At 34.8% G+C, this 72,089-nt stretch overlaps 2 protein-coding genes across 8 annotated transcripts in view; one reads left to right on the forward strand and one right to left on the reverse strand.

The window, feature by feature from the left end:
• STARD6 (StAR related lipid transfer domain containing 6) overlaps positions 1 to 9,953 on the forward strand; it is a 32,827-nt gene extending 22,874 nt beyond the window's left edge. Inside the window, exons 3-6 of the mRNA XM_044657810.1 lie at positions 992 to 1,118; positions 3,386 to 3,503; positions 6,941 to 7,034; positions 9,717 to 9,953. Coding sequence (XP_044513745.1) covers positions 992 to 1,118; positions 3,386 to 3,503; positions 6,941 to 7,034; positions 9,717 to 9,915 — 538 coding nt within the window. The 3' untranslated portion in view covers positions 9,916 to 9,953. The remainder of the gene's footprint in view (positions 1 to 991; positions 1,119 to 3,385; positions 3,504 to 6,940; positions 7,035 to 9,716) is intronic.
• Positions 9,954 to 15,559: 5,606 nt separating this feature from the next.
• On the reverse strand, positions 15,560 to 48,820 carry POLI (DNA polymerase iota). 7 transcript variants are annotated; one of them, XM_044657812.1, is made up of 10 exons: positions 48,716 to 48,820; positions 47,283 to 47,409; positions 43,780 to 43,944; positions 34,459 to 34,611; positions 30,730 to 30,966; positions 27,193 to 27,371; positions 23,117 to 23,208; positions 20,135 to 20,265; positions 18,233 to 18,438; positions 15,560 to 16,671 (listed from the first exon to the last, which is right to left on the reverse strand). In XM_044657812.1, the coding sequence occupies exons 1-10, from the start codon at positions 48,818 to 48,820 to the stop codon at positions 15,850 to 15,852; spliced, it is 2,217 nt and encodes a 738-aa protein (XP_044513747.1). In that variant the 3' UTR covers positions 15,560 to 15,849. The 7 variants fall into 7 exon arrangements, with proteins under 7 accessions (XP_044513747.1, XP_044513746.1, XP_044513748.1 ...); XM_044657811.1 differs by having other exon boundaries at positions 47,283 to 47,405; positions 48,676 to 48,820; XM_044657813.1 differs by lacking the exon at positions 47,283 to 47,409 and having other exon boundaries at positions 43,780 to 43,946; positions 48,717 to 48,820.
• Between the last annotated feature and the right edge of the window lie 23,269 nt (positions 48,821 to 72,089).

The raw sequence follows: 72,089 nt of genomic DNA on the forward strand, positions 1-72,089 counted from the left end.
TATCTAATATGGTCACTGTAACAAGCGAGGGAGGAAGGGAATCACGATCCTATTTTTCAGCTGAATAAACTGAGCCTGAGAGATTAAGTGATTTGCACAAGGTCTACATAACCAATAAGAGCCAGGATTTGAACTGCCAAGTTCAGTCTTTCTACCACACCATGGCATCATTTCACTTAAGGAAACAATATTTTCTCCCTTTAAAAAACAAGCAAACAAAAACCCTTTCTCCATTCTTCTCACCGCATGCACTTACATTTTCAGTAAAGAGATTAGTACAATTTGGTCAATATTTGTCAGATTTTCTTCTAAGGATCTCTAGTTTATGATAAGTATTATCACATTTTCCTTACAATATCCTTTTTTATATAGATGGCTAATTAGAGTCTCCATATTAGGTAATGTACACAAGGATATCTAGCCTTAGAACTTAGACTAAAATTCAGGTTTCCAATTCAGTAAAAATGTTTTTTCTACTTAAAACATATAGTATCTTTTAAGAGCTAGGACCATACCCTATCTTGTGTACCCACCTAAATCTTCTGCTGTTTCTTTTGTTTTCAGAGGAATAAAATTATTAAAAGTGGATTTGAATTCTTTTAAGTAAATTGAAACTGAATGTAAATTAAAATAGATATGTTCAAATGGATCTGTGATCTCATTGACTGGGCATTCTCTCCATTGATGAAGCTAAATCATCCAATTTGAAAACATTCTTTTTCAAAAAAGGTAGCTACAGACACTCAGTATTGATCAATATAGGAATTACATAAAGAATATAAGATATTTTTGTAAAACAAACTAAAATAAGATTGGCTTTCAGTTGTATATTGGTTTGCTAAAATTATCTGTCACATCTGGAAATTTTCATTGTTTTATGGTGAGCTACTATAATGAAACAACTGCTACTTTTGAAATTTAATAAAATTGATTACATAGCTCAAATCACAATTTATTAACTTTTAGGTGCTCTTTTCTTTACCAACTATAGATATCGGGCAGAAGGAATAATACCAGAGACTCCAGCTAAACTCATTCAGTTTATGTACCTTCCTGAACACAGAAGCAAGTGGGATAGATCATTACATACATACAGAATGTTACAAAGGATTGATTCGGTAATTTGCTTACTGTAGAACTTTTACTTCATAGTTTAAATAGTGCTTCAGTTTCCTGAAAAACTTTTTAAGAGATTTTGGTCTTATCCTAAACTTGACTTGTGTGCACAAATGCTATTTAAAGAATTAAAACTGAGGTAACCTTTTCATATTTAAAAACCTCAAAGTTTCTGGTAACAGGCTAATAGTTCTTGATCCCTATCACTAAATAATTGAGTATATTGTTAATAAGGCCAAGGTCCTGGATTCCATCTCTAAGTGGTTCATTTGACTTAGTTCCATTCTCTAGTTACTATGTTATCCCCTAAGCTTGCCCAAACATCTTGCAGATGTGTGCTTTTCATCAAAGAGAATTAAAAATATAAATGCAAATCGACCCCAACTTCTGGAAAAACTCATAAAACATTTCCTCCTGATGGTAGATCAATAGAATCAACATTGATAGCATCATGTCAGATAGCAGTAGAAATCAGAATGGACTTTGATTGGTACTCAAGCACATTTATTATGAGTAAAAAGTAAAATCTGAAAAAAGAGAAAAGGAATAGAAAAGGGAGATACAGGAGGAAAAAGAGAAGGAAGAGTTTGAGAGTAGAAGGCAGGACAGAGATAAAGAGAAAATAGCAGAGAGTAAGAAATGATAAAAAGAGAAAATAGCAGTTACCTCTTGCATAGGTATTATGAAGGGGGGAAATGAAGGGATAGAATTATAAGAGATTTAGGCCAGGAGGTATATGACCATAAAGCTGGGAAAATGGACATTGGACTTTGAAGGAAGATACTGTATACCCTTAACTGCTCATTAAGACATCTGTAAAAGTAAGACCTGGTGTCTATGGCATTAAGGGCTTACACCTCTAAAAATTATTTCGCCTCGCTTACCTTTTCACTTTTTTATTTTTGGCATGTTTATATTGTTGGTAGTAGTGTTTGGGTAAAATTTGTATTTGTGGGCAAATTTTGATGGTAATTCCCATAGACAAATGTCTGTTCTTTTAAAATCAGTGATATAGCCACAGGAACAACACTATTAAATGTGGGTTGTTGTTAAATAGAATTTTTGGAATTGTTCATACTTTTTCAAACTGTTTCCAGATCCATTTTTTCACCCACTTGACCATCTATATCCTACCTTCCTCCCCCCTTAAAAATTTGGTTTTGGCATTTTTGCCACCATAATGCAGCTCTGTATTGTACTCTTTCTGTAGCTAGGAGAGCCATGATGATAGAGGTTGGCCTGCTTATATACGCTATACTTTACCACTACTAATGAATCCTAATTTTCCTAGACCCTTGAGGATTCTCTAGTCTTTGGGGATGCCAATACCCAGTTTGAGAGAGATTCCCCACCTCCTCCATTTGAAAAATAGTACACTCTCTCTTGTGCATAGTACTCATAAGCACTTTAAGGAGTCTCAATATAGGTGTAATTCCTACATTAATGGGCTTTAGTTTTTAAAGTATTATTCTTAAGTCTATTTTCTTAAAATTACTTTTTTTATTTTTTTTCTTAAAATTACTTTTAACTACATATTTGGAACATAAAAGGGAACATAAAAGGAAAGCAAAAAAGTTAAAAGAAAACTTTCCTGTGGTTTGGAATGATGTTTTGCCTTTTTTCCTAGTAATTTTTTCTACTGGTTGTTATCCCTTTGTAGTTAAAAGATGGGAGCTGAAAGCAGAATTTTCCTTTCAAACTATGAAATAAAAAATAATTTTGTTGGTCCAATTCTTAGCTTTCCTAAAGAAAGAAAACTTTATAGTGACACTTTAAAAGGGTTTTGCATGTAGGGGAAGAAAGAGAATGATTTTACTTCCCGAATAGTATCTATATTCTCCATCAAAAGAGGCTATTATAAGAGCCAAAGCCAATGGTAGCCTCTGGACCCATGCAAAATGTGTCTTCCAGGAGACATATTTTTTAGGAGCATATGACAGATCCTATGTAGCAATGACAAAGAACCTATGTGCCTGAAGCAGATAATACAGGAGATGGAAAGAAAAAAGTTTTTTGGGTGGTGGGGGCCAATCACAAGAGGCCTTCCAGTATGTAAGAAGAGAATGAAGTTCTGTATATTTATTACTATAGATGTAATAAGGTTCCTTTGTCAAGTGCTCTAGAAGATTTGGTAATTTCTGACATAATTTATAAGCCATATTTTTCTTTCAAAGAGAAACTAACTTTAGAGAATAAAGTTATTTTTTTGAATGCGAAAAAAAGTATTTTTTACAATAACAGCTGTAATTTTTATCTATTTTTGTTACAGGATACATTTATATTGCATACCATTACAAATAGTTTTGCCATGGGCTCAATTGCCCCCAGAGACTTTGTCGACTTAGTACATATCAAGTACTATGAAGGGGAGAAAGTGATTGTCAGTTGTAAGTTGAAACATTTTGGTAATATTTTGGCATAGATTTAGATTGGTTTCCCTTTTTATTTTGGGTCTACCAAGAATGATTGTGTTCTCAAACATTTGCTTTCGGCTTTTATTTTCCTAATGACATCAATAAATGGAATGTTGAAATAGCCTCATTGGTCTCTCTTCATCCCGTTCCTCTCTCTCCCAGTTGTCAAAACAGTCTTCCTATAATATGATTTTGACCATATCACTCCCTTGCTTATAAAACATCAGCAGTTTCCCAGATGTCTCTAGAATGAAATAAAAGCGATTGGTCAGACATTTAAGGACTTTCACTACCTAGTTCCATCCTACCTTTTCAGAATCCCTTTCATGCATTCTACATTCCTGTCAAACTATATACACTAGCTGCTTTTCAAACTCAATATCCCATAAGAAGTACCTTCCCTCAAGCTTTCTCTCCTTTGGGTTACCATCCCCTTGGAAAGCTCATTGCTGACCCCTGAAAGTTTTCTCTTGCATTTAAACCATTATTTTCATTGTTGTTGTTAGTCTATCTGATGCGAATATCTGAAATCACATTGTCACAGTTAGCTGTGTTGTTAGTGGAAAAATTTCTTCTACTTCTTATCCTTAGCTTCAAATTAGGCCATGTGGCTGAAGACCCTTAGATTAGGATTTCATAATCTCCCTTCCTGAACATGGCTTTTCTCTAGTTCTGACTTTGATTCACCATTGCCTGGCACCCCTCAACCCTCCCTCCATTGGCTGGCTCTTGCATATCTCCTGCCCCTCAAACATGCACTAGGGCCAGTGGACATGGATCCTTCTGTTTTATGTTGTTCATCTTTTCCAGCACTACAGCTTGGGTGAACACTCCTATAGGATGGTTTTGTAAACTTTTGGGTCCCACTGTAATTAGGAAGTGTTTGATATATAAAAATATTGTACATTTTAAATTTCTTATCCCATAACCAAAATTGTTCAGATTCCTATCATCATTTACTACTAATACATATTTATATGTTACTTTGAGGTTTTCAAAGTATTTTCTACCTTGTGAATTAGGTTGTATTATCTTCGCTTTACAAATAAGAAAACTGAAGCTAAGAGGTGAAATACCTTTACCATGCTCATAAGTGGCAGAGATGAGACTCAGGTCATCTGCTCACTTTGGCTCATCACATTATATGATTACCCATTTGTCTTTCTGATATGAGTGAGTCCAAATGATAGCAACAGATAGGCAGAGCTTGGTTGCTCTCCAATGTAAGGAGAGGGAATGGAGAGGTCTTATGTAGGTTAAGGGAGATGGGCATATATGTATGTATGTAACTGATCCATTAGGCAGTGACTGATTCCTAGTACCACAGGCACTAAAATGCTAAATAGCCTACATGCTGCTCTTAAAGATAGATATAATTTGAAAATCTGAGTGTAAATCCCATTTTTGCACTTCATATTCCATTTTAAATTTACTAGGGGAAAAGAGTATTTTAAGTAAGCTTGCAATTAATCCTTTGGGAAAGCATACTCTTCTATGATGAGAACAGTTGTCCTTCAGTGTTTTGTGATTCCATATTTTTAAATTTGTTTTTTTATAAACATCCCTACTATAATGCTATGTTCTTGAGTTAACTGTTAACTGCCTGTTAGTCTATAAATATGTAAATGTCTTATATGTATAATGCAAAAATATGATAGGTCATAATTACTAAAACAAAATATTTTACTCTCTGATATTTAAGCTTTGGTAACAATTTCTATTAAAATTCACCCTTCAGCCTAAAAAAAAAATCAAAGCAAACCCTAACCTCTAGGAAACTTATCTAATACCTTATATTTATATGGCATTTTACAGTTTTAATCTCATCTGATTTTTACAATCACCCTGTGAGGCAAGATTCATTGGGGTTACTTTTCAATTTTACATATGGAAAAACTGGAGCTCAGAGAGAAGTAGCTGTTTATCTTAAATCTCTTTTTAGCCTTCCAATATGTCCCTTGGGAGAGAGATGTCCTTCAACTTTCAGCCTATATCTAGGAAGATGTCAGTGCACTTCGTTATAATTGTGATATGAAGTGGAATAGGAAGAAAGAGCCTGATGCAGAGACTGGCTTTTCTTTTTGCATCCTCAACATTTAGTACTTAAGCTAAATGTCTAGCACATGTGATGTTAATAAGTACATAATTCCCATCACAATTACTTCAACATCTAGGAGTAGTCTTGACCTAGAACTTAAGGTGGTACCAAACTTTTTTTCTTCTCTGCATATTAATAACTTTTCCTTTATGGAATATATCACATAAAACCTCTCTTTTCAAGATACATCAAGGCAAAGAATAAAATCAGACATCAACATCTGAGATTGAGAGCTATAAGGGATTTTAGAGGAAACCACCCTATCCCATTTATAGATGAAGACACTGAGGTCCAGAAGTTAAATTACTTGCCCAGAATCACACAGCTAGCATAATATTAAACAGAAAAATAACTTTAAAGCTCTTTTGATATTAGTGAAACAAAAAACATTGTCCTCAAGTCAAATATAACACTATTGGTTAGGCTGATTTTAAAAATTCTGAACCTGACCAATACCAAATTACCATACACATATTAGCACACAAATTTTTATAAACAAACACCCATATAATGGGGAATAAAATGGCTTATGAAGCTACATATCTATATAATCTTTCCTTTTAACATAATTTGACATTTTTTTTCAAAGTTTTCTGCCTGTGTGTCTCCTTTGTTCTTTGTTTTTCAAATGAATAAGCATATTTTGATAGAAATTCTGAGTTATCTTTGAGCCATGTAAGATACAGGGCACAGCCTTACCTTGACAATAGTAGGAAACCCCAAACATCACAGAATAAATTCATTCAGCAAACCTTTACTAACTGTGGGCAGACCACTATCTTAGTTGCTAGAGGATTTACAAAGTTTGAATAAGACCATCCCCTCATGGAACTTATAGTCTAGGATGTGAAAAAAATTTTAGACATAATTATCAAGAGTTCAGCACTGACTGAACTCATTGATTCTTCCTCATATAACTTCACTTGTTTGTCTAAGAATCACCTAAAAAACTTTCAGATCAATCAAATGAATTTGTCTCTAGCAATACAAAAAAAAAAAAAAACCTACTTGTTGCCTTGAAGGTTCTTATATATAGATAACTAAAATTCTTAATGACATTTAATTTTTTAAAAATTTTACTTCTTTAAGTTTACTTTTGATATCAAAACATTAGAAATATCAAACTGAAGAAAGTCTGAGAGTCCAGAGTGTATAGACCCATGAATATCCCCAAAGATGAATGCTGGCAAAGATTAAGTAAAACTGAATGCTGCTTTATATGCATTTTCTGAAGAGAATATATTGTTATATTATTTGCCATGTTTATGAGAAAGTTTTCATTAAAATGCCTTTCTTTTTTTAAACTACTTAGCTGTTAGTGTGGAATATCCACAATGTCCTCCAACTTCGACTTATATCCGTGGTTATAACAACCCTTGTGGCTACGTATGTTCACCACTGCCAGAGTAAGTAATTAACATGCACATGAAAAAAAATTGTTCAATTTATGAAATACAAAATACCCTTACTAAAGAGAAAAAAATGAATTCTAGTAAGATTTATTGTGTAATTCTGCTAAGTAAATCCTATCTTGCCCATTCACTTCTACTATAAAATTGGAGAACCACTTCCTTGGGAAAACATTTGGCTCCTAGAATTAAAGTCATTGGGGTGGGGGAAGTTGGCTTTTTTCCATTTAGAAAATTTATTTTTAATAGAATTTATAATATCTCAGTCCCCTCCTCCTCTTCTTGTATCATGGAAGGCATCACCCAGGAGACAGAAATGTGTATATATAATATATATGTGTGTGTGTGTGTATATATGTATATATATACACATAATGTCTTTCATGTTTTCCATTTTTCAGTTAATTCTCTAGAAGTGAGATTAAAGTCATTCTTAAGCATGAGTAGACCAGGGAAGTACTCAGTTTTCTAGTTATAAGAATATTACCTTGCTAGTATGTAACTGATGGTTTACATTTCTCTATTATATTCCTTTGTATCATTAAACTGGGAACAAGTTATAAAAAGAATGCAAATAACCATAGGTAGTTAATGCATTAATTTATCAAATCACTTCTACCTAATAGTTAACTAGGGATAATTCCCTGCAGAAATAACTATATAATGAATGAACTTGATAGGAGAAATGGAAGAGGGCCGGATCTTCTATCAATGCAATCCTCAGATAATGGAACCCTGAGTAGTATATGATAGTGACTTAGGAAGCAAGGGGACAGGTATGAGGACACTGGATACCTGGAAAAGGACAAAATTTTTACCTGTTTCACAGTTTAGTCCAAGATTATAAAAATGTCACAGAAATACATATTTTAATATATATATACATGTATTTAACAGAAAAACCTAGATAAAAAGTAAAAAAAAATTATGATTCTTATGTTACTGATATACTATTCTCAAATTGACTATAGAAAAGTTATGTGGAGTATTGGAAACATTAGCAATATAATTTGCTTCACAGAAGGCTGTTTATTAAATTAGACATAATTCATCAATTTATTTAAACTGGGGATACTAGAAAATTAATTTTCATCAAAAGAAAGATACCTGTACATGAAAAAAATCTGCTCGATTACTCATTAGATATGAATCTTTTCTATTTATTGACCATCAACGTTATAGTGCCCAGAATCTTAAAAGACATCTTTCTGCATTCAAAAGTCTTAAAATACTGTAAAATTTGAAAAAGGAATTCCAATAGGTTTATTTACAAATGAAGAATTTGTGGGAATACTTAATGACAACTTATTTTAAGGCAGGTAAAATAAAATTGAATTGAAGAGTCATATTTCTTTATCTATATTCTGCTGTAATATAGTTCCATTAATTATCTACCCCAATGGAAATTATTGTATCATTGGTTTAGATAAGCAATATTGTCAGGTTTATTTGACCTTTGCCTCTGGCACCCCCTCCACCAAAAAAATAAGAATGAAAGCATTGTCAATAGTTGCTGACTTGGTAGCATAAGGCCAATATCAATTAGTCCTTTGGTAGTTTTCTCTGTGCCCAAGACTTACCTCTGTGCAGCACTGGCTTGTGCATGAGACAAGGTTATCTCATATGATGTCTCTACATTTTCATGTTGCTTTGTAGGCAATCTCAGGTTGAGTCTTATTATGGCTATTAATAATAGCTAAAACCTTCCTGCCCAATGAATCAATGATGTCTTCCTGATTATATGAACAAACATTTGAATTATCAATTTATTTAATTTTTAATGGCAGGGACAATGGCAATGGGGAGATAAAATCTCTTAGAATCTGCTACACAATAGAGTTGCTGGGGGGTGGGAAGGGTCTTTACTAGAAAGTTGTATTCTATTATTTTATGTATCCTAAGCAGGTCTTTCTGCACCTCTTCCCTCTAGACTGGTTAGCACCTTATGTCCTCATTGCTTCTACAGAGAGCTGGGAAGCCTCTCTGGCCTAAATGGACAGGATGGAAAAGAATTTTATTTCAGGAAGTGCTTTACTCTCTTCTCACTAAAAGGATTAGGACCCTAGATGCCATTTCCTGTGGATACATTCTGTCTAAATAATAGGAAATTCTATAGGAAAGAAGCAGGGATAATTTAAAAAAAGTAATTCTCTAAATGCTGAGCCTACCAAGTCATTTCCCCAAATCAAACAACAGTAATATATGACTATAGATTAAACAACCCAACGCTACAGATGAATCATTTTCCAAGTTATATATGCACAATCCACAAGGAAGTAATCAATAGCTAATTGTACTTTTAAAGAAGGAATATGAGGTTTTCTTAGTCAAAAGCCTCAGAGCTCCAGAATTCTATGTGATATTCTCAAATTCCTTGCCTATTTCTAGCATTCCTAACATAGTCATTCTGGAGTTCCATAAATGTCAGCAAATTTCCTAGAACTTCAGACAGTAGCTATCTTTTCCCCATTTTCTAATTTGTCATATTAAAATATCACAAAAAAATTTAGGTGCCTAAATGCTAAACTTGATGAATATTACAGTTATAAAAAGAATATAATATAAATTAAAATTATAGCAATTAATAACTGACTACACATTTAAACGTATTTGGGATAAACAGATTGGACAAATCCATGAGTCCAAGAATTATTAATATTTTTCTTCCTTTGCTCGCAGGAACCCTGGATACTCCAAATTGGTGATGTACGTACAACCAGAACTGAAAGGAAATTTATCCCGGGCAGTGGTTGAGGCAACAATGCCTACCAACTTACTGAATTTGATCCATGATGCAAAAGATGGAATAAAGGCACAGAAGGCTCATTCAGCCCATTCATCCCCAAAAGGCCATTCATCATCACTCCATAAGAAATGAGGTGGTTCTACAGCTTCTGAATCATGCACTTTCTTCAGTTCCCGTCTAGCAGTCAATGTGGAATGTATACATGCCATTATGTCAGTATTCTCATGCACAATCAGTGGGGGTTCTTAACAAAACTAAGAACTCAATTATTTAAGGAACAACATTGAATATAGCTTCTATCTCATAAACAATGATGTTAAATATCAAGTGTTACTAAGAGCACCACTGGTACCTTGCTTTCTTCTGGGAAATGATACTGAATAAGATTAGAATCAAGCAAAAAGTACAGCCATTCCGCATAAACTAAAGCTAGAGAATACCTTTTTTCATTCACTTTGACTGTTCAGACTTGATAAACTTATGTAATAAGAGCATAAATAATAAAATAATAATAAAAGTTCCACTTAAATATATACCAAATAAAGTGTAAAATTTAAAACTGGATGTGACAAGTCACAAAACTCCAAGGCTATCACACTTTGCATACCATTTATAGTTAAACAATTTTTATATTTCATTAGCTTGTATGTTGAATACACTTCAAAAATGTTTTCCTGCACTAACAATTTTGCTAGTCAAGATTCCTGATCTTTGTAAACAATGGTTTTTAAGGAGATAAAAATCTCCAAAACCAGTTATCTATTTCCATTTAAAAGTCTTACGTCAATATTCTACCTACCCGTTGAAAAATTGTATACTATTTTTGCATCTTGGCTTCAACAGCTTTTGAGTTTTAACCTAAAAAAAATCCTGATCAGAATATAGGTATAGAAAAGCCAGAGACAGGATGGGAACACAGCTCCCCAAAAGCAAGCCACTTCTAGCTACGAGTGGTCTCCTGGCTTTCCATAGACATATTCCTCCATATCTTTGTAGAAGGAAGAGTTGAGATGGAAGTAAAGGATTCAAAGGGAGAGAATTATGATTTTTGAAGCCACTGTGATCTAGGAGGTCCTGGTCAACTACAGAGATAATCTATCATCTCCAACGCCCTCAGTGCTGGTGGCTCTTCCTGATAACTGCTAAATATTCAGAAAGATACTTATAAATATTAAATAAATATTTAAAATATTCAGAAGATACTTATCAATAAAGAAGTGGTTAAAGCTATAGTTTGGAATGCATCATGTTTTGTTATTATGCCAGCTCTCATTGCATTCTAAACACACACATTTAATTTTTAATGGCATCTGTCATTAAACACAGAATAACTTTATAGATCATCCTTATAATTCTCTCATGTATTATGGAAGTGGAAATATCCCCATTTACCGGTAGTATATTTGAAGAGGGTAAATTAAATGACTTGCCTTCCAAGATATATATATATATATATGTATATATATACATATATATATATGTAATCAAAAGTGGAAGCCTAAAATATCAATCTTGTAATTCTTTCTCCGTGACCTGTTATCCTTTCTAATATTTAAAATTTCTAAAGAAAGATTAAAGCTTTACCAGATAGCTAGGGCTTATAGTGGCAACTATAATAAAGTTATATATATTTTGAAAAGATAGGTAGTATTGGTATCTAAGTAATAAACACAGAAGAGATCTTGTATTCACTGTGATCTCCTAAAACAATTCAAAATTAGTTTTTCTTTCATTTTGGTTGGTTATATTACATATGTAATTTTTTCTGATTTTTTGAGAATTATATACCACTCTGCTTTAATATTATAATTCCCATGTGAAAATAGCACATTTTCTTCTCTTCTCACTCCATTATCCATAATAGATTCTTTCACTGTGCCACTAAGAATTGAATAATATTAGAATACTAGTGTGCTGCACAGTAGAGGACTTTGACATGCTCAAGTATCCCAAGACTGTGAACCTTGTTGTTCTGTTGTGTCTAACTCTTCCTGACACCAGGAACTATACTGTCCATGAGGTTTTCTTGGCAAAGACTTTCAGTGGTTTGCCTTTTTCTTCTCCAGTGGATTAAGACAAATGGTTTGCCCAGAGTCACCTAGTATCTTGAGGTTGGATTTGAGGATTCAGATCTTCCTGACTCCAGGCTCAGTGTTCTATCCATTGAGCTACCTATCTGTCCTTAATACATTGCTGTCTGTTTTTCAACAATTTTTTTTATCACTTTTTCTTCTTTTTCATTAATATGACTGTGAAATGTTTTGGGAAACATTTTAAAAATATGAAATGTAATATTGCTTATTTTCATTATGCCAATTCTGAACGGGAGTTTATTTGTAGGAAGCCATATATACTTAAATTCCCTACTTTTCTTTGATCAGAAAGTGAAAGTTTTCTGTTTGATAAACATATCCTATGAACTGATTAAGTGTTTAGCCTTTTAAAAAGAATTTCAGTAATCATTTCAATTGGATAACTTTATAGTTTTCTAAGGATGTTTTTAGGCATTATGTATTTTTGAAGTTTAGCATGTTAAATTTCCAATAAAACTATTCAAGGAATCAAGAATGTAAACAATGTAGATATTATTTATCCTCAGAATTATAAATTCTATCAGCAAATCAGGAGGGGTTAAGTGATTTTGGCAGGGTCACACAGCTAGGAAGTATCTGAGGCCAGATTTGAACCTAGGACTACCTGTCTCCAAGCCTGGCTCTCAATCCATTGAACCACCCAGCTGCCCCTAAAGCTGAGGAACCTTGGGCACATCATTTTTCAATAAGCAAAGATACATGCTCTCTGTGAATGTTTGAGCAGGCAAATAGAAAAGAAAGCTAATTTATTATGTTCCTGTTATATATGTAATACTCTGGGATGGGATAAAAGGTGATTAAAAAAAGAGGGATGGTGGTAGATGGATATATTTTTATGAAGAAATTTTTGACTTGCTCAATTTGTCTTAGTATTCAGCATTATTATCTATAAATCTGTAATATAAAAAAGCTTCCAGATGTTTTGGGGATTGAAAAATGGAATGATTCCTACTACCATTCCAATATCACGATAATTAAAAATAAAAAAAAAATGACAGACTACTGCCCTCTTTAGGATTTCACTTAACGTTTTGTTCTGTGTAACTGATGGATCTCCTTGGATTGCTCCCTGACCTCCACTAAAATTAAGGCCTCCAAAATGAAGATGTACCCTATCATGCATTTCCCAGACTTGGCTAGTGCTATAAATCTAAAAATGAAATTCAATGCCTATGTCTATATACAAGAGTTCCATCTGAACCAATTCTTCTCCCTCCAAATTCTGTAAAAAACAAGAGTTAAAACAGTTTGCATTAGTGAGTTGGCCTGATAAGCTAAGAGTGTCTTATCACAACATAAGATCATTATATCTACACACCTCCTGACCTTGCCATTACTCCTACTTTGGCATCTATGACATTAGTCATACTTTAGACTTTAGATAATTAGACATTGAGGTCACTGACAATGCACTGATCTTAGCAAAATACTTGTGTTTGAACTTTAGCTCTGGCCCTCATTAGCTGAGGGACTAGAGGTGAAAAAAGTTAGTCTTAGTTTTATAAACTGTAAAATAATTTGTAAAATCTCTATCACAAGTAGGGAAAAAAAACTTGACACATTTTTTAAAAAGTGAGCTATTATTATCATTCCTGGCCTCAAAACATTTATGGGATTTAACTCTGGAAGCAACCTTAAAAATCAGCTAATGCACATTTCTCATTTCACAGATGAGAAAATTACAGCCCAGAGAGACTGTGATTAGTGTGAGGTTACACAACAGTATGTATACAACAGATATGGTATGCAAACCTCTGTATTCTGACACAAAATTCAAAGTTTTTCCAAACGATCACATCATCTCCTTAACTAGTTGTTTGTCTCTTCAGGAATATTTGACAAAAGGTCCTTGAGGGCAACAGCAGCATCATTTTTTAATCTCTGCATTTTCAGTGCCTGGCACAGTGCTTTTTAACCTAAAAGTTTACTGCATTGAATTGAAACAAGTTCATTTTGAGTAGCAGCCTTTAAAAAGTCCAGTTGAGTACTGCGACTGGTCAGAACAAGAAGAAAACTTCAGTCTCAAAAATAACAATTTTGAGAAATAGTCTAAAAAAATCCTATTTCCTCTTTTAAGGTTTTTAAAAACTATATTCTAAAGTCTTATGCTTCCATAAAAAGATGTTTCTGAAATCTATTTGTGACTTATGTCTCTTTTATACCTATTCAAAGCCATCTGTAAGCTAATTCTATTCATTATGACATATAATTGACTAACAGTTCATAAATATTGGTCAAGTACATCTCATATGCTATATTTATCATTTGTGCCACAACTATGAGCTTAAGTCAATGTACTTCTTGAGATAGTCTATGTTGATAAACCATGAAATCATCCATGGTGATAATTGTCTGGGAGAAATTATGTCCATTAGCCTCTCCAATAAGTTTATTAACCTTATATAACTTTTAGTTTAGAAAAGAAAAAAATGCTTGAAATAAAGGATATCTATAGTAGAGCTCCAAATGGTAGCAAGATGTTGAGGAGCCTGTATCATTTTTGCCATATTATTTTAGCTACCTCCAAAAAATTTCTTACCATTTTCCTTTGGGTTATATAAAAAGAAAAGGCCCTCAGGGACAATGAATCCATACATTCTGAGAATTCCAAACACAAGCCTTAGGCTCTCAAATGGAAGAATATGTTCACTTGTCTGCATGTTGCCTTGTAAACATTCTTGAGTCTTCCCATGTTCTTCAGATTATTTCCACATAAGCTATAAATTCCTTGAGAAGAGGGACCATGCTTGTAATTTTTCTGTATCTCCTCCATATCCTTAAATACCACACCATTTCCTAAGCAATGTTCCAGGATACTACTTTTTTAAACCCATATCCACTGTCTTAGAATTTATACTAAGTTATCAGTTTCAAAGCAGAAAAGTGGTAAAGGCTAGGCAATGGAAGTTAGGTGACTGGTCCAGGGTCACACAACTAGGAAGTGTCTGAGGCCACATTTGAACTTAGGACCTCCCATCTCAATCAAGTCTGGCTCTTAATCCACTGAGCTACCTACCTGCCCCTACAGAATATTGTGATGTACTACCAAGATGCATTTATGTCACAAGTATGGGGTGTCCTTACTCTGCCAATTTTTGAGATGGTAGTAACTGAGAAAAAAGTAATGATTTTCTCACATTTGATTGTAAAGAGGTTCCAGTTTCCAATCTCCAGCAAAAGCTATAGAAATACCACATCTATTCCCCACAGTCCCCTGTAAGAATGGTTCATCAGAGGCTATAAACCAGGGTTCTTATGACAACCCTAATCTTGTACACTGAAGTCCTAATGCCTACATATCCTTTTTTTCCTATGAAGTGCTTCCCCTTCTAATGCCAACCTGTTCCCCTCCCCCATCCCAGCCAGTAAAAGCTAGTTGAACTATTTGAATACATAGTGACTTTGGGATGATTAAACCTGAATATTTGGTTGTCAACTTAAATTATAAAACCTACGTTAGTTGCTTTGAGCAAAGTCTGTCTTTAACAAGTAGCTGGAACCTAAGGTTTTCTGTATTTAAAACCTCTCAGCAAGCTGAGGCTCTTGGGTTGCTTTAAACTTCAAAAAGGAAACACTGATCACTGTTCTTAACTGCCTATAATGCAACATTTTGTGGCTATTTTACACTTACATATACATGCATAATTTCCCAAATTAATGGAATATGTACTAATGCTGACCATGATATTCTTTTTATTGAAAATCTTCAATATAAAATAGCTTTAAAAACGAGAGGAAGATAATATTTTACATTATTACTTCTGATATGAACACTTTTATGCTTTATGTAAGAATTTACCTCCCTTCTGCTGTTCGTGCTTTATCTTGAATGTTTCATATCAGTCAGATTTCTACATTATTGAATACCTAATAAATAGTTTAATATCAAACATCTTAATAAGCTATCAGACTGAGGGGAACATAATGTTGTTGCTATTTGCTTGGAATATTTAAAAATTTTTTTCCATCATGCTTATTCATGTACAGTTTGGAAAGAGGATCCTGTTCTTTTCCACTCAGCCAAAAGTTCTTTTTGAACATCTTCTGGTAATTCAAAAAAAACTGCAGGGTCAATGCCAGAAGGAAAAGTAATTTCCTCCTCTGCAGATTCTTGATCTCTGTTTTCTGTAAGACTGAGATGCTGAGAAACTGAGCCTGTAAGTTGCTTATGGCTATCTGCAGAGTGATTTTTGGAAAAGAGTTGTTGACTTTGTAAGTTTGGGAAAGAATGGAATATAGACACAGAAGGGTTTGTATTTGAAAAATGGAATCCTTGGGATTCTTTAGGTCCTTGACTCATTCTTTCATCTCTTAGCTCACTTTCTAAATAGTTGAGAGATTCCTTTCGACTAAATAGGTAAGTGGAACCACTGCTACTTAAACCTGATGTACCTGGTTCACTGGTAGATATAGAGGCTAATTGTTTGCTACTAGATAAATGATCTCTGGGATTTGAAACAATGTCATGCATTTGTTTTGAGGAAAAAAAAGATAACACTCCTTTTGAGGCATGTAATGGACAACTTAAACTTCCTTTTCCTTGAATTTTTTCTCTAGTTTTGCCAGAAAGGATTTCTTCTTGAATATCTACTGGAAGCTCCTTAAAGACTTCATGGTCAATACCCTCAGGAAGTGAGTGAAGTGGGAAATCATGAATTTCTTTTTCTTTAGTAAAATTTGCAGTATCTAATGGAGATTCTCCAGTTTTTATGCTTTCGATTCTTCCACTTGGTAGAAAATCCCAGTTTACTTCCTTGTCTTGAGTAAATTCTTCCATATGTGTATCTTTCATTTTCTAGAAAACAAAATTGAAAAGATATTAATCTTAAAGATCAACTGCTTGTGCCATTTATCCATGATAGAATGTGTCTGTCCATCCATACTAAGATAGGATTTATTCCAAATATAAACCTGGGAGCATGTACTTTTTCCTCAATAAACTTCAAAAACTTCTTGTGGTTAGTTTCAAAGCAGTTAAATATGATTACCATAGCAATCTATCTCTAAGGTCATGTAATTTTCACTCCACTAACCCTGTGTCTTATGATCTATTATCCTAGGAAGGCGAATTACTATTGAGTTACTAACTAAACATACCTAGCTACAACCAAAATATTAGAGCTGGAACGGAATTTAAAGCTCATAAAGTCTAATCCTTTTGTTTTATAGATGAGGAAACTGAGACACAGGTAAATTAAATGATTTGCATATGGTCACTGTAAAGATAATGGCACTGTGCAGTGCATTAACGACAGTTATTTGAGAAAATTATTACTTCGAAGAATAACGAAAATACTGGAAAAGAAAAACTACTACTACGATATTTATCAAACCCTATTACAAATACATAATTTCAATATTTTATATTCAATGTAATTTAAGGTTAAGAAAATTTTAAAATCTTGTCTTATAAATAATCCATATGAGCTCATTGAATTTCTTACTTGTCTCCAGCACCATAACAGCAAAAAAGCAACTAGATATGATTTACATCACTGTAATATTTTTAAAATTAAGTGATTACTTAAATTTAAGATAATTGGCTCACCACATAAATACTGTTTAATAAACAATGCTTTAACATTCTAATTAAATGTTTTCATTTTAAAATTATGAATAACTTCAGTGACACATTACAATGAATAATAAATCAAATCACTTCAAATTAAAAAGTGAATTAACAGCCTTATTCTAGTTACAAATCACATAGTTTAAGTAAAGATAGTGTTTTGTTAATTATTCTGTTTTTGGTTGTCACAGTAAAAATCCAACAAATTATTATTGTTCATTTTTTAAAATCACCTTAAAACATCTCTGATTTTTGCTAGCTTTTACCTTTGTCTACTTTTTTATGCAAGTAACATTCAACAGCCAATTATGTAAATGCTGTTGTTAGAACTCAATAAAATGTCCGGGTCACAGATAAGTGATTCAAGTATTTTAATGAAAATTCATTTGCCTTCTGTTTAATACTAAATGGATATCTATGGAAATGAAAATGAGAAGGCTTTGCTTTTAATTTTTAAGTGTTTCACAATATCCAATATGGTCTGAAAATATATTCCTACTTCTAAAATTACCTAACATACTCTACTATTTATGTTACACAATGAATATTATCAATAAAGAAAACCATTCAACTAATAGCACAAGTGTTCTATTCCTAGAATAGATGAATATTTAATTTCAAAAATCATATGCACCAAACTTTAAGAAAACATTGACCTCTGGGAATATGAACTAATAAAAATGTAACCCAGAGGGAGTACTGCACCACACTAGAGCTGGACTATATCTTATGACCTTAGAAACACAATCTAAACAACCCAATTAATTTCCCGAAACCCTGCACTTACATAAGTGCGCTTGCCAGAGTGTGACGGTGTTGATGATGATGGTGTTAAATAAAATTCAATAGATCCTTTCTTAGAGGTAGGTAGTGATTTAAGATTGGAGAAGCACACACTTAGCAGGGTAAGGTGAAATGGCATCTTCACATTTACCATATTTCGAAATAGTTTCATAAGTATATCAACCATTGGGGTCATAACATCATAATTTCCTAAATGAATTGTTTTTAAAAAGTAAGAAAAATAAGTGCATTTCACATGAATTATTAGGATTAAGAGCTTATTTGTGAATAAGATAGATTTAAAGCATTGATAAAATCAAGAAAATAAAACCTACGATACATATAATTGAACCAGCTCACAATTACATGGAAAGCCAAATGGACAGACAATATTTAATCCTAAAATTGTCAAGAACTTCAGCAGGTGTAATAAAAATTGCAAAGAAAAAAAGGGTTTTTTAAAATTTACTTTAGGACAACCTGAAGTTACAGATTATAATTAGAAATTGGAAGCAATGTGATGCTTCCAATAATAATAATTTTGAATAAGTAATTAAGTAATAAAATAAGAATAAGAATAAGTAAATAAGTAATAAAATAAGAATAAGTAATTCCGACATCCCTCCCCCACCTTGATATGGGAAAGTCTTTTTAACTTCCTTGTGTTTAAGTTTCATTATCTGAAAAAGAAAAAATAATTAGGTTGACATTTTCTAGTGAAAAGTGGGCTGCTGGTACAACTCCCACTCTTCACTTTAGTCACTTAGACTTTTTAAACCTCAGGTTCCTTTCCCTTGTAAAGACACTGATAATAATGCCTGTAGTGTCTGACTCACAGGGCTGTTGTGAGAATCAAAAGAAATAATGTATATGTCAAAGAGTTCTGCAAAACTGTTAAAAATGTTATATAAACATCAGCTGTTATCATGGATGGGGAAGAAAGGTAGTCCTCTCTTTCCTATGAAAAATTGTTCACTTTGTCCTGATTCCCTACTGGTCCCACTATTACCTCAATACTGGTCCCTTTGGGGGCAAAACTAGCTTATATCTAAAGGTGACAGCAGGGAACCTAATGACTAAGCTTTACCATTAAATCTTTCTAAGATACTTGAAAGGTCAAAAGGCTTTAATGGAAACTAAAAAAGGCCTGAAGAACTGCTAGATGATTTTCACACATAATATTATTGTTACATTAAACACAATTTTTGTGCACACAGGACTTAAGGTTTACAAACTGCCTTCCTTAAAACTATATCTCAACCTCACAACACCCCTGAGACGCTGGTATTACAATTACCATTATTTTTATTTTTCAGGTAAGGAAACTAACGTTTTGAGCAATGAAACGACTGGCGTAGGGTCAATAAAGCCTTTTTGTAGGTAAAATTTTGAAATGAAATCTAACAGGAAGTCCATTGCTCTTTGCATCAAAAAATACTTCCTCTCACATTTGACTTAACCCTTATTCTAGATAATCCTTAACTGAAAATAAATGTTTAAAGATGCTTAGTTAACCTACAAGTTCTCCACATTTGAAAAAAAAGTTTTCCTATTCCTCAACAAAGGTTAGACCTAGACACCATCTATGACTCTCAATTCCTGCCCAAAAATGTTCTACAATCTGTTAAACAACTTGATGCTTTGGGGTCAGCTTCTTGAATCTTGAAATGGCCAAGTAGACAGTCAAACAAATAGTTATTGCTAAAGGAGTCCAGGAGAGGAATGGATGAAAAGAGTCTTTAGTTTTTAATTTAAAAAATACCAGAAATTACTCTCTATTATTGTTTTGTTTAAAAATTAATGCATTTCATAGTTTTGAATTTCTCAAAATAATAAAATTAAACTAACGAAAAAGTCTATTCATAACAAAGAATGAACTGAAGAAGTCAATAAAATGAGCCCATACCTGTCCCTAACTTCTGAATTACATGAGATGGGATAGGACACTGCCGGCTCTCACGATTAAAATGTCGGTCAGATGAAAACCGACGGATGATTAATCTTATTGTATGTGGTTTCCTTCCATCTTTGCATACTCTGAAAAAAAGGAACAAGAATATTTAGGAATTTCTAAATGAAGCACAATAACACTTCACTTAACTTTGGAAGTCTCTTATCTATGAAATTGCAACTGCACAGCCCCAAACCAGGTAATTAAAAAGACCAAAAAGCAACCAAAAGAGTTATCAGAAAGTCCATATATTCATAGGACAGCCCCTTTAAACTCTTACTCAGAATCTATTACTCTTAATTTAAACACAGTAATTCTAACAAGCTTGGTTATTTGGTTTCCCAGCCTACAACAAATTAGAAGCAAGGCAGTTAAATAGCCCGGCTACTGGCAAGCACACTATGACAAGTGACAGAGAAGGCATCTAACAAGGAAGGAAGCAAATAAATTTTTAAAAGTAAGTACACAAACAAAAAAGCACATTATTTTAGGGTCAGGTAATCACTATGTATTATGTACTTCAGGGGCATTGCCATATAAACAGAATATACAAGGTATCCACCCTGCTTCATAAATAATTAAACTGTTCATTATACTCAATTTAAGAAGATAGGTGTGTAATATGCTTAGAAAGATTTCCATTAAAAATGATAAAAAAAAAGTGTTGGCACTTAGAGGGATGTAGTTCAATTATTTTTAAAAAATCACTTAATTAGAATACCTTATTCTCGAGGGAAAAAAATCTTGATAATGACTTTTTCTTTCTACTTTATAAAACATAGATTTTAGTCTCTTTGACATATTTTCTAGAGAAGATAATCAAATCACAATGAGCAGAAATAGTATACACTTTTAAAAACTTGTTCAAATTGACTATTTTAGCTAAAGCCTTGTAAAGAGAACACTCTTTACAAGTGTGTAAGAAACACCTATTTATCTTTAATGGTTTTCTCACTGAACTTATTGAAAATCATGACTTTATTAGTAATAGAACAATAACATTTTTATTCTTTTCTATAAACATTATCAATAGTTAAAATAATACCTTACAATTAAACATTTTTTAATAAAAATAATTTTAAAACTTGTTATGGCAATAATCTTCTGTATGGCTGAAGATATTAGTAATTTTAAACTATCCAGGCCACAAAGTACTGAAAAACAATGTTGTAAATGATCATTCTGGTTCCTAAGACAGAGATAAAATATAAGATGAATTTAAATTGTATTCATCGCCAAGTATGGCAGCATTTTAAAAAGCATTACATTTCAGAAGGATTAAAAAGAAGGAAACTACTCTTATTTTAAGGAATTTAACATAACATTTGTCTCCTTTAAGAAAAGCACAAAATACCTGTGAATTTTCAGTAAGATTCTTTTAAAAAAAATTTTAAATTTAAAACCCTTACCTTCTGACTTAGAATCAATACTACTTATTGGTTCTAAGGCAGAAGAATGGTAATGGCTAGGCAATGGGGGTCAAGTGACTTGCCCAGGGTCACATATCTAGGAAGTGTCTGAGGTCAGATTTGAACCAGGACCTCCTGTCTCTAGGCCTGGCCCTCTGAGCCACCCGGCTGCCTCCCAATATAATTCTTTAAACATATACATTGAAACTACATGCTGATCTTTCCATAAATGTACTATCCTTTCCTTCTGCTCCACAATGAATGTGGAAATGCTTACTTTATTTAGTTTTTGTCAAAGTTCAGCATAAAATATAAAATTCTTCTGTGGATAGGTAGATGGCAGGTGTCTTCACAAGGTCAGGATGTCCAACCTCACCCTGTGGAAATAGTTCATGGCCAGCTTTGTAAGCTGCAGAATATAGGAAAGCTGTATTTCTGTGGTTTTCCTGCTATACACAAGTGTTCATGGTCAGGGAGTTCAGAATAACCTCAGATTTGGATACAATGATTTGCATGATCCAATTCCACTGAAATCTTCCCAGGAACAGGCTGAGTCCTAACAGTGGAGTTTGATCATACTACTCTACCCTCAGTTGACTGTAGCGCTCTAAGCTACATGATCAGGCTGAACAAATGAGAACCTTGTGCTGGTGAAACCTAGGAAATTCAACTTTTGAGGCTCACAGTCAACTCTCAGCTGTCTCTGCAATCATAGCCTCTCTGCCTTTACCCAAAGGATCCTTTGTAGGGATAGGGGTGCTAATGGAACAATTTTCTAGAAAATGTATAGAAGTGAATATGGTGGCAAATGGGTCAGCAGGCTGGATTTTACTTGCCTAGCCTATGGTCTCAGAAGCAACTCTCATAAATTCATATTTTTATACTTACATGGTCCCAACCAAACTTTCATATAACTTTATCATATTCTTACAATGTTCAATCTAAGAAAAGTTAGGAAGGGGCTATCAACTGGAGGAATAAGTATCAAAGCATTTCATATTCATGTCCTTAATTCCCCATTAACCTCAGAATGAACATACCTCTTCCAATAGGGATTTAGAAAAAGACCTTGTTACACAACAGCTGGCTCAATGATTTTGACTTCCCTAAACCCTGGTTCCCATGTGATTCTTTCCCTTCTGAATCAGAAGCAAATGGCGATACAAGGAAGTGAAGGGGAAAACAAAGCAGTTGTTACCAAAAAATAACTTCTATTTTCTCCTTATTGTCAAATAGGGAGTCTTCAGAAGAGGCAGAGAATCCCCAGGCATTTTAAGAGATCCAGTGTAGCTACCAAATTTACTAAATTATAAGTGACAATAGCAAAAAAGGAAAAAACTTATAAAAATGGATATTATTTCTTTTATTAGTGCATTGCAGAAATTCTACAGTTAATTTTTCTTTTAATTTTTAGATTTTAATTTAAAATTCCAGCTTAATCTACAGATAATAAAAAGAGCATCAATTATCCTTTCAATGTTCAGTATACAGAATACAAACAAGATAACTCAACAAGAAGGCAAATCACCTGTTCAAAAGGCTAGCAAGTAGTTCTTCAATTTTTTTTTTAGCTTCCACTTCTGATGAGCACTTTTTAAAGGAATCTTCTTCACTAAAGGACTACCAGAATATACACAAATGGAAAAGAATTATTTCACACACATGATAAAAATTTTCTAGCCTTAGAATACATGTCAAACTTCAAAATAGTAGTTCTTCATATGAAAAATAAGGAATTGGCTTAGATTATCTATAAGTTATCTTCTAGCTCCAAATCTAGGATTCTGTATTTTTAAATAAAGGCATTTAAATTCTTTACTAACATCTCTTGCACTTTATTTTTAAATACTTAATTCCTTGGGTTTAGTTATTTTAGTTATATTTTAAACACTTTTTAACCCACTTAATATGCTTAGTAAGAGTAACATGCTCTTATGGAAAGTATTCTAGAATTGTAGCTAAGAAAGCTCACAAAATTTGAAAAGACTTCCTAGTCTTTTATAAGCTTACTGGAATGCTGGGGCTCCGGTGTACCTCCAAACCTACTGTGACTTCAAGAAAGCTCTGCTTCAGTTTTCTTGTCAGTAAAATGAAGGTAATGATATCCTTCCCTTCCCTCCTCATACCAGACTGCTGTGAATTAAGATAACTTGATTCGACCAATATTTATTAAGTTCCGACTACAAAGAAAGCAGAGTATGATAGAGACTAAGGAAAATAGGATAGAAAACCCACAACCACAAGAAGTTTAAAATCTAGCAGGGGAAACAAGGCATGTACATAAACATCTGAATAGCTGGGATTAAACAAAATAAATAGATCACAGGAAAGTAAATAAGATAAGATCAGAGAAATAGGTTGGAGCCATTTTGTGGAAGGACTTGAAAGCCAAACAACAAGGTTTGGAAAGTAGCCCCTGGGAAAAGGGCAGCCACTGAAGGTTTCTGAAATAGTAATGATAATAACAGTCTTTACAATTTATAAAGCACTTTCCTCAAAATAAACCTGTGAGGTAAGTAGTCCAAGTCCATTTGGTTCTTCAAGAAGTTAAATGACAAGCTTAGAATTAAATGGCTAGTAAATGGCAGGCAGGACAAAGAGCCAAGAACAATGTTGTGCTGTGTTTTGTTTTGTTTTTCACTATATCATGTTGCTTCTCTGAATACAGTCATGCAACAATATCTTTCAAAAAGATTGATCTGAAATAAGGCATAGGAAAAATTTAGTGGTAAAGGAATCACAGATGGGAAGGCCTGTTAAGTAACCTCTCTAATAGATATGGGGAGGTGACCTGGACTAAGGATGCAGTGATAGTAAGCAAGGATGGGCTCAAGAGCTACTCCAGGGCTAGGAGTCCTTGAATAACAACTAGAGTACATACGCTCCTTAGAATCAGCAACTATCTTGTTTTACCTTTGTAGTCCCAGGGCCTTGCACATACTAGGCACTTAAAAGATGTACACTGAGTTTAACTGAATGAACATGAGCAGTAAAGGCGAAAGAGTCAACTAAAAAATGATGCTGAGAGTGCCTAAAAGAATTGAAATCCTTTACATGAATACAGAAGTTAAGAAGATTTAAGTTTTCTGACTAAGATAATCAATTTTAATAACAACATACTATGAGTAGTTAATGAATTAGATAACCTCTAAGGTCCTTTCCAATACTTTTGGCTCATGTTGGATGTGTTGATTTAAAGTTATTCTTCCTTTTTTGGAAGAGGACCAATGGTATCACAGAGTGATGTCTTGACTTGCCTATGAAGTAGATTTAGATGAGGTCAATAAAAAAAAAATACAAAGTCATGAGTCACACTCTTTCTTTCAGAGTCACTGAAGTCCAGTAGCAGCACAAAAGTTAGGAGTGGCAAGGGCCTGGGATGCAGTGGATGACCTTGGCTTCTTCCAAGTCTGACCAACCTCCAAACGCTCCACACTGCCTGCTTTAACTGCCTTCCTGATCATTGGAGCAAACTGTTTTCATGTCTATTCTGCAGTGGGAAGTCTTAACTTGCTTGGAGTGGCCATCCACTTAACTCACTGATACATTTAAGGTCTGTTGATTACTCACACCTTGGTTTAGCCCTCCTTCCAAGACTGTTTTACTGGGGGAAGTCATTCATCAGAACTGTGGTATTACTATAGCCCCAAAGTCAGTGAGGTCACCAAGAGAAGAGAAACAAAATCCTGGGAAAGGATTAGGCATGAGAAGGAAAAGAATCAACAAATACTTCTTGAAGCCACTCCAGAAGCAGTTGTAGGAAGGAGAGAGAGGACTAAAAAGGGTTGTGAATATTGTCAAATGCAACATTGAGGCCCAGGAGGATAACAAATGAGAAAAGCCATTGGACTCGGCAATTTGGAGGTCAGCAGTGAAAAAGAAATTTCTGAAGTATAGTTAGAGATGAAGCAGTTGGATCTGAGGAAGGCACTAGAGGGATGAACAAGGTATTTTTAAAAAAACCTTTACTTTCTGTATTAGTAACAAAAAAAAAAAAAAAAAAAAAGGGCAAGAGTTAGATAATCAGGGTTAAGTGACTTGCCTAGAGTCACAAAGCTAGGAAGTGTCTCCAGACTTATTTGAACCCAGGTCTTCTTGACTCTGGGGGGTTGGGGGGGGGGGGTCTAATGCTCTAACCACTGTACTACCTAGCCATATAAGGGTATTCTTCAAGAAGTCTGCAAGACAACAAAGTGGGGGAATATAAGACAATGAGTGTTATCGGTAAGGAGAAAGGAAGGAGTAGAATTGACTAGATGGCTTAAGGGATTATAGTACAGCAAGGAAAAGTTAAGGGAAATCTTTTACCTTATAGGTAAAAAGGATAAAATCAATGGAGATAAAAGAAACTGAAAATGTACAAAAGAAAATGGATGATGAAGAGTTCTGAAGGTGGGAAGAAAATAAACTGGGGCAAAGGAAGAGGAGTAGACATTGGGAAGAAGGCTTCCTTTGAAACAGGAGACAAGGAGGAGACATAAGGAAAGTCAAGGAATCTCAGTAAAGTAGGTTCTGTAGACATGGAGATCAAGAGTGGGTTAGGGATTTGAAGAGAATAAAACAGGTTTGGAATAGAACTTTAGAGAACTTAATATGAAGTTAATTAACATTGAATAGATTACCACACAACAGAAGATAAAGAATGTTTAAATATTAAAAAACAAAGATCAAATTAATCTCAAGTGAGGTATACACACAAAAATAAATTTATCAAAGTATTTCACCAAATAAATAGTGGAAAATATTAAGAATTTTAATAGTTTCCCCCAACTGCCCATACTCTTGACATTTAGAATACACTGCTAATAATTAATCTTCACACACCCACTCAGCTGTTTTTGCCTTTTCATTTTGATAAATGTGGGCTTTTTCATCCTTCTTTTCAGTTTCTTTAAGTATATTAAAATTATTGTTTTACTTTGCTTATCAAATTGAATTTATTCAATTGTAAAATTCTTTTATTTCTCCTTTATGATGTAAAAAACAAAAAGTTACAATAAATATGTAGATCTAGCTATAGACATTATAGAATACTAAGAGTTAAAATATATAATATTACTATGTGCCAGGCACTATGTCAAGAGCTATACAATTATTATCTCATTTGATAAATATCAATTTAGCAACACCATCCTTACCCTTTACTGTCATTCTCATCTTCCTAAGACCTTCCCTTCTAAATACATCCATTATAAAACACTAAGTCTTCATAAAATTAATTTTAGATTATTTAAAAGTACTGTGTTTAATGTTTAATGCACAATATAACTAAGGAAAGTAATATTATTAGAAAAGGTATTAAAAAATCAATTTTGTCTTCTGTGCACAAAGTAGACTCTGAAAATAGGCTGAATTTTATTCAAATTACTTATGTAAAACAGTATATATTTTAAAAAATTGTCTTTGACTTTAAAACAATTATAAATCTAATGTAATAAATCATAATTTTATGAAGAAAGCTTTGTTTGGTTAACTTAACTAATCAAATTAGAAAATTTTAATTGGAATACACCAAAAAATCCTAAAATTTTAATGGAACATATAGCTTCCAAATCGTTTCTTTCATTCTGAAAAGTTGTATAATACTTTACATGAAACATTCACCTGAGGTGGTCCTGAAGGAGTTACAGGAGAATTATCTTCTCCAAAGCTGAGCTTCTGGATACGCTGAGCAACTGAAATTCCTAGTTCTTTCTCTAGTATCTTAGGAGAAAAGGTTTGGAGATCATGGACACTATTGATACCCAATGATTCAAGGCGTTTGGTAGTTTTAAAGCCAATACCTAGGGTAAAACAGATGAAGTTGTGAAATATTTCATATACAGATAAAATTAACAAAGGCAATACATAATTATCTAAGCTTTTTAATTTTAGTACATTAATTCCAAAGACAAAATTTATTTCTAAATAAGGCTGTGTTTTTAGAGAGCAAGAAACTATATATTATACTTAGTTGTTTTCCCCCACACTGTCTCATAATTCTTTTTAAAAAATGTTTGTGAAATGAAATGAAACCATTTGTCTCATTTTAAATTAACATTGAAGATGGCAGCAATTCCCAAGAATTTTTCAATCTGTTGTTCTTTAGTTATCCAGCTGAGTCTGACTCTTTGTGATTTCATAGGTCATAGTTGTCCGTGGGATTTTCTTGGAAAGGACACCAGAGTGCTTTGCCATTTTCTTTTCTAGTGGATTCTTTTATCAGACAGTCAGTGACTTTTCCAAGGTCATACTGTTAGGAAGTATATAAGGCTGGATTTGAACTCAGGTTTTCCTGACAGCAGACCCAGAACTCTATTCAGTGAACCACCGGCTTCCTCTATTTTTTTCTCTATTTTTCAAATGGAGAATTTCATTAAAATATCTAATACTAGGGGGCAGCTGGGTAGCTCAGTGGAGTGAGAGCCAGGCCTAGAAACGGGAGGTCCTGGATTCAGAGCCGGCCTCAGCCACTTCCCAGCCGTGTGACCCTGGGCAGGTCACTTGACCCCCATTGCCCACCCTTACCAATCTTCCACCTATGAGACAATACGCCGAAGTACAATGGTTTAAAAAAAAAAAATCTAATACTAACTACAAATAAAAACTCAAGTTTAAAAAGGAGCATTATATTCATTAACTAATTTAATTTTCATAATAACCCTTGGAAAGAGGCACTAAATGTAGCAGCCATTATACAGATGAAATAACTCTGAGTTTGGGTGGCATACCTGAAGCCATAGTGTTAGTGAATGCTGGAAGCAGAGTACAATCAGACATTTCAAAGTCCATCACTCATGACTTTCACATGAGTAAGAACAGACTTGTATTTACCCACTAAAATTATTAATAATAGCAAGACCTCACTTATCTAGAAGTCTTGGAAGCCAACATGGTATGGTAGAAAGAGCACTGGATTTATAATTAGGGCATGGGTTTGAGTTCCAGTCTCTCCACTTAACTATTTGCCCCATTGCCTCTATATTTATCTTAAGAAGGTTTCATTACATCAGTGGTTCTCAAATTTTTTAACTTGGGACCCTTTTATACTCTTAAAAATGACTAATGTGGGGCAGCTGGGTAGCTCAGTGGATTGAGAGCCAGGCCTAGAGACAGAAGGTCCTAGGTTCAAATCCGGCCTCAGACACTTCCCAGCTGTGTGACCCTGGGCAAGTCACTTGACCCCCATTGCCTACCCTTACCAATCTTCCACCTATAAGTCAATACACAGAAGTTAAGGGTTTAAAATTAAAAAAAAATGACTAATGTCCTCAAAAAGCTTTTGTTTATGTGTGTTATATGTAGCAATATTTACAATATTAGAAATTAAAACTGATAATTTAAAAATATCAATTCACTTAATAAACAAAAAGCAAAAAACAATAATCTACATGTTAACATAAATTGCATGTTTTTTTGGTAAGAAAATAACCATGTTTTTTCAAATAAAAAAATAATGAAAAGAGTGGCATTGTTTTGTACATTTTTGCATTCCTAGCTTTATAGAAGACATTTGGATTCTCTTTTCTGCTCCTGGATTTAATCTGTGGCAAAATGATGCTTCAGTTGACTTATATGAAGAATTACTAACTGACCTCATAAAGATATGTAGTTGGAAAAAGAGGAAATATTTTAATAGGAAAAAATTAGTATATTAGTTTTAACCTCATGAAAGGATTTCAGTAACTCTTGAGGTCCTTAGATCACAGTTTATGACAACCACTACAGATGATCTCTCAGTTCCCTTCCCATTCTAACTCCATGGTAATAGGTTAAATATTTGGTAGACTTAATTATCTAGAAAGTAGGTGGGTGGTAGGTAGGTGGTTAGAGGGCTGAACCTAGAGTCAGGAAGACTCAACTTTCTGAGTATAAATCCAACCTCAGACATGTGCCAACTGTGTGATCCTAGGTAAGTCATCCAACGCTGTTTGCTTCCATTTCCTCATTTGTAAAATGAGTTGCAGAATGAAATGGCAAAGCACTCCAGGATCTTTGCCAAGAAAATTCCAAATGGGGTCACAGAGTTGGTCACAACTGAAAAACAACTGAACAGCAACAAAAATATCTAGAAAACAAACTCCAGGAAATAAACACAAAAGGCCTTAGAGTAAACAAAATTAATACCACCAAGTCAAAACTCTGAAGCTTATTCATTAAACTTCAAGAAAAACCTCTTATTTGCTAATTTGGAATCTTACTATTGTTTTAAGCACAATTTTAATGAGTTTGTTTTTTGTTTTTACAACCCACAACAGTAAAAACTAGTGAATTAGAAAGGAAAGCTGCTAGGGACACACAAGATGACAGTGGTCAGGGATGAGAGGTGAGTGGCCAACAATAAAAAAGACACAAAAAATGTAAAAAGCAGACCCAAGAATTAAGAAAATGAAGTAAGCTATGGCCATTTAGTCTGGGAGCAAAGAATACTATATACCTGAATGAACCCTGAAGATATCATTATGTTCTAGTAATTCTAAAATGAAAATGGGGAAAAAGAGGAGGAAAGGAATAAACATCTACATAATATTTATTAAGTGCCAGGTACATTACAAATATTATTATCTCATCTGAGTCTCATCCTAGGAAGAAAATTTTAAATTATGTTAATCTGGAAGTTAGAGAAGTATTTATCAGAATGATTTTCATCAAGAAATCTTTAAAACAAAAAGTTTGGTTACAATAGCTAAGATTCAGCCATCTAGAAAATTAAGCTCCCTCTCCAACAATGCCAGATAAATGTGGTTTTACTATAGCTGAAAGCTAAATGATTCTAAATGATTCAACCATTTAGCCTTCTGAGAAAATCATAGCAAAACAGAGTCATTCCTTCCTTGTTATCCTATATAGTCTGAAGGAATGGATGAGGGATTAGAAGTGATTAAACTTGACCAAATTACTAAATGGTTTATAATTGATTTTATGCTAATACTTTTATTGACCATACAAAAATATACAATGCAATCAGTTTAGAAATTATTCCTATATTTCCTTTGTACTTATTAAAGGTTGCAATTGAGGTTTATCTTTTCCCCCCAAATAAGTAGGTCAAGTGAACATAAATCTTAGTATAAGCATGAAATACACTATAATTTCTGAAAAGATTCAAAAGCAAGAAAATTAAAAAATACAGCAAATATTTTAAAAGTGCATCTTTCTTACCAGGCATTTGCTTTATGTGGTCCAAACTATCGATGAGATCTTGACAACTTTCAGGCATTAAAACCGTTTGTTGATTTGGCTTAAAGGTACCAGAAACTAATTTGGACAACAGTTTATTAGAAGCCACTCCAGCACAGCCTGTGAGACCCAGCTGATTAAATATGGCTTCTCTCATCTCTTCTGCAATCTGTGATCCAATAAATAATCTTACGTGCAAAATGTCATTTAGGTTTACAGCTACAAAACAACATACAAGGTTAAATGTTAACAGTTAAAAGGGAGATAGGAAGTCATATCTTATATTGAGTCTATATTTTTTCCCTTGTATTGCTACACATTTTGACTTATTTTCTCTGTTGCTCATATAGCTAACATAAGTCAAACAGTGCTATTATCATCTTTATTTCAAACACCTATGCCAGTATTAATATACTCTTTGGATGCTTAATACATAATTGATTAAAGTCTTTCTATAAATACCTCCTATGGAAATGTTTGGCATAGGGGGCAGCTGGATGGCTCAGTGGATTAAGAGCCAGGCCTAGAGAGACAGGAGGTCCTAGGTTCAAATCTGGCCTCAGATACTTCCTAGCTGTGTGACCTTGAGCAAGTCACTTAATCCCCATTGCCTAGCCCTTATCACTGTTCTACCTTGGAGTCAATACAGTATTGACTCCAAGATGGAAGGTAAGGGTTTATTTAAAAAAAAAATATTTGGTATACAACTAGCTGCAGCCTTATGATTTTTCTATGTAACAATTTTTAAAACTAAGTGTGTTATACATAATCATTTGAAATATCTTGTCACTTTTGATGATTAGTATGACAAAATTAGAATAAGCATTCATTAAGCATGAAAAACAATAAAAGAACTTTACCTTTCCTCTTATAAAAATTATAGTTAACGTTAATTAACTATAACTAGCATTTTGTATAATGTGATCAATATAGTAAGTACAACTGTGATCAATATAAATTTGACTTTAAAGACATATAGGAAAATCAACTGTTTACTGTAGTTCTTTTCAAAATTTTCTAACCTATACATATGGAATATTGAACCTCACAAGAAACAGAATAAATTATATGCAGAAGCATTTGATGAGTTCTTGGCTTACGGGAAAAAAAGCTTTTCAGAAATAGAAAGGAAAACTGCTACTCTAATAATGCTGAAGAAAAAGGGAAAATTGCCAGAATAAAAAAAGTGGTGAAAACACTGGGGAAAACTGAACTCATAACAGTTTGGAAAAGAAATGCTAGACATAGTTAAGATTTTAAGAAACCAAGTATTAAAAAAAGAAAAAAGTTCAAAGAAAAAAAGAAGTAAAACTATAAATCCAAAGTTTCTAGTAGAGGGTTTAAAAAACAGATAGTTGTCTAAAAACAATAAAGTACTGATATTACAATTACAAATAATATTAATTAAGAGAAAAAAGGAGGGGCTAACTTAATTGCACAAGGAACTTCACATTGAGTTTAAACATGAAAAATATATGTATAAAAATATTAGGAGGGCTACATAAAAACTGGCATGGCCCAATAAACTTAATGTCAGAAAGGTTAAAGCATTCAAATAAACTTAGCCTTGTGAGAAATGCTAAAAACTATTTCAAAAGAGCTTTTTAGTATAGCTATGGTGTGTTAGACAACTAACAAGAAAGTTCTAGGTCATCTTCATGGGTGAGAAAGGTTAAACAATATGACTAAGAGGTAAATAAAACATAAAGTTGTATAAGATATCCCTAGTCTCTTTCAAATTAATTCAAGTTGCCAGACACAGAAAAATATATCCCCATGAATTAAAAGACCTTGTAGGTGTAATACCAGAACAATTTCTGGTAATTTTTGAGTGATGGCAGAAGATGAGGATGTTGGTAGATGATAAGCAATTATTTTGAATGAGGAAGATACAGGGTCTGGAAACTATAGTTTGATGGCAGCTGTAAAATTTGATAACTTATTAAATAGAAGAGTTGTGAACTCTTAAAAAAGAAAGCAGTGATCAGCCAAGAGCTATCCTGGGTTTACTAAAAACAAGTCATATCAAACTAAACTAATTTTTAATATAATAACTCTGCCTGCAGATCAGAAAAATTATACATGAAATCTAGATTTCAGGAAGAACAACGACGACGAAGACAATGACGATGATGATGATAATAAAGCAAGCCTAGTCTAAGAAGTTATCCTTATAAAAAAGGTTAATATGGTTTATTTTGTCGTCCTTGTCCCTTCTACTAGAGTTAGTCGTGCCTCCTCATGCAGGTAAGGAGATTCTAAAGTTTATAGAACTGGTCAATATCATAGGTAGAGTCACAGCTAAATGAAGGAGGCAGCTAGGTGGATCAGTAAATAGTGCTGGACCTGCAGTCAAAAGCATGAGTTCAAAAGTAGCCTCAGATACTTCCTAGCTATGGACAAGTCACTTAACCTCTGTTGGCCTTAATCCACTAGAGAAGGAAATGGCAAACCATTCCAGTATCTTTTGAAATGAAGGGATGTTTTGGGAGGTTTAGGAGTGTAACTGGAACAGGGTGAAGTCCCATTCTTACACTTTCCCAAGAAAATTTCATTGACACTATGGTCCTTGGAGTAATGAAGAGTAGAATACAACTGAATAACTGAACAACGACAGGTAGATGAATAAATTGGCACTGACCTACAAATTTAATAATGTTCCCCAATACAGCTGACAGAAAGCTAACAACAATAACAAATATCAAGATTCAGAAAGAACACTACATTTTAGAAGTAGTCTAAAGTAATAAAATAAAAAGTCCACCAAGGTAGGATCATCTAGGTTCTTGGTTACAGACCTCTACTACTGGCTAACCCATTTCCTGAGGTGGCCCTCTCCATATTAGATAGTTCTGTTTTTCCTCTTAAAGAGTTAATAAATTCAGTCTCTTTGCAATCTTCTAGCCTTTGCACCTAATTCTCTCCTCTGAGATCACACTCAAAAAAGTCTAATGATATGAAAGCCCTTCAAGTACTTAAAGACTCCCATCATTTCCCTACAGGGAAGGTAGGTTGAAATAGACTCCTGTTAAAATGTGAGATTTTTTTAAACCCTTAACTTCTGTGTATTGACTTATAGGTGGAAGAGTGGTAAGGGTAGGCAATGGGGGTCAAGTGACTTGCCCAGGGTCACACAGCTGGGAAGTGTCTGAGGCCAGATTTGAACCTAGGACCTCCTGTCTCTAGGCCTGGCTCTCAATTAAAATGTGAGATTTTAAGCAACCATGGAAATATGAGGGAATGGATATCTAGAGGAGATATTTGGAGACTGGAGAAGATCCCTAAAAGGAAAAGGAAATCAAATCAAAAATAGTCTACTTTGAAATATGGCATGAATAAGGTCTAATATAGGAATGATATGCTGAGGGGAAAGGAAGAGAGAAACTCTCATAAGAGAAAAGCTGTTAGTATGTTAACTCTTTTAAAGTTAAGACAGAGAAGCAGTATCTTACTTTTGAAAACAGTACTGAAAGACAATAGTGGTTGGGGTTGGCAGGCCTAGCTGCAATGACTATTCCATATATCTGTAATATTTGTTATAGTTTGCCAACTTTTGACAAAGGGATCAAATTCCCCAGAAACATTCTTGACTATGCAAGTAACCTTAACTACAAAGTAATATTGCTCACAAAGCACAGAAAATTTCAGTATAACAAAGTAACAAGTTATGAAATACTCAGTAGTTACTAAAAAGAGAAAATAAAAACTCACACTGATTATTATAAACATGACCAGAAACAACCACTCCAGAATAGTCATCACTTTGTAGCTGCTGCAGTCTCTTCTCAACTGTCTGGGTTACATCCACAAAATTTTCATCAAATCCTAGTCTTTCAACAACTGGACTGAATTCTTCTAGTAACTCTAAAAGGAAATAATATTAGTGTACATATGAACTGAAATTATTTTTCAATTACACAAATTTAAAATAATCTGAATAGCATGATGTATATTTTGTTAGACAAGAAAGCAGCTTAAGTTTCAGGATGTAACAAAACCTCAGTTATGTATAGTCTAACCATAATTTCTGTGTGTTATACTTTGAGAAATTTTTTTAAACTGCCAATAAAATAAAGTTTATTCCAGCACTTTCTAGGGCAAATCTTGAATTCAAAACATATTTAACAATCTACTAACTATTCTTCTAAATTAAAATAAGACCAAGGTATTAAAACATCTCCCATTAACAAAGAAAACTTAAGCTCTATTTACCAAATCAGCAAGTAGAGAAATCTATTTTTGAAAAGATTTTCAATAGGAATCCTCCCACCCATAAAAAGCTTTCTAGTTATTCCTGAACTAACCTGTAAAACTGAGTAAGCAAAGTGGACCATTATTGCATGCACTCCAGTTAGTCAAGTTTTACTGCCCAAGTTCACACAATAGGAAGTGTCTATAATATCATATTTGAACTCAGGCCCTCCTTACCCCAGACATGTTGCTCTGTCCAACAAGCCACCTAGATATGCCCCCTCCTTTTTTCATCTCAAAAAAAAATGGTTTATTAGAATGATTAAAAATATTTTCTGAAGAATGCCAACAAAAAAAAAACACTTAACCTTCGAAAATTCTATGGGAAAAAGAGAAAAAAAAATCAGAACCAACAGGATATGGTGAGATCCAATCAACCATATACAAAGACTTAAAAAAACAGCAAAACAAAAAAAAACAAAAAACAAAAAAACCAAGAATTGGTCACAAACTCAGGAAGAATTCAAAAATTAAATAAGACAGGTTGAAGAAAAATGGGAAAAAGAAATTAAAGTAATGTAAAAAGAAAATAATAGCTTTAAAAGAAAAATTAGTCAATTGGAAAAATGACAAAAATCCAATGAAGAAAAAAGCGTCTAAAAAAACCAGAATTGACCCACTAGAAAAAGAGGGGAAAAAATCCAATGAAGAGTGACATGAAAACAAGAATGGACCAAATAGAAAAGGAGGCTCAAAAGGACATGGAAGAAACTCAGTATTTAAAAATTAGAATTGGGCAAATAAAAGCTAATGATTTTAGGAGACATCAAGAAACACTAAAACAAAATCAAAGGAATGAAAAAATAGAAGAAAATATGAAATATCTCATTGAAAAAACAGACCTGGAAAAATAGATCCTGGAGAGACACTTTAGGAATAATTGTATTACCTGAAAGCCATGACCAAAAAAAAAAAGGCCTAGACATCATATTATAAGAAATTACCTAAAGAAACTGCCTGATATTCTTGAACAAGAGGATAAAATAGAGACTGAAAGAATCCACAGATCACCTCCTATAATAAATCTCCAAATGACAACTTCCAGGAATGTTATAGCCAAGTTCAAGAGCTCTCAGGTCAAGGAAAAAATACTGCAAAGCTGACAGAAAGAAACAAGTCAGATATGGAGCCTCAGTTAAAATTACATAGCATCTGGCAGCTTTCACATTGAAGGACCAGAAGGCTTAGAATATGATATTTCAGAAGGAAAGGGAACTGGGTTTACAGCCAAGAATCACCTACCCATCAAAACCAACTATATTCTTTCAGGAGAAAGTATGGTCATTTAATAAAATAGAAGATTTCTAAGCATTCCTGAAAAAACACCCAGATGACAAAGAGAAACTTTGATGTCCAAATTCAAAATTCAAGAGAAAAATAAAAAAGTAAATAAGAAAGAGAAAAAATGTAAGGGCTCCAATGAGCTCAAATGGCTTATAATTGTTATCAGTATCATAGTAGTTAGAAGTCTACATAGACAGACAGAGGATGTGGTAGTAAACTATTTAGGATGATATATGAAAAAAACTAGGGGTAAAAAAGAGGATTGTACTAAAAGAAATGGGAAGAGAGAAGTAAAATGGGGTAAAGTATATCACACAAAGAGACATGGGTTGGGGGGGGAATACTATTCCAACAGAGGGAAAGATGAGGATGGTGGCAAGTAATACTTAAATCTTACTCTCATTGGAATTGGCTCAGAGGGCAGAATAGCCAGATTCATTGTGTATAGAATCTATTTTACTCTACAGGGAAGTAGAAGGGGAATAATAAACAGGGTGGTGTGGAGGGGAGTTATATAAGAGAGGGAGAAATTAAGGTGGTGTGATTAAAGACCCTATAGAGAAGTAGGAGAGGAGTAGGGGGGGAGGTGGTAGGAAAGGGAGTAATATAAGAGAGGGGGAAGTGGGGAGTGATTAAAAGCAAAACACTGGTGTGGAGGGAAAGAGAAAGGAGAAAAGTCAGGATTAAAAGAGGAAATCAAGATGGAGGGCACAGATGGTAATCATAACTGTTAATGTAAATGGGATGAACTCATAAAATGGAAGCAGATAGCAGAGTCCTACCATATGTTGTTTACAAGAACACAGTTGAGATAGGTAGACATACACAGAGTAGAGATAAAAAGCTGAAGCAATATCAATTGAGCTTCAACTGAGCAAAGAAGGCAGGAGTAGCAATCATGATCTCAGACAAAGCTAAAGCAAAAACATCTGATTAAAAGAGATAAGGACAGAAGGTAAATCTTGATAAAAGGAAGTATAGATATTGAAGAAGTATCAGTACTCGACATATATACTAAAGGAGGTTAAGGAGAAAATAGATAGTAAAACTATACTAGTGGGGGGGCCTCACCTCCTATCAAAACTAGATAAATTAAATGAAAAATAAATAAGAAAAAAGTAAAAGAAGTGAATGAAATTTTAGAAAAATTAGAATTAATAGGTATCTGAATAGGGATAAAAAGGAATATACCTTCTTTTCAACAGCACACAGTACATATACAAAGCTTTACCACATAATGGGGCACAAAAACATCACAACCAAAGGCAGAAAAGTAGAATAAATGCAACGTTTTTAGATCATAATGCAATAAAAATTATAATCAATTAAGTTTCATGGAGAAGCAAATTAAAAATTAATTGGAAACTAAATAATCAAATTCTTCAAAACTGGTGGGTCAAAGAACAAATTATAGAAATAATCACTGATTTCATTGAAGAGAATGACAATGAGGAAACAACATATCAAAATTTATGGGATACAGCTGAAGCTAAACTTGGGAAAATTTATATCCTTGAGTGTTTATATCAACAAAATAGAGAAAAAGCAGATCAATGAATTGGGCATGCAACTAAAATAACTAGAAAAAGAACAAATTAAAAATACCCAGTTAAAAAGTAAATTGGAAATCATAAAAATCAAAGGAGAAATAGATAAAATTTAAAGTAAAAGAACTATCAAACTAATAAATAAGACTAGGAGCTGATACTATGAAAAAAGCAAATAAAATAGATAAAATATTGGTTAACTGGATTAAAAAAGAAAGAAGAGAATCAAATTACCAATATCAAAAATGAAAAGTGATTTCACCTCTAATGAATAAGAAATTAAGGAATTATGACAATAAATCTGACAACCTTCATGTATGAATATTTATAAAAATAAAAATTGCCTAAATCAACAATAGAGGAAATAGAATACTTAAAGAATCCCACCTCAGAAAAAAGAAATGGAGGAAATAGAATACTTAAAGAATCCCACCTCAGAAAAAGAAATTGATTAATTCATCAATGAAGACCCCAAGAGAAAAAACTTCAGGGACAGATGGATTCACAAATGAATTCTATCAAACATTTAGAGAATAATTAATCACATTCTTACCAAATTCTTTTCATGACACAAATATGGTACTGATACCTAAGCCAGGAAGACCAAAAATGGAGAAGGAAAATTATAGTTCAATCTCCTTAATGAATATAGATGCAAAAATCTTAAATAAAATACTAGCAAAGAGACTATAGCAATATATCACAAGGAATTTTCACTATGACCACATGGGATTTATACCAGGAATGCAAAGCTAGTTTAATATTAAGAAAACTATTCATATAATTGACCATATCAATAATCGAACTAATAGAAATTACATGACTATCTCAATAGATGCAGAAAAAACCTTTGGCAAAATACAACACCCACCCATTGAAAACACTAGAAAGGATAGGAATAAAAGGACCTTTCCTCACAATAAGTAGCATTTACTTAAAACCATCATCTGTATCATTTGCAATGGGGATAAGTTTGAAGCCTTCCCAATAAGATCAGAAGTGAAGCAAGGATGCCCATTACCACCACTATTATTTAATATTATACTAGAAATGCTAGCTGTAGCAACTGAAGAAGAAAAAGAAATTGAAGGAATTAAAGTAGGCAACAAGTAAACAAAACTATGACTACGGATGATATGATGGCATACTTAGAGAATCCTAGAAAATCAATTAAAAAGCTTGTTGAAATAATTTATAACTTTAGTAAAATTGCAGGGTACAGAATAAACCCACAAAAATCATCAGCATTTCTATATATTTCCAATAAAACTCAGCAACAAGAATTAGAAAGAGAAATTCCATTTAAAATAACAAGATAATATAAAATATTTGGAAATCTACACAGCAAGACAAACACAATTACAAAACACTTTTTCACACAAATAAAATTAGATCTAAATAATTGGATAAACATTAATTAATTGCTCATGGGTAGGATGAGCTAATATTAAAAAATGACAATTCTATCTAAATTAATTTACTTATTCAGTGCCATACCTATCAAACTACCAAAACACTTTTATAGAACTAGAAAAAAATTATAATAAAATTCATCTGGGAGAACAAAAGATCAAGAATATCAAGGGAACTAATGAAAAAAATGTGATGGATGGTGGCCTATCAGTAACCAGATGTTAAGTTATACTGTAGAGCAGTAATTATCAAAATAACTAGTTAATAAATAGAAGGGTAGACCAATGAAAAAGACTAAGGATAAATGACCTAAATCTAGTGTTTAATAAACCCAAAGATCCCAACTTTTGGGATAAGAATTCACTATTTGACAAAAATTGCTAGGAAAATTAAAAAAGAGTATGGTAAAAATTAGGTTTAGATCAATATCTTGCACCCTATACCAAGATCAAAACAATTATATGATTTAAAAGAGTGCTATAAATAAATTAGGGGAATGTAGAATAGTTTGCCTGTCAGATCTATGGAGAAGGGAAAAATTTAAGACCAAAGAAGAGATAGAGAACATTAAAATATGTAAAATGAATAATTTTGCTTATATTAAATTAGAAAGGTTTTGTACAATTAAAACCGATGAAACCAAGATTAGATCAAGCAGCAAACTGGGAAAAAAAATTTTATAAGAAATGCCTCTGATAAAGGTCTAATTTCTCAATCATATAAAGAACTAAGTCAAATTTATTAAGAAATCAAGTAATCGCCAACAGATAAATGGTCAAAGGATGTGAACAGGCAATTTTCAGATGAAGAAATCAAAACTATCAATAATTACATGAAAAAATATTTTAAATCCTTCTTTACTAGAGAAATGAAAAGTAAAACAATTCTGAGACTGGCCAATATGACAGTAAACAACTAGCAGATTGGCCAATATGACAGTAAAGAAAAAAAAATGTTGGAGGGGGTGTGGCAAAATTGGAACACTAATGCATTGCTGGCAGAGTTGTGAATTGATCCAACCATTCTGGAAGGCAATTTGGAATTATGTTCAAAGGGCTTTAAAAGAATGCATACCTTTCAATCAAGCCTGGCATAAAGCCCACTTTCCAGCCATGATCAGGAAAAAAAAAAAAAGCGAGGGGCAGAGCTACACAAAACTTATATCCTCCCTGTGTTAAAATGTAACATGAGAGGGAATACAGGAAGCTGGGATTTAGAGTTCTGGGGAACAAATGCTAATTATACAATAGCATAAGTGGTCTTTTTTTTTTAAACCTTACCTTTCATCTTGGAATCAATACTATATATTGGTTCTAAGGCAGAAGAGTGGTAAAGGCTAGGCAATGGGGGTAAAGTGACTTGCCCAGGGTCACACAGCTGGGAAGTGTCTGAGGCCAGATTTGAACCTAGGACTTCCCATCTCTAGACCTAGCTCTGAAAATCCACTGAGCCACCCAGATGCCCCCCCATAAGTGGTCTTTAAACACAAGAGGATACTGTATTTATTTTAGGGGCAACAGGAAGCAAAGAAGAAGGAGAATGAGATGAATATTAATTTGGCAGCTTAATGGAGAATAGAGTAGATTGAGGAAAAGCCTGGATGCAAGGAAACCAAATAGGGAATCAATGCAATAATACAGGCAAGAACCTAGTTTAGGGTGCTTCTGGTAGGAGCAGAGAGAAAAGAAAACAGATTTTGTAGAGGTAAAACTGATAAGATTTGATAACAAATTAGATATAAGGGCAAAATGAGTCTGAGAAACCAAAGATAACTCCTTAATGTCAAGTCTAGGTGACTAGAAAAATGGTGACATGCTTGACAGAAATAAGTTAGAGGGGGTGGGTTTAGGGGGAAAGGAAAAATTCAATTTTATGCATATTGTATTTGACATGTTTATGGGACATCAAGGTAGAGATGTTTAATAAAATTGAAGGAAAGGGCCTAGGGCTCAGAAAAAAAGATTAAGATTAGGTATATAGTTAGAAGTCATCTGTATAAAGACAGCAAAACTCATAAGAACAGATAAAAAAGACCCAAAAAACAGAAAAAAAGATGGCCCAGGACAGATGCTCAGGGTATATATAAGAACAAGAGAAAAGACAAACAAACAAACATGGAAGAATCAGTTCCACAAAAGAGAGTAAGGATCAGCTGGACAAAAAAGGAAGAAAGCCACACCAGAACAGTATCATGAAGCTCAAGGAAGAGAAAGTAACAGAAGGAATGGCTCATCAATAGTGAAAAATATTGTAGAGAGTTCAAGAAAAATGAAGAACTTGGGGCTAATATTAAAAGGGAAAGCATCCTATAGAAGATGGAATTTGAGTGGGGCCTTGAAGAAATCAGGAAAGTTAGAAGAGAAAAGAATAAGAAGATCAAGTGAAAGTTATTTTTTAAAATAACATTTCTATGGCATTTTAAGGTTTGCAAATGGCTTTTAAAAATAAATATGGGCATCATTGTAGGAAGCAAAGAAGTAGTCAGTGGATAATGGGAAAGAGGGAGGGGGTAAAAAAAGAAGAGGAGGAAGAGAAAAAGGAGGCGAATGAAAGACAGAGATAGAGAAACAGAGAGAATAATCCGAGGGGCCAGATCTCAAAGAAGACAGAAAAGGAGGATCAATGGTACAAAAAAGAGTGTTCTCAGAGAAAATGGTCTCTACTATTGAAATGTATCCTCCAAGTTTATAACCTTATGTTATTTTGTTAAATAGTTGTTTGGTAAAGGCCTGAGAATAACATAGAACTGAATGCAGGGGTTTTGAGACTTGCTATTTTTTCACTTTCACTTAATTCCACATTGTCTGCTGGGCTCCAGATGGTTATGGTTACCAAAAAGTAGCATCTGAATATAGTTGTCCCATATAACCTAGAGCCTGTGGGGAATTTTTTTTCATTTTGCCTGAATACACTTGCCTTTTACTATAAAAAGTCAATCTATAAGGACAAAGTAAGGAATAAGACATTAGGCATGAAGAGAATATATCTTTTTTTGGTTTTGTTTTTAAGAATAAAAATTCACCTAAATCCTACTTCCCCATGTAGCTTCTTCATTATACATAGTAGGAGTCTAGTAAATATTTGTGAATATATGAATAAATATAGTAAATTTCTTAAGTTCAACATCAACGTGATAGCTCCCTATAATCTGGAATGGATCAAAAGTTGATCATGATAACTATATGAATAAGGTCTTGCCATTTGTCCTCATTTTTTCAGACTGATAGGCTTAATTTCAAACCATCTCTCTAAAGGTGAGATGGTATATCAACACTTTAGGAGAAGGGAGAAGACAGTACAAAAGGAAGAAAAAGAACTGGCAGTCATAAACTGAGCTCTGATTTCTTTCTCTGATGGCTGCCACCTTAATCTATTCTGGCAATTATGAAATATTTTAATTTGAAAGCCTTTGAAGTTAGCAGCTCAAAGCAACAATTTTGAAGAGCAAACAAATGAGAAATGAAGATATTTATAAGAAAATATTTTCTTTACAAAATATGAGAGATGAAAAAATGAATATGGCAACTTTTGTACAAATTAGTTTGTGCTTCAGTTTCTCATTCTCTCTTCAATCATTAAAATAATTACAGCTCAATTTTTTTAATGTAGTAGTTTGAACTGCATTAAATTAGATTTAATACAAACTTAAAATTCTTAGAAATATATGAAGGTCAACTAGGTAACTCAGTGGATTGAGAGCCAGGCCCAGAGACAGGAGGTTCAAATCTGGCCTCAGATACTTCCTAGATGTGTCATCCTAGGCAAGACACTTAACCCTCATTGCCTAGCCTGTACTACTCTTCTGCCCTGGAACCAATACATAGAATTGATTGTAGTGAAGAAGATAAGGTTTAAAAAAATATATGCTTATTTATATAGACAATTTTTAAAAACCTATGAAGTTAATCACCTTTTGCAGAATGTTTTAAGTACTGTTGGGAATATTGTACATATCTCTTTATAGTTAATTTTTAAAACGCACATGTTTATAATGTTATATTTATCTAAAACTCAAAATATAAAGCTCTAAGTTCATTGTTTCTATATTAAGTTTTATTTGCCAGTGTTCTACTAATATTTGCAAAGCACCAGTGAGGAAAATCTCATTTAGAATCACTAACAAAATTCCTATCACAGTGATTCCAGTCAATATTATCTCTAACATATAGATTTAACTTTATGTGATCTCTTTCCACATGAAACCATCATGATATGACATGAAATTTTTTTAGTTTAGTTTTTTTTTTTTACATTTTTTTTAAACCCTTGTACTTCGGTATATTGTCTCAGAGGTGGAAGATTGGTAAGGGTGGGCATTGGGGGTCAAGTGACTTGCCCAGGGTCACACAGCTGGGAAGTGGCTGAGGCCGGGTTTGAACCTAGGACCTCCTGTCTCTAGACCTGACTCTCACTCCACTGAGCTACCCAGCTGCCCCTACATGAAATTTTATTTGTGTGTGTATGTGTGTATATATATGTATATAAACTAAACGATTTTACAAGAATTTGAAGAGCCATCTCTGTCTATAAATTATACCTGTAACTTTATATGACATTTCTCTGTAGCGTGTCAGGTCTTCTCCATTTACTAGCACTAGTTGTGGACACTTTTCTTTCGCATCTCTCACAGACATCAGTTTCTTAACTCCAAGCTTCCTGGCTTCATAGTTACAGGTGACAACCAAATATTTTTGCTGAACACCTGTGGGGAAAACAATGTTAGCAGAAAACCCAGCAAGATAAAGGGGAATCACAAATATATTTATAAAGCATGTTGTAATGCAAAATATTAAAGAAAAAATCTCCAAATGCTTAATTTATAACAATCTCCTTTCATTAATAAAATTGTAAGAGATAAGAAACACTGGAATCTCGAGCTATTATCTACTCATAAAGATTTATGAGGTAACCAGACTATTTCAATAACACTTTATATTAAATATCCAAAATGAATTCTTATTAGCCAATCACAATCTTTAGGAATTTTATTTCAAAGAAAATTTGAGCCTGAGTCACTTAGTTAAAACTCTGTAGCCATTATCAAGAATTAAAGGGGCAGGAATTGAATCTGTCATTTCATTGTTAGAGAAAACATCTACTTGAAGAAACTACCATTACCAGGAAAGTCATTTCTTTTCTCTAACTAGTTAGGGAAGCAAAAGGTGAGAAAAATTATGATCAGCAACATAACATAATCTTAGCACTGAGAAGTTAAGCAACTTGCTCAGGATCACACAGCCAGAACCTTTCAGAGACAAGTTTTCCTGGCTTCAAGAATAACTCTCTACTCATTACACTATACTGTCTCCTTTTAGATACTGATTATTGACTATAACAGTAAAAAGTGCCCCATACTCAAATGCATTTAAATATAAACCATGAAACACTAATAAATGGATCAGTTTCACAGGGAAGAGGAAACATGCTCTATATTTTTGGGGTTTCTTACAACCAATGACCAAAAGTCAACTTCTGGGTTTTTTATTTTGTAAAATATGAATAAAAATCTCTAACATTTTCTTAGATGGCAGAGAAGGAATTAACTTTACTCTTAGCTAATTATCACAAGTTATTCTCTATTAAAAATTTTCAGAACTGGAATAACTGTCAAACAAAATTAATTGCTAGTTGCTGCTAATAAAAATTCACTTTCATCTTCTGAACATTTTGACACTGAGGAGTATTCTATTTCAAGTACTAGCTTGTCATAATTATTAGAGGTACCCCACCTCCAATGCTGATTACTAAACTTGTTTCTTTGTTGAACTAAACAGCAAAGGTATTCAGGAAGCACTATGGGCCAAAGGGAAGCAAAAGGTGAGAAAAATTATGATCAGCAACATATTAAAATCTCAGTTTTACCAATTTTTTGAAGATAGCCTAAGTTTTACATGAAATATTTCAGTCAGAGCATCAGATTCAGAAATAAATTATGTTGCAGAAAACAATTATATATAAGTTAACTCACAAACTTTTAATGACAAAAACAAACTATTTTGCCTAGTACCAATTTACAAAGGATTAAATTAGTATAAAGTACAATTTTAAGCAAAACATATTATTTAATTCCTTTATTTTCCTCAAAGGTACTGACTAGATAGTCATTCTTCAACTTCAAAAGTGTACTACAATGTTCTTCTGAACTTTTGTTCAAAGCAATTTGTTAAAACTGAATTTCAGTTCCTTAAAGTATGTTTCCCTATAGTGTGTTTATGGAATTCTACAAGTTCCACTTTAAACAACTCATGCTCAAACATCTCCTATAAGTAAAGTACTTTTCAAAATCCAGCAAGTTCTACTCAAATATCAAGTAACAATTAGTTTGATACACAAGAGGCAGCTGGTGGCACCGTAGAATTCTGGGCATGAATTCTAGAAGGTGAATTCAAATCCATCCTCAGGCACTAACTAGTTATATTATATAACCTGGGCAACCTCTTCTAGCCTCAGTTTTCTCCACTATAAAATGGGGGTAATAATATCTCCCTCCCAGCATTGTTGTGAGGATCAAATGAAAGATGTATAAAGCATTTAGCATGGTGCCTGTCATGTATTAGGTGCTATATAAATGCTTATTCTCTTTCCCAAAAAAACTCAATTGCAATATATATATCTGCATTGCCTATATTTTTCACAAAATTTCCACCTATTCTTGCAGGGTTTGTCATCTACTCTATGAACTCAGAATCTCACAATGTCAGAGCTGAGACTTTTAAAGCTCAGTTCCTCAGAGCATCATCCTGGGAATTGTAGAGAATTCTTCAGAGGATTCATTAGGTCAGAAGTATTCTCATAATAATACTAAGGCATTTCAATTTCTAATAAAGCAAATATTGATGGATATAACATAAACAAAAGGTCTTTAGGGTCCTCAATAATTTTTAAGAGTATAAAGTTTTCTAAGTTTTAAAAATTATTTAGAATTGCTTGCTTAAGTACAACCCACTTATTTGATGAGGAAATGGGAAAATAAACTAATATCATAAGACTAGTAAATGGCACAGCCAAAATTTGAATCAAATTCTTCTCATTTCAATTATAGTTGTCTTTCAGCTATATCATGCTATGTAATCTTGTGTTTATTCCACTAATTCAAGAATGCTACTTGTGTTAATTTTTAAACATGCTAATGCCCTGAACTTCAAGAACAAGGGCTATTTTCTATCCTCAGTGACTAGCACAGGGTCCAGAAGGGGCTCTCAATAAATGACTGGTGACAATGACTTTGATATTGTAGGAAATTCCATTCCTTACCTCCAAATTCATTGAAAAAATTCATTTCAACAAAATTTCAATGAATATTTTTAGGACTAAGAACTTAATAAATCTGAGCATCTTCTATTTCCCTCTTTTAGCCTCTATAGAAGTAGAAAAGGCTAAAAATTCATGGCTGAGGACAATTTTATATTTTTTGGCTACTGTATGAATTGCTATGGCAATAGAAAAAATTCACCATCTGATGGCTGACCTTCTGGGTATGAGAAAAGTGACAATAATATCTGGTATTTCTCAGGAATTACTTCTTCCCCACAAGAAATGTGAAGAGCTGCCATTTAATATTTTTCTCCTAGCACCTAACAGTGCATTATACATATAAGGTACTCAATTAAAATTTATTGAATGACTATAGATCACATCAACTTCAAAATAACAGTGCTAGTATTTATTCTCACCTTTTAGGTGGGGAAACTCATTTCAAGTATCTTAATAATGCAAATGGAAAGTAAGCAGTAAAAACAGCTAGGCCTTAAGGGCAATGAGAAAAAAAATTAAGCTATTTATTGGTTTTGCACTGTATGTACCCTTATCTAAATTATTTGCTGTTTAAGATGATCCATGTATAAAATGAGGATTATAAAATCTACACTACTTCATTAATATTTATTATAGTACCAGAACCATTTTTAAAGTTTTATAATACTAAGCTGAATAAAATAGAATGAATGGAACACAAACCCCCACCCCCGTTCAGTTCTAACAGATTTGCTTAATTCTAATACATAGAAAAAGGGGAAAGAAAATATATAAGTCCAGAAATACCTAAAGGTTTGCCTTTTAATTCTGGATGAGAGATCATTTCTACTTGTGCATAAAAGCAATCCAGATCCACGTGCACTATGACTCTGTAGGAAGCACTTCCTGCTGGCACAACTTGGTTATGAACTGCACCACATGCAAAGGAATGCAAAATATTTTCAGACTCCTTACTCTATGCTAACATGATAGAGCAGTTGTAAAAGATGGCAAACGACAAAAGTGGGATCAGCCAGGCATAAAAGTTTTTCATCTCTCTGATTAATCCTGTAAGTCAAGGCTGCTAAATTATAAAATTTAGAATACTCCAATGGATGCCAAAAAACCTTTTATCTGACATTTATACATTTTCTACTTTTCAGCATACTAAAAATTCTGAAAAAAATTCAACTTGATATCACCCAGTATTGAAAAACTACCATCTAGACATTAACAGTAAAAAAATAAATATCCTCTTGGAAGGGACATAAAGTGATTTAAACAATAATCTCCAAGGAACTAAGCTAACCTGTGATTCCTTGCAAACTTCATTATACTTGGCCCACGTGGTAACATCAGAACACAGAATGGCAGAGGCAGAGAAATAAAAGCTATGTAGCTCAAAGAGCTTAACATCTCTATTACTAGACTTGTCACTGTACTTGTCACATCTTGTCTCAAGATGAAACCTCTTGGGATGATTAGAGCCAAGAGGAGGTTGCACCTGCTCTTTGCTTAAGGCTTATTCTGGCCTATTCCAAACCACAACAGAGCTTCAACCAGCCACAGGCCCATCTAGTTGTGTGAGGGAAGCAATGGGTGGGGTAAGGTTGGCTGGGAAAGGGCCCTCCCTGGGGGGCCTAGGGGAGGGTACAGCAGCAATAAGCACTGCCCCACCCTAGGTTTTCACCCGTTGGGCCTATCTTATCCATTCCTTCCAGAGCCACGCGGAAAACAGACCAACTTCTGCGAGGAAGGGTATGGGAGGATTTACCCTTGGGCGAGATTTTCATATTTTCAAACCTTTAAAATGGTGGGAGGCCCTTTTATGTTCCCATTTTCTTTCTTTCTTTTAACGACAGTAAGAAAAGTTTTTGGAAATATGCCCTTGCTTGCCTAGCACGTGGAGGCGGTAGGGAGAAGCAATGACCCTTAACCCTTCAGCACCCTTGCCTACACCGGACATCCCAGCAGCCTTTGCGGCACACTCTTGCCCTCCCCGGAGCCTGGTGGGTCACCGGGAAAAGCCTAGAACCAGAATCAGGATGCAGAGCGCAGCCCTAGACCCTAGGACTTCCCAGCCCTAGCCCTCCACGAGATCTCCGCCCCTGAGGCGGGGCCGGCCTGGGCCACCTCGGCCGCCTCCCGCTTCGGAGCCGACTGAGGCCCTTCCCCTCTCCCTGCGGCTGGTCTCATTTACACGGAGCGGGGCGAATGGCCTCCTTTGGCCCCGTGGCCCTCTGGGTGCCTCCTGCTGCCCCCCGAAGCAAAGGCTCCATCCTGTCTTCCTCCTCGTCCTCTTCTTCCTCGTCCTCTTCCTCCGGCTCCACCCCCAGCGTCTCCATTCCTTGGCGGCCAACCGCAGCTCGGGCTTCCTGCCGCCTCCGCCCCCGTCGCCCAGGGAAACCGCGGGCTCATAGGGCCCAGCCCCTTTTCTGCCTTCTCGCGCGCGCCGCGTTTGCGCGGCAGGCAGAGGCTGACCTGCCCGTTAGAGACGGAGATGTACGCATGCGCACGGATTGGCGCCAGCTCGCCCACCTGTTCAAAAAGGAAACTCATAGTAAACCTGAAACGTCCTGGAGCTGACACTTTTCTGGTCTGCCGGGGAAGTCCCGCAGGGCCTGAGCTGGGGTTTAGGTCCCTAAGAGAAAGATGTAAACCACCAGCCTAGCCATTTTCAGTTGCCTTTTAATGGGACTACAAATAGCCCCACACCACATAGATACTCATCCCTTCCCTAAGACTAGCCATATTCATTAGCAAAGTGGCCTAGTTTCCAGTTACTGAGGATTCTAGAGTTGCATGCAGGTGCTTATCCATCCTATACTTGTGAGGTTGATTCTTTGAGTCCATATGTAAAATGTTTATATTTATCCGTACTGAATACCATCCTATTAGATTCAGCCCTGTTTTGCAGAGGCCTATGACCTTTTTGGATACTTTCATCCACTGTGTTAGCTATTTCTCCCACCTTTATGTCATCTGCAATTTGATAAGCATGCCATCACTGCCTTTATTTAAATAAATAAATTTAAATTAAAAAAATATTAAGTAATACAAGACCAATCACAGGTCCTCTTGCCATCCAATGGAGACCTCTGAGTATGTGGACCCTAAAGCATTCAGACTACCCTGAGACTTGCCATGTAATTCCAAATCTCTCCCCCTATAATATAGCTCCATATTTTCTACAAGAATAATATAAGGTTCTTCAATAAATGTTATGTTAAAATCTAGCCAAACTTTTAACATTCCACTAATCTATTAACTAAATTGCCAAAAAGAAAAAAGAAAAGAAATAAGATCATTCTGTCATGACCTGTCTTCATAAAACTATGAAGGCATTTTGTAATCACCACTTCCTTTTCTAGATGTTCACTAACCATCTCTTTAATGATTCATTTTGCCACATCGCACTGCTGATTCATATTAAACTTGCAGTCCACCAAAACCCCCAGATCCTTTTTAGACAATCTGTGGTCTAACTATGCATTTCTTATTTTACTTGCGATACTGATATTTTTTCAACCCAAGTCAAGTCTTTACATTTATCCCTGTCCAAATTCATTTTATTATGAATCATTCATTATTTTAAACTATTGAGATGATTTTAGATCATTACTGTTAGCCTGCATGTTAGCTATTTTTCCCATCATGTTCAAATTTGATAGGCATCTCATCTATTCATTTGTTAACTTGATTTTTCCTATGGCCTCCTATTTGATATCCTTTCTTCTCTTCCTCTCTCCAATCCATCTTCTATACAATTGGACAATTAGTGTTCCTAAGATATGTCTAATTATGTCACTCCCCTGCTCAAAAATTGTTAGCAGCTCCCTATTGCAAACTCCAAAAAACCTGACATTTAAAGCTTGCCACAGTTTGACTCCTACTTACTTTTCCAGACTTATAATGCTTTCATTCAAGCCCTCTACATTCTGGACAAAATGGTTTGCTAGTGGTTCCTGGAACTCATCATTCCACTTCCCCTCTCTCCACCTTTGCATAGGCTTTTTCCCTCAATCCAATCTCTTCTCACCTCAGCTTCTCAGAAATTCCTAGCTTCTTTTAAGTTGCAGGTCAGGTAACACATCCCATAGGAAACCTTTCCTGATCTCCTCAGATACCAATATTTTCTATGTCTTTGTGTCAACTTATATTTTTATCTAGATGAGTATATATAAATTAATTCCTTACTATGTGGTGCTAGAATAAGACTGTCTTTTACCTCTTTTGTATAAATAGTGCAGAGAATAGTGCTTGGCACAGAATGCTTATTGATTAATTGCCCAACACATTATATACTGTATACATTTGGATACCTCAGTAGAATGTAATTTTCTGGGGCACAGCAGCTATTTCATTTTTGTATTTGTAGAACTGTACACTAAAACAGTGCCTTCTTTGTACATAGGCACTAAATAAATGCTTGTTGGATTAGATTAGATTGGTTTAGAATGGGAGAATATGAAACACTAATATCTAAGGTTCTCCAGAAAGAAAAATTCATAAAAATTATTCCTAATCTAGATGAAACAAGTTGCTTATATTATTATATCATCATTGCTCTGATTTCAGAAAACATGGAGTAGAGGAAATAAAATGATCCCCTAAATTTGTTGGTATGAATAAAAACATAATGAATTTGGTTAATTGGCATGTCTTTTATTTAGAATTCCCTCATGAAATCTGAGAAAACAAGTATTTAAACCATAAGGATAATTTGGTACATATAACAGCTGAGAAAAACACAACCAGGTTAAACAAACATTGTTTTTAATTAAACACAATTTCAGCCCACACAGTCTAATGGTAGAACTCCCAAAGAAAAAGATTCTTTCTACTGACTGCTACTGCCTCTCATGCTCATCTTAATTTACTTAGAAGAGAAGCAGACAGTTCAGAGACATTGCTGTAGCAAGCTTTCAGGAAATGAGGGGGAAGAAGTAAGAGCTTAGTGGTAGTGGAGAGGGAAGGAGGCAGGAAAGTATTTGAAAGTGTCAGTAATGCATTGATAAAAAATTTTGAAAGCCTGGAAAGATTAGTGTTGGTTTCATCCTAATATCATTCTTTCCAGTTCTAATAAAACATAAGTTTCCAGGTATTTGTGTGGTGCTTGTTTATTTAAGTAGACAAATCAAATTGCAAGTAAAATGTGAAAAATGAGGACTTACTACAAATTAAGAAAACCCACAACTATTTTGCCTAACAAAATATGCTAATGAAACTGTAAATTTAAATGAAATGGATGAATATTTTTATAAGTATAAAATTGTCAGATTAACAAAATAAAGAATACAGAAACTTAATAACTCCAATTCAGAAAAAGAAATAATCCACAAAACTCATAAAGAAAAAAAACAGTGAATTTTATGAAACCAGGGGGAAAATAACTTTCATATTATATAAACTAAAAAAAAGGAAAAGAAAGTGTCCTACCAAATTTCTTCCATGATAGAATTATGATATTAATACTTAAACCAGAGAGAATTAATATGAAGAAAGATAACTATAGACCTCTAATGAATATAGATACAAAAACTTGAAATAAAATATTGGCAAAAGCTGGGTAGCTCAGTGGATTGAGAGCCAGGCCTAGAGACGGGAGGTCCTAGGTTCAAATCTGGCCTCAGACACTTCCCAGCTGTGTGATCCTGGGCAAGTCACTTGACCCCCATTGTCTACCCTTACTAATCTTATACCTATAAGTCAATACACAGAAGTTAAGGGTTTAAAATTTAAAAAAAATTGGCAAAGTTAATACAGTATAATATAATTAGGTTGGATTGATAACAAGAATACAAGGTGCATAGGATACTTACTAATATAGCTAATGTGATAGACCATATTATAACTAAGAAAACTAAAAACATGATTATATCAACAATTACAGAAAAATTTTTGATAAACCATAATTACCAAACCTATTAAAAACCTTGATAACATAGTAATAAAAGAACTTTGCCTTACTATGATAATTAATATCTAAAATCAAGAATGGACATTATATGTAATGGGGATAAATCAGAGACCTTTCCAATAAGGCCAGGGATAAAGTAAGGATGTCCACAATCACTATTTCTATTTGATATACTGCAAGCAACACTAGATATAGAAATAAAACCAAAAAAAGAGATGGAACGAAGAAACAAAATTATCACTTTTTGCAAATGGCATGATGCTTTCCTTGAGAGATCATGGAAAATCAAGTAAAAATTAAATGAAATAATTTAAATTTTTCTGCTATGTCATAGGATATAAAATGAATCCACAGAAATAATTATTATTTCTGGATATTATTAATACAACACAGAAGGAAGAGATAGAAACATTTCATTTAAAACACCTAATAGATAAGATACTTGGGAGCTAGCTTGCCAACCCCCACACAGGAACTATATGAATACAGTTACAAAACATTCTTTATATAAATAAATACAGAAATAAGTAACTGGAGAAATATCATTTGCTAATAAGAAGGCTGAGCCAACACAATAAAAGTAACACTACTATTTAACTTAAGTTATTCAGAGCCATACGAATCAAATTACTTCAGAAATTTAAAAATCCAGCAAAATTCATATGAAGTAAAAAAAAGATTAAGAAACGTAAGTAAAATGATGAAAAATATGGGAAGGAAAGGAACCTAGATGTAACAGATTTGAAACTATACTCCAAAGTAATAATCATTATGAAAATTTAGTATCATTTAAGAACTAGAGAGCTAGATCAATGGGATAGATTAAGTACATAACATATAGATGCAAAAGAACACAGTAATCTGGTGTCTAATTAAAAGCAAAACATTCTTAGCTACTAAGGTAAGAACTCACAATTCAATAAAAGCTTCCAGAAAAATTAGAAAGCAATTTGGAAAAAATATAGAACATGTCATACTATATATCAAGATAAGTTCCAGTTTATTAGACATAAAAGGTAACAATATAAAAGAAATTAGAGTAGAGCAAGAAAGAAATTATCTTTCAAATATATGAAGGAAATATTAGTTCATGATCAAACAAAGCGTAAAGAAAATAAAAAAAAAGATAAATTTTAATTACATAAAATTAAAAATATTTTGCAAGAGCAAAACCATTGCAGCTAAAATTAGAAGGGAATCAGGAAGCATCAAGTTTCTTTCATAAGAGAGTTTTTTCCATGCTATATGTTGAACTGCTTCAAATATATAAACATAAGAGCCATTCCCCAATTAGCAAATGCTCAAATGATATGTTCAAATGATATGGAAGGGCAATTTTCTAAGGAAGACATTTAATCTACCAATGTTTCAAAATCACTAATAATTAGGAAATGCAAATTAAAACAATTCTGAGGTTCCACCTCACACTGATAGTTTGAGATGTCAGCAAAGAAGGAAAATAGTAAATGTTGAGGGGACTGCATAAAAATAGTAACTCACTGTTGGCAAGATTATAAATTGGTTCATCTCAGAAAGAAATGGAGAAGTATGCCCTCCCAAATTACTAAAGTATGAATACTCTTTGACCTAGTGAAACCACCTTAGGCCTATATCTCAAATAAATCAAAGAAAGAAAAAAGATCCTATACGTATAAAAATATTTATTGTATTTCTTTTTGTGTTGGCAAAAAAATGGGAAATTAAGATGGTGTTCACTAATTAGGAGAATGGCCAAGCAAATTATAGTAAATTAATTAATGGATTACTATTTTATGGTAAAAAAATGATGAAAGGGATTATTTCAGAGAAACTTGAAGAGACCTCTATTAATTGATATGGAGAAAAGTGAGCAGAATCAGGAGAAAAACGTATGCAATAAAAACATTGTAAAGACAACAAACTCTGAAAAAGACTTATGAACTTTATGTAAGGATCAATCACAATATCAAAGACTTGATGATAAACTCAGGTTGCAGATAGAGACATCTGTTTTTTTGTACACATACAATGAATTTGTTTTGCTAGACTATATATAATCATATATAACAAATATATATTATGCATATATATTTTTACCCAAGGGTCTCATTTTTCACCATCCCTTGTTTCCCTTTAAAATGCCAAACTTGTTTTTTCTTCCTGTCATCTCCCCTAGTGGGCTGGGGAAGGTGGGAGAAATGAAAAGGATTTTTTAATAGATCTAGCCATACCATTGCTGGGTTTGCACCCCAAAGAGATCATAGATAAAAAGACTTGTACAAAAATATTTAGAGCCGCGCTTTTTGTGGTGGCAAAAAACTGGAAAATGAGGGGATGCCCTTCAATTGGGGAATGGCTGAACAAATTGTGATATCTGCTGATGATGGAATACTATTGTGCTCAAAGGAATGATGAATTGGAGGAATTCCATGTGAACTGGAATGACCTCCAGGAACTGATGCAGAGTGAAAGGAGCAGAGCCAGAAGAACACAGAGACTGATACACTGTGGTAAAATCGAATGTAATGGACTATGCAATGAACCAGGGCAATTCTGAGGGATTTATGGAAAAGAACGCTACCCACATTCAGAGAAAGAACTACACTAGTAGAAACACAGAAGAAAAACAACTTCTTGAACACATGGGTTGATGCGGACATGATTAGGGATGTAAACTCGAAACAACCACACCAGTGCAACTACCAATAATATGGAAATAGGTCTTGATAGATGACACATGTTAAAACCAGTGGAAATGAGCATCCACTATGGGGGGTGGGGCTTGGGGGAGTGAAGGGGAAAGTAAGGACATGAATCATGTAACCATGGAAAATTTTTCTAAAAAATAAAAAAAATTATAATAAAAAAAGAAATAAAATCCATTTTTAATACTGGTTAAAACACACACACACACACACACACACACGGAAAAAAAAAGAAAGAAAAAAATCAAGTTTGACTTCTGGAGGTTGTAATCAGGGTTTATGACTATATCTGTAATGGAGATAGGTAAAGCTGTAAAACAGTCAGAAAACTAATATAGATTAGTCACAAGTTGTAGATTGCGGGTACTGGATGTAGAAATGACAAATGCCCAGTGCCTAAGTCAGCTAAGGGACTGGTGTAATTTCCCTTGGTAAGGACTAAACCCCTTTAAGATGATTTCCTTTCAGCCTCTGACCTGGCTGAGGAAGTAACTCCTATTGGTTGATAGTGAGATTAGACAGGAAGGGAAATATGGTGCTTCCTGGATAAACAGTAATGGAGTTACATTCTCTTTCAGAATCTTGAATAGCAGTCACTATTTAGATCTATGATGAAGGTAGGACACACTAGTTCTTAACTTAAACTAAGGATTTATTGAATAAATTGGTTAGGGAAAAGGAATTGGAGAGTGGGTTAGGAAAACTATGAAACTAGTCTATTATTGCCTGCTAGATCTAAGTTCAGGATGTTGACAAAAAACTCTTGTCTGTAGTAAGCTGTAGCAAGGAGGGAAGAGCAAGTCAAGAGAAAAAAAAAAGACTCCTTTATCTACCAGCCCTGGGACAGAAATAAAGTGATCTCTTTATGGTAAATATAAAGCAATCTCTTGATTGGGAATAACTGGTATATCAGATTGGTGTTCCTATTTGATCAGCAATGATCTTTAAACCTGCCTGGCCTAGGAAACTAAGATATCTCAACGTTCCACCTCACTCAGCCACCCGAATCATACCCAAGGGGTAGAAGTGAAGGTGAGAAGTGAAGTAGGAAAAGAACCCAGTCCCAGGTCTCCAGGCCTTTATATACCCTGAGTCCAACTGCCCTTGGTACCTGCCAGTTGGTATCTCCCTATGGCTCATACCATGGCCAACATTCCAACCAGGACAACTGACAGGTTGCCCCAAGAAAATATGGCAGTATTATTTTTATATTACAAGGTGGAGCCAAGAAGGCAGATTAATCTTTAGCAGCTCTGTGCCACCATGAGAATCCTCTCTGACTATGATTAATTTTAATCACCAAAAAATGAATACAGGTGTGAAAGAACCAACAAAGAGAGAGAGTGAAACAACTTTCAAGAAAAAAAAAACTCAAAGGTAGGAAATGAAAATCTGGGGCACTGGAGTGTGAGGAGAGCAGATCCAGCAAGAAGCTCTAGCAAGGAGGGAAGAGCAAGCCAAGAGCAAACCACATTCCCCCCACCCCACATCTGCTGTCCAAAGTTTGGGAACTGTATAGTTGGAAAATCTTGAACCCCTGGAACTGCATTGCCCAGGATTCCTTTCTGTATTACCCACAATTCTTTTCCTTTCTATTTACCTGGCTCTTTTGCGTGATTGTATATAAGTTTTGGGTATCAGCCCACCCCTCTCTCTCTGTTCCACGTGAAGTGAGTGGGGAATGTTCTCTGTGTTCTCTAGCTCTCTAGTTAAATATTAATAAATCTCTATAAATATTATACTTTGGAGATATTGAATATTAATTTTAAAATCCACATTTCAGTGACTTTACAAAGGGACCCCAGAACCTAACCTATAGGTAAGTAGGAAACCCCACCCCCTTCACCAGAGTCTCCCGGGCTTCCTGCCCATGCAAAAGGCGAGAAGCCACTCCAGGCTCCCACTCCATCTACTACCTTTTGGATCCTTGTCCCCCACTCATCTTTCCTGTTCTCCCTTCTTCTCTCTCCATCCTTTCCTCTTCCGTCTCTTTCCCTCCAGATCCCCTGTGAAGCTAAGCTTCCCAGCTCCCACACTGAGCCCTCCAGTGGGGCTCTTTCCCTCCAAATCTCCAAGCTCCCTGCTTCTGCTGCTTTTCTGCTGATTTCCTCCCTCCTCTGCTGCCTCAAGCCTTTGCGAGTACACACCCAGCGGCCCCACAGCAGCTGCCCAGCAGCACACTTGGCTCAGGGTTTCCCAGCTGCCCTAGCAGCTGCCTCCTCAAGGCACTGCCTTGAAGCACTGCCTTCAGCTGCTGCTAGCCGGCCCATCACCTGGCATTGCTGCTGCAAGCATCCCTGCTTCTGCCACTTCTTCCATGACTGGTAAACTTAAAAGACTCCCTCTCCTCCCAGCTTCAGCGAGGGGGAGTCCCTTTCCTTGCAGGGCAGCTGGTTACCTCCTAACCTCTCCCAGGCTCTTTGCTTTGGTAGGGGAGGTCCTGACCTTTTTCGCCCACCCAGGCCTGTGTCCTAGCTCCCTTCCTGCCCCAACTTCGGTTTCAAAAAGCAAGGTAACCACTTCAACTCCCAGTTTTCAGCTGCAAGGGCTTTTAGAACCTTTTAGATCCCTAAGCAGCAAACCTACCCTGTTTTGTAGTCATATCCTCCATTTTGGTTTCTGGAAACAATCATGCCACTTACTCCCATCCACTACCCTAAAAACACCCCCTGCCCTAACCCTATCCCTTACTCCCACCCCCTACCCTACCTTTGCCCCTTATCCCTTCATATTGTAATGTTGCCTCTTAACCACCAGGGGCCAGTATTGAGCACTCAATTTCTCCCCCCTCCTTTTCCTGCTGAGTGGTAATGACTGTTTTCTGCCACCAGAGGGCAGCAACACCCCCAAATAAATAAATAAATAAATAATTTTTTTGCAAATAAAAATCCAACAAACTCATATAACATCATATAAAATAAAATAAGACAAAATACCCCTTACCCTGCCCCTACTCCACATAAAAATTTTTTAATTAAAAATAAAAATACATATATAAATAAATATATACATTGAAAATTATTCTCTTTTCTAGTTTCCTTTAATCTACCCTTTTGATTACAATGCTCAGCAGTGTGAATGCTACTCTATAAGAAACTCTTCTGGCTTTTGCCAAATTAGGGATCTTTAAGGTTACAGATTGCCTCTTTCTCCTTAAGTTGCTAAGAATTTTCCTTTTTTAATTCTTGACTGTTAAATCACAATAAGCTTCCTAATGGAGAATGCAGGCCGACATGCAAATTCACTCGAACAATTTCACGCACTACTTTCAAAGTCAAATGGCAAAGGAAGATTCTCTCCAACACAAGTCTGATTTTTGCAAATCTGTTTCTGAACCACAAAGAGAGGAAAATCTTTTTTCTCCTGAAATAGAAATGAAAGACCCCTCTACTATGACTCAGGTGCAGAACCCCCTCTCTCCTACCCTGAACCACCTCTCTCATTTGTGCTCTGCGACTCCTGGCTAAACTTACCTCCCTTGATCCTTCTCCCAATGGCCCATCCTCCCCTGTTTCTCCTACCCCACAACTAATCACAGCCCCAAGGAAATCTTGTTCTCCTGTTTCTATTCATGTTGCCTCAGTATCCCCACAATCAACTTTTCAGAAACCACAACCATTGAATGATTTCTATGAAGGCCTTTTCCCCTTAAGAGAAGTGCCTGCAATAGGACGCAATGGAGATGTGGTAAACCTAAGACAAATACACCTTTTACACCTCAAGATATAAAAGAATTGACATCTAATACTCCACCTTTTGAAGAAGAACCATATCTGGTAACAAAGAAAATGGCCAACATATTTTTCCAATTTAATCCATCTTACAAAGATGTTGAAAATTTGCTCAAGGCTTTTCTAACAAAATGTGAGAAAAATGACATAATCTCTCATGTTGATAAAGTCTGAGGGCTCAATGTGGCAAACTGGCCATCTCAGGATCCTGAATGAGATTTTAACAAATCTAAGGATTATTTGCAATTATATTGTTGTAGGGAGGCCATTATAAATGCAATGTGAGAATGCTCTGAAAATACGGATGCATGGACCAAATTTGAAAGCTTTAAACAATATGATGATGAAACACATTCCCAATTCATGGATAGGCTCATTGAGGTTGGGGGCAGATATTTTGACCTTGATCTTTCTAAAGAAAGAGATATTAGACAAATAAGGTGACACTTTGTCCACAATGGTTGCAAAGTGGTCCAGGATTATTTTAAAATGCATTGCCAAAAGTGGCCTCATGGATCTGGATGAGTTGAGAAAAACTGCTGTTTATGTCTCTCAAGGCCATAAAAAAACAGAAAGAGACTAATAATTTAATGGAAAGGTTTCAAAAGAAACTAGACTCTTTAAGTGATAAAATTGATAAACAAAAAAGAGGGCATGATGCCCAACCAATGTTTTGCACTTGCCTCTCTTCAAGAATCTATCAGTCCCTTATATACCACTTCTGTGCAAAAAAGGGTCACATAATGATGAACTGTAGGAATTGGAAACAAGCAATTAGAAATAATAACTTCAGAAATTGCAACTTTAGAAATAATAATAATTGTGGAAATAATAATTACAATAATGATTTCAGGAATTACAACTTTAGGACTGATAACAATTCTAGGAATATGGATCAGGCAATTGATAACTCATACCAAGTGACTCTGCAATAGTATATCTTGAGTGGAGCTCGTCCCCAAACCACCCAGGGTGCTACTACCCCTCAGTGGAGAGCTCAAGGAACTACCCAAAGATTATGAAGGTGTAGGGGGGGGAATTGGGGCACAGGAATCAGAGGATACAACTTTTATTTTCCAGACCCTGATGTCTTACTACACATTGTCCCTATCCACTGGCCCCCCCAAACTGATGAGCCCCATGTAACATTAAAGGTTGGCAATACCTATTATGATTGTCTTTTGGACACTGGAACTTCCAGGTCTGTATTGAAGAGTACACCTGACTCATATTGCAGTTCCATAGGATCAATAAATGTAGTGGGGGTATTGGGGACACCACAAAAGGTTCCAAAGCTTTCCCCTAGAATGGTGTCTGTAGGACCCTAAATATAGAGCATTCTTTCCTCTTGATGCCTGGCTCCCTTATAAATTTGCTGGGGAGAGATCTTTATGCAAGCTTAGAACCACAATAACTTACTCTCCAGATGGCTCTATGTCACTGGAATTGCCTGAGGAATCCTTAACTTTGCTCCTTGTACTTCTTTCAGATAGTCATGAGATGAAAAGGTCTCACACTTTTGAAATCCCAACTGACATACCTGAATCTCTCGGGGCCACATCGTCTTTTGATGTTGGCCTACTTAAATCAGCTGTCTCTGTCCAAATTAAAACTAAATCTAGCCACCTCCTTCCATTCCTCAGTACCCTCCTACTAAGGAGGCAATAGTGAGCATTACTCCAGTAATAAATTCACTAATTGTCCAAGATATCATAATTCCCTGTAAATCTGAATACAGTACAGCCATCCTGCCTGTTAAAAACCCAAAATTGGGGCCCAATGGCGAATATTTCAATTGATTTGTCCAGGATTTGAGAGCTGTGAATAATCACGTTATAAAGAGACACCCTGAAGTTTCCAACATAAATACTATTGTTTTTTCTATTCCTAGCACAGCTACATACTTTACAGTAGTAGACTTGTGCTCAGCCTTCTTTTCCATACCTATACATGAGGATTCCAGACATATCTTTGCTTTCACTTGGAATGGACCTGGGCTTGTTTGCCTCAAGGTTTCGTGGACAGCCCAACATTAACACAATTCTTAACTGCAGATATGGATGCCATTAAATTTAAATACAGCTGTTTAATCCAATGTATGGATGATTTTCTCTTGGCTTCACCAAATGTTAAAGCATGCCAAGAGGATAGCAAGTATCTCCTTTTGGAGTTCCATAAGAGAGGCCACAATGTCTCCAAAGACAAAGTTCAGTGGTGTCTCCCCAAAGTACAGTATTTAGATTTCATTTTAAATGCTGGGTCCTGCTTAATTTCTCCTAAACATATTGAAAGTATCAAAAAATTAAGTGCTCCTACCACTAAAAAGCAATTGAGGGTGATTCTTGGAGCAACAGGATTTTGTCAGCAGTGGATCACTTGCTATGGGGAAATCACTAAACCCCTTGTATCACTCACAAAAACTTGGTCCCTGAACCACTTAAATTGGAAAAGGAACACCAAACACCTCTTTCAAATTTAAAACGGGCTATCCTGTCTGCCCCTGCGCTAGGCATCCCAAATTATGATAAACCATTTACCTTATATGTCCATGAACAGAAAGGGGTAGCTTCAGGTGTTATAATTCAACTTTTGGGACCTGCTCAATGCTTAGTAGCCTATTATTTGGCCCAGCTGGACCCTGTAGCTTCAGGAATACCACCATGCCTTAGAGGAGTACCTGCTACAGCTTTATTAGTAACCAAATCTGCTGATCTGGTGTTAGGATGCCCTCTGACCATAATGTGCTCATAATTAAGCACTCATAATTGAGACATAGGACACTGGCATTTACTGATCAAAAGATTACAAGATATGACATAACCCTATTGAATAATGAACATATCACCTTAAAATGCTGTGGAGTTCTTAATCCTGCAACCTTGCTCCCCAATTTACCAACTTCCGGAGAACCTTTACATGATTGTACATCTTTAGTGTCCATTGCTGATAAGCCTCGTAATGATTTACTGGACACTCCTTTGGATAATTCAGATTTAATATTATTTACAGATGGTTATTTCTTTATGAGAGATGGTGTCCGCTATACAGGAACTGCGGTAGTTACTGAATTGGATATTCTATGGTCAGCTTCCTTACCCTCACATGTAAGAGCACAAGGTGCAGAACTCACAGCTTTGAAACATGCCTGTATCATTGCAAAGGATAAAAGGGTCACAATTTACACAGACTCCCATTATGCATTTGGCATATGCCATGCTATAGCCATGTTATGGCTTCAGAGGGGATTCTTAACATCAGCTGGAAAATGTGTTGCCAATGTAAACCTTATTACTGAACTTCTTTCTGCCCTCTAGTTCCCTGAAGCTATAGCTGTTGTTCACTGCTCTGCACACACAGGTGGCACTGACCCTATCTCCAGGGGAAATTATTGAGCAGACATCACAGCCAAAGTAGCAGCCTTAGAAGGACCTGAATTAATTATACCACTAATGATGATTTGGATCTATCTCTTTCCTATAAGGACAAGGAAATGGGAAAATGGAAGCAACAATTTAAAGCTAAACAGATAAATGGAGTATGGGTGTCATCTGAAGGAAAATCCCTGCTCCCTAGAACTTTCTATAACAAAATTTGTCACTCCATCCATAAACAAGGTCATTTCGGCACCCAAGGCATTGTAGACTCTCTTAAAAGAGTATGGGTAGTACCTGGAATAACTACAATTGACTCCAAAATATGTACAGCTTGTACTACCTGCCAGGCTTTTAATCAACACACCTTTTGAGGAAAAGTCTTTGGTGGACATCCTCTAACTTTCACACCATTTGAACATTTACAGATTGATTTTATCTTGTGCCAAAAGCTGGACAGTATAAATTTTGTCTGGCCATAGTCGATCAGCTGACCAGGTGGCCTGAAGCATTTTCTACTGCTCAGGCCACAGTGGCTTTTGTTGCCAAAGACCTTTTGAAAGAAATTATTCATCGTTTTGGCCTGCCAGCACATATTGATTCAGATAAAGGAACTCATTTTGCTGATTCAATCTTATTGCAAATTCATTCATATTTGGAGATAACTCCTAAATTTCATACACCATATCATCCCCAGAGCTCCAGCCAAGTTGAAAGAATGAATAAAGAATTTAAAACTATTATTGGCAAATTGGCATGGAGACTCATTTTAAATGGCCCAAAATTCAACCTCTGGCCCTATTTTATCTCAGAAGCAGACCCAGAGGTGATTTACACATCTCACCATTTGAGGTGCTATTTGGACATCCAACTATTCAGGCACAACCATTTACCCCTACATATACCTCATTGTTAGCAGGGGATACAACCATTGCCACTTATATCAGACAATTACAAACAAAACTGCAAGAAATCTACTACTCTGGAGCTGCTGTTAAAGCAGGTCCCATAGATTTCTCGCTTCATGATTTGAACCCAGGTGATAGTGTGTACATAAAGAATTTCAAACATACTGGGTTGACTGAACCTGCTTATGATGGACCATTCCAGATCATATTGATTACACCAACAGCCATTAAAAATGGGGAGAAGTACTCATGGATTCATTATAATGATGTAAAATGAGTACCCTCTATTGATAATGAATAATTATCAATAATAATTGCCTGTAATTATTATAATTGCCTGTACTTCTTATATTTGACTAATGATTGTATTTGACAATTGATTGCAATAAGACTTCCCTTTTGCTGGATTTGTACTATTTTGTTGCACTGTATTTAGTTAATCCTTGTAGTTGAACATCACATATACTACCTCACAACAGAATATCTGTATTAGTGACCTATATTGACTTGATATACATTTGGTAGTGTGTGGTGAAAATGAAGGGAGGAAGGTAGGATGAGTTGAAGAAAGGAGAAAGGAAGGTAGAGGAAGGGAAAGGAAGGTAGCGTCCCCAGCCTCAGCAGGGGGAAATTGACCAGAGCCCTCAAATGGATCATCAGAGAGCAACTTTAGGGTTTGAATAGTTAGGTTTTATTTTAATTAGAAAGGGAAAGGTCTAGGGAAAACTAGGAGGTAGGAAGAAAAGGAAAAAAAAGCTGAAAGAGATCAGGGTTCAGGGTAGAGAGAGCTAGCAGGTTGAGAAAGCCCAGCCAGCCTCCAAGGATGGGAGAGAGTAAAGGCTCCAAACTTTCCCTTTTATACTTCTCCTGACACCTCCCCAAAAGAAAGTGGGAGGTGTCAGGAGAAGTTGTAGCAGAGAGAGTCCTGGGAGATGTAGTCTTCCAGGGCTTACAATAATTTCAAATGACACATTCCCCCCTGTGATCTTTTGGGAGACCAAGCTCCCCAATGGATCATAACAAACATAAATAAATTTACAATTACAATAAATAAAGGGTAAATACATCAATACAAGGGGAGAAAGGTAACAATTTTTACAATATAAAGAAATAAAATGGTGCTTCTTTTACAAAAATATTAGGGGGCAGTCCCCTTTTTTCACAATAAAATAGATGCATTAATTTTGGATATTTTTGATACGTTTTGGTGAAATAAGACAGGACCTAGCAGTTAAAATGAAACCTAAATATTGGACCTTGGGGAGACAACACTGAACTTTGTCTTTTGAGACCTTATGGCCTCTCATATAATTCCAAAAGGAGGTGCTTGCTATCCTCCTGACACGCTTCAGCACTTGGTGAAGCCAAGAGCAAATCATCCATATATCGGATTAAACAGCTGTGTTTGAATTTGATGGCATCTATATCCGCATTTAAGGATTGTGTAAAAAACTTAGGGCTATCCACGAACCCTTGAGTCAATGGAGTCCAGGTCCACTGGGAACCTTTCCAGGTAAAAGCAAAGATATACCTGGAATCCTCATGTACAGGCATAGAAAAGAAAGCAGAGCACAAGTCTACAATAGCAAAGTGTGTAACTGTGCTGGGAAGAGAAGAAATCATTGTGTTCGGGTTTGAAACCAAAGGATATCTTTTTATAACATGATTATTTATAGCTCTTAGGACTTGGACAAATTGATATTGAACTTTTCCATCTGGGCCCATTTTTGGCTTTTTAACAGGTAAAATAGGTTCCTTTTGAGTTTTTTTTGTGTATTTTCTTCAATGTATTATTGCTTTACCTCATTTTCACTCACATTGTGCGTCATGGCAAGTTAAAGAGGAAATTAATCTTATTTTTTGGAAATTAGCCTCTAGTCTTTACCTCTGTGATTGTGAAACTACACATTTTTAGTATTTTTGTTTTTTTCTTCCTATATGTGCCATACATTATTTGTTTTTTATCTCTCATTTTTTTACATTTGAAGCACATGTCACCAGTATTAAAAAGATTTTTGATTGTTTTGATTTTTTGCAATAGAATAAGCTAAGATGTCCATTTCTCTAGCATATAAATGCATACCCAAAAAGCTTTGGACTACGGAAACCTGCCACTAGTTATTTAAATATTATGAGACTTTTGCTCAATGAATATGTCTAATCCAAGGAGAAAAAGACCACAAAGGAGCACAGAAATTGACCTTCAAAGTGCCAAACGAGCAAAAAAATTAAAGAAGCCAAACCAATCCTACAAGGATTGATGACATTGTATGCAAAAGATCACAAAGACTTGATTGTGTGTGAGACTTGAGGTTGCAGTGCTTAATATATGTTAAGATGTAGGACTTCCTTGTACCACACTCTATATCAAGTACACAACATTGATTGTTTTGGCTCCATTATCTCTGAAAGTGAAGAAAAGGTGTTATGATGATAATAACAGATAGTTTGGAGAAGCAGATAAATGTTTTCAGGGCCAAATAGAGCTTTAAATCAAGAGCCAGAGATTGACAGGCTACAGTGAGGAAAGGAGGGGGTAAAACACTCCTGATTCTCAAACTCCTTCCCCTCTAACTGCTTCTACTTCAGTTGGTAATGAAGACAGGAATAAGATTCTTCTGGTAAGTTTCTCTTATGGCTGAAACCCCAATAATGTTTCTTTTCTTTAATTTATATTCCTCTCAGGTCAGTTAGAGGAGATATAACAGCTAGCTATCTAGCTGTTGAGGACAGAGGAGATCTTAAACTGGCAGCCAACAGGATTCAAACTAAATATACAGACTGAATTGTAAGTATCTTCCCAAATAATTATCAGGCACAGATTTGAAGGTAAAAAGTTATATTAGGAATTAACAAGGAAAATTAGAGAAATTAATGAAGAGTTTAGGATAAAGGAAAGGTGACCCTGATCTGTTAAATTGATGCCCTTCCCCCCTCCTCACTGGAGGGGAGGAAACACTTAACTAAAACTGACTCTCTTGCTATAGATAAATATCTTACTCTCTAATCACTAAGTAATTATATAATTATATTAATGAAGAATAATAATAACAAATAGGCTAACCCTATGAGTAGAAATCACTAGCTTATACTACAATGGCCACCTCAGGTGAAACCCCAAGTCAGCAGTGGCAAGCAGAGTCTCTGCTCACATCCACTCCCACCAATTAACTGACTTCAACCCTTCTCAACTGCCCCTCACCCAAAGTTCTCCAGGGGGGTCCCCTGGAATTCTGGGTGACGCTCTCCCTGTACCTTTGCAGGGATTCTATGCTTTGCATCTGCACACAACAAAGGATCAAGCTTGGCAATACTATTTCCCATTTGTTTCGAGATCTAGTCTTTTTCCATTTCTTCCATGATGTGACAACTTGCTATAGTCCAGGCTGCTAATTGGGCTAGCGAGTAATTGTCATTTTAAAGCTTATGGGACGTGGATCACTACAAGAACCTGTTGTGATTTGTGAATTTTTTCCTTTTTCCAAGAATTTTTTTCATGTGTTTGATATTCTATATTTCCCTCAGAAATCATTTTTTTATTATTTCTTTGCATTCTTTGATATTTTTGATAACTAATTGATTCATATACCTTATAACTTGACCATGTATCTCTGTGTGGTTCCTATGTATATCCCTGTATCCTTCTCAGGGGGGAATGTGTTATTATTCTCCTCAGGGGGGAATATGTTATTGCTGTGAATCTGGATTTGAATTTGACCTTAATTTAGAACAGAAGACTACCTCCCAGAATCCAAAATGTGCCATGAAGATGCCTGCAGAGACCACCCACTGCACCAGAAGATCCAGAGTGGATTTTGAGATATCGTGAATTTGAACTTTGGGGAGTTGAATGCATTTATTTTGAGTGGACACTCTCATGCTAAAAAAGGGGACTGCCCCCTTTTAGACTTTTTGTTAATGCACTTAACATTGATTTTGTTCTTTCTCCCTTTTTATTCTTTTTTATCCCCAAATTATTGTAAATTTTAATTTGATTATGTTTCCATGATCTATTGGGGAGACTGGTCTCCCAAAGGATCATGGGGGGATATATAGTTGGAAAATCTTGAAACCCTAGAACTGCGTTGCCCAGGATTCCTTGCTGTATTACCCACAGTTCCTTTTCCTTTCTATTTATGTGCATCATTTGAGTGATTATATATAAGTTTTGGGTAATGCCCTTCTCTCTTCCATGTGAATTGAGTGGTGACTGGTCTTTGTTGCCCTAGCACTCTCTTCCACGTGAAGTTATTGGGGAATGTTCTCTGTTTTCTCTAGCTCTCTAGTTAAATATTAATAAATATCTATAAATATTATACTTTGGAGATATTGAATATTAATTTTAAAATCCACAGAACCTATGCCGGAGCCAACATCCAGCTTGCCTGAGCAAATAGAGGTATAAGCCAACCCCAAACCCTTGAAATTTCAAACCTGTGGAGAAGGCTCACCTCTAATGAAGAGGAAATTAAGATAATTAGTAAGACCTATTTTGCACAATTATATGGCAATAAATATGACAATGTAGGTGAAATGGGTGAATATCTACAAAAATGTAAATTGCCTAGATTAACAAAAGAGGAAATAGAATACTTAAACAATCCCATCTCAGAAAAAAGAAATTGAACAAGCCATCAATAAACTTCCTAAGAAAAAATCCCCAAAGCCAGGTGAATTCACAAGCGAATTCTATCAAACATTTAAAAAACAACTATCCCAATACTTTATAAATTATTTGACAAAATAAGCAAAGAAGGAACCTTACCAAATTCTTTTTATGAAGCATATATGGTATTGATTACAAAGCCAGGCTAACCAAAAACAGAGAAAGAAAACTACAGACAAATCTCCTCAGTGAATAGAGATGCAAAAATCTTAAATAAAATACTAGCAAAAAGACTCCAGCAGGTGATCATGAGGATTATTCACTGAGATATTTATACCTGATTTATACCAGGAATGCATGGATGGTTTAATATTAGGAAAATGTAATTAAAAATGGTTGGTCAAATTATAACAGTTAAAAAAAGTTATGTGGTGGCCATTTATAAAAATTAACTCTTAAGTCACGAGGCTGTTAGTAGCTTTATTACAGCAGTGTAGAGATGGTAAAGAGAGGGAAATGCAGGAAGGAGGTAGAAAATATTGCCTACCCTAAATCTGGATCTGAATGCCTCTAGACCACAAGTGTGAATCTGAATGTGAATCTCACCAGGCCAGTAGAAGAGCTGAAAAGCCAGTGTCTCAGTCCAGGGTCTCCTCAATGCAAGCAAGTTACCAAAGCTGAACTCCTCAAGCTACCAATGCAGAATCCCTCTAACACAGAAGAGCCTGTTCAGCTCTTTGGTGTCACCTTTTATAACCCTTTTATAACGTCATTTCTTGTCTCTCTCTGATTTCTACTTTCTTGCACCATGGGCTGGTCTATCACATCTCAGGAACAAATCACAGTTTCTTAATTTGCCTGGCACTGCCTAGCATGGGCAGTGCTTGTGGGATCCACTTCCTGTCTTTGAGGGTATAAACTACTGTAAGGAATATTACTGAATTATTATTTAGGAGACCTAGCAGCCAGGGCTGGAGAATTCTAAATGGAATGGGGAAGCAGGAAGTGTGGCTCTCTCTCTCTCTGAGTCGGACTCCATGGTGGTTGTAACTGATCCGGGGAGACCTCAGAGGAAGTGGAGTTTGCACCCAGATTTCTTGATATCCAGAAGGAAGACTGTTATCTACTTGTGGGAGATTTTTGGTAGAGACTATTAATCACAACCTGAGTTGCAGGTTAACTTGGGCTGGGTTAACTCCCAGAATCTACCCACCTGAAAAGACTGATACCTTATGGTACAATCTAAGTAATAGATTTTTCTGGTCTCAGCAATGCAATGATCCAGGATAATCCAGAGGAACGTATGAGAAAAAATGCCATCCACATCCAGTGAAAGAAGTGTGGGAACAGAAATGCAGAAGAAAAACAGATGACTGATAGATCACATGATTTGACAAGGATATGATTAGGGTTTCTGATGTTAAAAGATCACTCTACTGCAAGTATGAATAATATGGAGATAGGTTAACCCAGTTGAATTGCTTGTCAGCTCTGGGCAGGGGGAGGCAAAGGGGGGTTGGGGAATAATGTATCATGTAACCATGGAAAAATATTCTAAATTTAAAAAAAGTAAAAAATCAAATTTAACTAGTATATATATATATAATAGGTATTTACGACAGGAGGATGTAGCAGGTAAGGGAAGAATGAATTTCTTTTGTAGCCCTTAGCTATGTTAAAATGTCTCTTCTTTTTAAAATTTTTGACTTTTCTAACCCTTACCTTTCTTCTTAGAATCAATATTATGTATTGATTCTAATGCAGAAGAGTGGCAAGGGCTAGGCATTGGGGGTGACTTACCAAGAGTCACACAGCTAGGAAGTGTCTGAGAACAGACTTGAACTTGGGACCTTCGGTCTCTAGGCTTGGTTTTCAGTCCACTGAGCCACCTAGCTGCCACCATCTACTTTCTTCTAAAAATAAAGTGTGTATATTTTATTTTTTTGAAAAAGCATATCTTGTCCTTTAACAGGAACATTGGCACTTTTATGAGGTTGCAAGTTACCTCTGGGGAAAAAGATGAATAAATTAGAAATGATTTATGAAGGTTAAAAGGTAAAAGTATAAAACCCTGAAAGGATTAGGTGGCTAAAATCAAACTATAACTATTATTTGTTATAATAGTAGTGTGCACACGCAGTTTAATATACGCAGTATTTATCTAATATTTCATATCCAAGGATTCTCATTCCCCTCCAAAGTCTGCCAATATGTCACATGCCTCTTAAAGAAGTAGTTTTCTTTTTTTCTTTTTATTATTATAACATTAGCTATAATTACATTGTGTATATATGAGCAACACAAAAGTTGTAGTTAAAAATCTTTTTATTTGTTACCATAAAATATGCTGCATAAAATGTGGTTGGGGCTGGAAAAGGGTGTGGTACCGGAATGGAGTTTCTATAACAACTTTCCTTTGACTGCAAGATAAAAAGGCTTCAAAATTATTTTAGTAATGAAAATTGAAGCATTGTCTGTTAAATTTTATTTGAAAGACCTTCCTTTGTCATTCTCTCTGACAATATAGAATAAAAGAATAACAGGTATAAGCTAGTTGGACTTAAGTTTTTATATAATATGAATTATTCACTTTTCTTTCAAATTATAGCAAGAAGAACCCCATTCTAGCTTTTGACAAAGCAGACAACCCTTCAGTTGTCCATGCTATATCTTGAAAGAAAGGAGAACAATTATATTACCTAGAAACAGTTATTAAGAAAGGTATATTTTTTTCCCCTAAGTACTGAACTTACAAGTACCTAATGTCAGTTGGTTACCTTGGTTCTTTGTTTTTATCTAGGTACCAAATCAATATTCTTAAAATAAGTTGAAATTCTTCCTCCTGGCATTAAAGGCTCTCCTCTATCTGTGTTCCTATCTTTCTCAATCCAGTTAGGCCAGTCTTCTTACTTCTTTACCTCACATAGCATGGTACAAGGGCACTAAGTTAGATGTTGGGAGACCTCCCTGGTCTTGCACCAATTTGTTTTTAACTTTGAGTAATATACCTTCCTTCCCTGTAAATAGGTATAATTGTCTAAGAAATGCAATAATTAAATTTTCTATTTTCTATTACTATTATATCCTTTTAGTAGAAAATATAAAGGAAATTATGATAAAATAAAATTCTTTGTGTCTATAGAATTTCTTGTTTTTAACTATCATAGCAAAATGGAAAGCACTATGGCTTTTGAGTCAGGAAATTGGGGTTGGGATTCCTACTTCGACACTTATAAGCTAGGTAACCACAGGCATTTAATCTGTCAGAAAACTCAGTTAATCTACTGGTAAAATGGAAATAATAAAACTCATACTGCTTGTTTCATAGGATCATTGCAAGAAATTTTCATATAAAAATTATTTAGAAATAGGAGTTGTATAATTGAATTCTAAAAGATAAAGGAAGAGAAAAGTAGCTAGTTGCTCTTCCTGCTATCTACTTTAAATAGGCATATTCACATAAAATATCAAAAGAGATGAAGACAAAAGGATAATTGTAACCTGGCATGTCCTACTTAATTGAGACTTGTATGCCCTGACAATTCACAGTAGGCCTTCAGACCACTCAGTTCACAATGGGTTCAGAATAGCTGGTACTATTAGGCCACATGACTACCAGAGGAGACTTCAATGAATATGATTAAACCTGAAGTATCCTCAAGAAGTTGTTTTCACTTTTAGGAGCAAACTCAGCCACTTCTAAACATCTCCATAAGCACTACCTATATTAGCTTAAAATAGCCACTCATTCATAAATTAAAATGTTTGGTGTTCTAATGTCCTAACTCCAATAACCATAAATGCCCAGAAGATTCTTTAGTAGTATAGTTGTTCTACATCTGCAAAAATTACATTTTATTCTTAACATGAAAAATTTATAGAAAATGCATGACTTTGAAATTGCATTGGAATTTTCTATTTTACATTATGTGGAGAGAAAATTTGGAGTACCTACTATATAGTGTTAGTATTCTTTAAATTAGAGCATTAACTGCATTCCTTATACCAATACTACTACTACTATTACTACTACTAATAATAATAATTTTAGGTCTCAGCTTTTGAGTTAAAATTATAGGACCGAATATTTTAGAATTCCTAAAATTTTTGATAGTTTAGGAATTAATGCTCATTTAATGGTTGTAGATGAAGGACATACTTTAACATATATCATTAAATGGGCATTGAGATTAACTAAAAATTTTTAATATGTGAAGGTAGGCTTTAAAGTAAGCTTAATCTTTATTCTAGATAAGCACTTTGTCACTTAAAATCCAAAAAGACTATGAAAAATTAGAATTGAATTAATAAGCACTTTCAGATTCACTGGATATGTTAAAACAGAATGTTACCAACAAATGGAAAACCTCTGAAAACTTTTTTTAAAAATACTA

The sequence above is a fragment of the Gracilinanus agilis genome, chromosome 1 (genome assembly GCF_016433145.1).
Source record: "Gracilinanus agilis isolate LMUSP501 chromosome 1, AgileGrace, whole genome shotgun sequence".
NCBI lineage: Eukaryota > Metazoa > Chordata > Mammalia > Didelphimorphia > Didelphidae > Gracilinanus > Gracilinanus agilis.

Bases quoted from the DNA above. Each gene is read 5' to 3' on its own strand.
- POLI (XM_044657811.1), bottom strand. From the start codon at position 48,820: ATGGAGACGCTGGGGGTGGAGCCGGAGGAAGAGGACGAGGAAGAAGAG. The intron at 43,945-47,282 runs GTATTTCTGGAC...TTTTCCCCACAG, and splicing joins ATTAAAAGGCAAACCTTTAG to GTGTTCAGCAAAAATATTTG. The intron at 30,967-34,458 runs GTGAGTTTTTAT...GTTGTTTTGTAG, and splicing joins TCATGTTTATAATAATCAGT to CTGTAAACCTAAATGACATT.